General features: G+C 35.0%; 1 protein-coding gene and 1 long non-coding RNA gene across 2 annotated transcripts; both read right to left on the bottom strand.

The window, feature by feature from the left end:
• Positions 1-26,775: 26,775 nt before the first annotated feature.
• Positions 26,776-28,810, bottom strand: LOC108461796 (60S ribosomal protein L13a-4-like). The gene is made up of 4 exons (XM_017761734.2): positions 28,385-28,810; positions 27,514-27,630; positions 27,317-27,404; positions 26,776-27,201 (listed from the first exon to the last, which is right to left on the bottom strand). Exons 1-4 carry the CDS (start codon positions 28,723-28,725, stop codon positions 27,058-27,060), a joined length of 690 nt encoding a protein of 229 aa, XP_017617223.2. The 5' UTR covers positions 28,726-28,810; the 3' UTR covers positions 26,776-27,057.
• Positions 28,811-37,694: 8,884 nt separating this feature from the next.
• LOC128290329 (uncharacterized) lies at positions 37,695-45,693 on the bottom strand. The gene is made up of 2 exons (XR_008280075.1): positions 45,565-45,693; positions 37,695-37,902 (listed from the first exon to the last, which is right to left on the bottom strand). It is a non-coding gene; the product is annotated as an uncharacterized LOC128290329 (long non-coding RNA).
• Positions 45,694-72,089: the final 26,396 nt, after the last annotated feature.

Here is a 72,089-nt window from a genome sequence, read left to right on the forward strand (position 1 = left end):
ATGGATCGGATCTATAGCGTCGAAGCATCGAAACATGAAAGACATCGTGAACCTTTTCGAGTTCAGGGGGCAAAATCAAACGATATGCCACTGGACCGACTCGCTCGGATATCTCATATGGCCCAATGAACCTCTGTGACAACCCGAATTAGGGCCTAATCGGAATAGTGGTTTCGTGACCACAAATCCGAGATAGAAATAATTGTTTTTGGATTAAATTTCAAAATTTCCACATTTTGCACCAAGGTAAGTTTGTATGTAAATATTACAATAATTTCATGTACATTCTTATATTTCAGCCTATTATATGTATATACTAGCTGATGTTGAAGTATAAATCGACTATTGGAAGAATGGAAATAAATAATAGAGAGAGATCCGGTTGAACATTCGGAAAAATCGAATAAAATAGATGGAGCGTAGCTAGGTCACATGTATGATGCCGAGTGCACATCATGTGTACAAGAAAGCTACGAGACACCTCAGTAGTAGCTAGGTCACATGTGTGATACGAGATGTATCCCATGTAGACAAGAGAGCTACGTGAAAGATAAATGTAGCTAGGTCGCATGCGTGATTCCAAGTGAAGGACACCATGTAGACAAGAGAGCTACGTGAAAGATAAATGTAGCTGGGTCGCATGCGTGATTCCAAGTGACGGACACCATGTAGACAAGAGAGCTACGAGACAAATCGGCTAGGTCGCATGAGTGGTACTAAGTGTTCACCATGTGTACAAGAGAGCCGAACTAAACGAAGTATGATGGTGGGGTGTGTCTTGAAACCATTAAATATCGAGGATTGATCCGAATTGTTCAACGGGATGGTTTTGTGGTGACATTGTGGTTTGGACCTATACTTATGGTGAATGAAATATGGTGAAAATGATTTGTGGTATATACAAATATAAGATAAAATGAGGTTAGCATAAAGAATTTGTGAAAGAGTGAAATTAGCATTAAAACTGTTTTTAGATGGTAGCAGTGACGTGATTTTGAAAAATCACCAAAAATAGGAGGAATATAATTAGAGGTTGAATGAGATGTGAAATTAAAGTTTAATGAGTCTACTTTCATATAAAAGAAACATAGCAAGCAAAGGAATTCTATATTTTGAGATATTTACAATTGTATGTGACTTGCTCAGGATGAATACGTGATCCCTGTTCCAACTTTGAAAAATCATTAAAATTGTACAAATCAAATTAAGAAATATAGTTTACATGCCTAAATTCCTTATTGAGACTATTTTTAAATGAAACAGACTTCAGGGTTGTTTGAATTGTGTACTGAGATAAATTCAATTTGTAGTGAACAGAGGTCAGATCAGTCGAGCTGTGTAACAGGGGAAACTTTAACTAATAAACTGTACTAATCGGCTGAACCAAAAATTATAGAAAAAAATTAGAAAAAAGCTTTATGAGTCTAGATTCAGGGAAATTTTACGGATTTGAATTTCGAGTTTGGTAACTCGAGTTATGATTTATTTAGTGAATATGACGCAGCAGAGACAGCTTAATCAAAGTGGAATGAATAGTGAAGTTAAAGTAGATGTACTTGAATTGTTGTGTAAACATGTTAGATTTTTTTTAATTAGTATTTACATACTTACTTACTAAGCTATAAGCTTACTTTGTTTCTCTCTTTTGTCTTATAGTGTTCTCCGCTTGCTCGGGAGTTAAGGATCGTGAAGATCTATCCGCACTATCCTACTTTAGGGTATTTGAACTAAACGTTTTGAATTATGGCATGTATAGTAGGCTTAATTATTTTGTTACGTGTCATATTTGTCTAGGTTTAAAATATTAGTTACAGTACTCGACCAGCTAATTTGTACAAGCCTTTAAAGTTGGCTAATATTGATCAAGACATATTTATATTTCGATTATGTTTAATGGTAGGTATTATGTTCTGGTAATACCTTGTATCCTGTTCCGGTGACGGTAACGGGTAAGGGGTGTTACATTTAGAATTGTGACAACCCGAATTAGGGCCTAATCGGAATAGTGGTTTCGTGACCACAAATCCGAGATAGAAATAATTGTTTTATAAATTATTTTGGGGTTTATGATATGATTGCATGATTGTGTGAAAATTTCGTGATGAAATTCTATGCCTAAAGTGCTTAAATTGAAAGTAGGGACTAAATCGAATAAGTTGCAAAATTTGCATCCCGAAGTTTTAGTATGAAATTGTTTTGGAATATTAATTAGGAGGTCTTAAATAGCAATTTGACCAATTTTAAGTTCAGGGACAAAATTAGGACATGGAAGGAATTTTTGAAAGTTTAGTAAGGAGGGCATTTTGGTCATTTGGATATTAAATGAAATAAAATGGGAAAAATAACACAAAATTGGTCATCATCCTCCTTAGTTGCTGCCGAATTCTCCCTCTCTCCATAGCTAGGGTTTCTTCAATTTTCAAGCTCCATAGTAAGTGATTCCAAGCCCGCTTTTAATGTTCTTTACGTTTTGGAATCCGGAAGCTCGATTAAGCTTATGCTAGTAATAATTTAACCTAGGGTTCATATTTGGAAAAATACCCATAGGTGAAATTTGTGTATTTTGATGTTTTATGATAGAATATGAGGTTTTAAATTATGTTAAATAACTTGTGCTACTCGGTTTTAAGTGAAAACGAGTAAAAGCAGATAATCGGTAAAAATACCTATTGTTCATAACTATATGATAGAGTGAGAATTTGATGTGGTTGTAGAAGAGAAAATGTTCAGCATATCATAAAACATAAGAATAAGGGCTGAAATTAATTCCGAGCCTAGGGGCAAAAATGTAATTTTGTAAAGTTAGGGGCAAAATGTAATTTTTCCATGATGTGATTTTTGGATTGAAATAAATAGTATGAGTATTAAATGAGCTAAATGTGTTATTATAGATCAAGAAAGACGCGAATTGATCTCGAGCGGGGAAGGAAAAAGTTTTGGATTAAATTGCAAAATTTCCACATTTTGCACCAAGGTAAGTTTGTATGTAAATATTACAATAATTTCATGTACATTCTTATATTTCAGCCTATTATATGTATATACTAGCTGATGTTGAAGTATAAATCGACTATTGGAAGAATGGAAATAAATAATAGAGAGAGAGATCCGGTTGAACATTCGAAAAATCGAATAAAATAGATGGAGCGTAGCTAGGTCACATGTATGATGCCGAGTGCACATCATGTGTACAAGAAAGCTACGAGACACCTGTAGTAGCTAGGTCACATGTGTGATACGAGATGTATCCCATGTAGACAAGAGAGCTACGTGAAAGATAAATGTAGCTAGGTCGCATGCGTGATTCCAAGTGAAGGACACCATGTAGACAAGAGAGCTACGTGAAAGATAAATGTAAATGGGTCGCATGCGTGATTCCAAGTGACGGACACCATGTAGACAAGAGAGCTACGAGACAAATCGGCTAGGTCGCATGAGTGGTACTAAGTGTTCACCATGTGTACAAGAGAGCCGAACTAAACGAAGTATGATGGTGGGGCTGTGTGCTGAAACCATTAAATATCGAGGATTGATCTGAATTGTTCAACGGGATGGTTTTGTGGTGACATTGTGGTTTGGACCTATACTTATGGTGAATGAAATATGGAATTTAGTATCCAATAAAAAGTTGCCTGTTGAATTTACTGAGTTTACGATTAAAGTGTCGAACCCCTTAGGCCAATATGTGCTAGTTGACAAGGTTTGCAAGAATTGCCCATTAATGATTCAAGGTCACTGTTTTCCGGCCAACTTGATGTTGTTACCATTTGGTGAGTTTGACGTTATCTTGGGAATGGACTGGTTAACATTGTATGATGCTAAGGTAGATTGTAAACAATTATTTCTATCTCGGATTTGTGGTCACGAAACCACTATTCCGATTAGGCCCTAATTCGGGTTGTCACAACCTCGGGCTCAACTTGCCCTTACGGCCGAATCTAAGTATCTTTTTCCGAGGCGATACCTTGAGAAACACTTTATCACCCACCTGATACTCGATATCCTTACGCTTCAGATCCGCATACGACTTCTGACGATCGGAGGCTATCTTCAGACTTTCACGGATTACTTTCACTTTCTGTTCAGCATCTCTAATCAAATCCACCCCGAAAATCTTGCTTTCACTGAGCTTAGTCCAAAACAATGGTGTACGGCATTTACGACCGTACAAGGCCTCGTAGGGTGCCATCTTAATACTTGATTGAAAGTGTTATTGTAAGCGAATTCAATCAACGGCAAATACCGCTCCCATGAACCACTAAACTCGAGGACGCAACATCTCAACATATCCTCAAGTATCCGAATTATCCGCTCGATTGACCATCGGTTTGGGGGTGAAAGGCGGTCTGAAATGCAACTTGGTACCCAAAGCTTCTTGCAACTTTTTCCAAAATCGCGAGGTAAATCTCGGATCTCTATCCGACACGATGGAAATAGGCACCCGTGTAATCTCACAATCGAGAAACGTACAATTTGGCTAATTTGTCCATTGAAAAATCCGTACGTACGGGGACAAAGTGAGCCGACTTAGTCAATCTATCTACCACGACCCAAATCGCATCCTTCTTACTTGCTGACAATGGCAGTCCGGATACAAGGTCCATTGTGACTCGATCCCATTTCCACTCGGGTATCGTGATTGGTCAAGTAATCTCAAGGCACTTGATGTTCCGCTTTCACTTGTTGACATATTAAACATCTCAAACAAAGTCGAGATGTCTCGTTTCATACCATGCCACCAAAACCGATGTTTCAAATCGTTGTACATCTTCGTACTCCCGGGTGGATTGCCATTCGGCTACAATGGGCTTCATTCGAATTATCGAAATGAGTTCAATTCTTTGGAATACACAGACGACTTTTGAACCTCAAACAATCGTCATCATCGATTTGAAATTCCGAGTCCTTGTTCGAACACACTCGGCCGTTTTGCAGCCAACTCGTCGTCGACTTTCTCACTTCTCGAATTTGATGTATCAATAATGGTTTGGCTTTCAATTCAGCTACTAACACACCGTCGGATCGAATGCATAAGTGCACATTCATCGTCAGAAGCGAATAATGATTTACGACTCAAGGCATCCGCAACCACATTCGCCTTTCCTGGGTGATAGTCAATGACCAGCTCATAATCCTTTAACAGCTCGAGCCAACGTCTTTGTCGCAGATTTAAGTCTCTTTGGGTCATCAAATATTTGAGACTTTTGTGATCCGAGTACACATGGCACCTCTCACCAAAAAGGTAATGTCGCCAAATCTTTAAGGCGAATACGATGGCGGCCAATTCGAGATCATGGGTCGGATAATTTTTCTCATGTGGCTTTAATTGCCTCGACGACAGGCCACAACTCGACCTTCTTGCATCAATACACAACCTAACCCAAGTAGGAGGCGTCACTATAGATGACAAACTCTTTGTCGGATTCGGGTTGCACTAGAATTGGGGCTTCAGTCAAATAAGTTTTCAGTTGATCGAAACTTTTCTGACATTTCTCCGTCCATTCGAACTTAACATCCTTTTGGAGTAGCGTCATCGGCGTGGCTATCGTTGAGAAACCTTTACAAATCATCGGTAATAACCGGCAAGCCCCAAAAAGCTCCGAACCTCAGTAATATTTCTTAGAGGCTTCCAATTAAGTATGGCTGAAATTTTATTCGGTCGACTCGAATACCGATGTAGATACCACATGACCCAAGAAGCTAACCTCTCTTAACCGTAACTCACACTTCTTGAACTTAGCATATAATTGCTTATCCCGTAAAATTTGCAGACTAACCTCGGTGTTCAGATGTTCGATCTCATTTCTTGAATAAACCAAGATGTCATCAATGAACACGACTACGAATCGATCCAAATATGGTCTGAAGATCCGATTCATTAAATCCATAAATACCGCAGGGGCATTAGTAAGCCCAAACGGCATCACTAGGAACTCATAGTGACCATATCTCATTTGAAGGCAGTCTTGGGTACGTCCGAATCTCAGATTCACAATTGATAATAGCCCGATCTCAAATCTATTTTCGAGAACACTGAGGCTCCCTTCAGTTGATCGAACAAGTCATCGATACGTGGTAACGGATATTTGTTCTTTATCGTCGCTTTATTAAGCTGACGATAGTCGATGCACAGCCTCATGGTTCCATCCTTCTTTTTCACAAACAACACTGGCGCACCCCAAGGCGAACAACTCGGGCGAGCAAAACCTCTATCCACCAATTCTTGCAACTGAGCTTTCAACTCCTTTAATTCCGTTGGTGTCATACGATACGGAGCTATCGAAATTGAGTGGTACCGGTACCAATTCGATGCCAAATTCTATTTCCGAACAGTGGTAAACCCGCAATTTTTCAGGAAAACATCCGGTATTCACAAACCACGGGCATAGATTCGGGTTTCTTTTTGATTCCTTGTCATCGAAAGCACGACGCAAGGTACGCTTCGCACCCTTTTCTTACATATTTCGGGCCAACATTGCGATATTACGGTGGCAACCCCTTTAAGTCCGTAGACTCAACCCGAATTATCTCGTTATTCGCGCACCTCAAATCGATAGTCTTGCTTTTGCAATTTACAACCGCATCGTGCATGGTCAACCAATCCAAACCAAGAATAACGTCAATTCATCGAACGGCAAAAGCATCAAGTCCGCCGGAAAACAAGAACCTCGTAACACTAGGGACTTTTCTTGCACACTTTGTTGACAAGCACGTAATGACCCAAGGGTTTGACACCGAATTACAAACTCAAGAGACTCAATAGGCAAAGTCTTCTTTGGATGCTAAGGTTTCACATATATAAGAATGAGTAGAACCAGGTCAATCAAAGCAATCACATTAGTATTGAAAAGAGTGAAAGTACCGGTAATGACATCCGGAGAGGCCGCATCCTCGCATGCGCGTATGGCATAAGTCCTAGCAGGAGCACGAGCCTCGGATCGATGGTAGCATCTCTAGATCCTCTCGACCGCCAACGACATTGCCCATATTTCTAGGTGGCCTACCTCGAGCAAATGGTAGCACCCGGTTTCCACTTTGACTTACATTTTGTTCAAGCATCCTCGGGCAATCCTTCATAAAGTGGTCGGCCGATCCACACTTATAGCAGGAGCGATCACGGAACCAACAGCTCCTCGAATGCCATTTGCCACAATGCAGACACTCCACCCTCTCTCGGCGATCATTTCCACCACTGGCGATCGAAGTGACTCGTGTGGTCACAGGGGGTCGATCGCGTCCTTCGTCTAGAAAAGCCCGAAGCGCCTCTAGACCGGCTCACATCATCTCGAAATCTCTTCGATGCTGTTGAAGAGACTTTCCGAGGACCTCTTCGAATTCTCCGGTTCCCACATCACTTTTTGTTTCTCCTTTCTAAGCTCTTCGCCTTACAAGCTCGCTCAACAAGTACTACGAACTCGTATTTCGAGAATGCCAACGAACATCCTTATATCATCATTCAGCCCATCCTCAAGCGTTTTACATAATAGCTTCGGACGAAATGCATTCCGCTGCGTCTGGCTAAGCCTCACAAATTTTCGTTCGTAGTCGGTAATCGACATAGAACCTTGCTTAAGATCAAGAAATTCCTTTGCTTTTGGTTGATGAATCTCGATCGATATACTTTTTTGAACTCGATTTGAAAGAATTCCCAAGTCACTTGCTCTCTAGGCACCACGAAGTCGAGTACTCCACCAATAGTAGGCGGAATCGCGTAGCAAGGAGATGGTACACTTTAGGCACTCATCGGTGTACAAGATAGCTCATCGAGCACCGGATAGTGTTGTCCAACCAAAATTCAGCTCGCTCGGCATCATCATCATCCGTAGCTTTAAATTCAGTGGCCCCATGTTTTGAATCCTATCGATCGGGGCTTACTTGACCTTATTTGGTCGGTTAGCGGAGGTATTGTAGGTGCGGGGTTGCATGTGTCGGGAATGGAGGTTGTGGAATGTTCTGTTAGTTCGAATGTATTGGTTAAACCATTCGCTCATCACACTATAAAAGGCTTGCCTAGCCTCATCATTCGGATTGCTGGCCATAGGTTGAGAGTCCGCCGAGCTGTCCCTTGCGCGAGCAGGCGCCACACTCTCCACATCATCAGCTATCGCTCGGTTGGGATCGGGATCCATTACTATAAACAAACACAAAGTCAAATTGTCAGAAATCACCACACTATCGATTCATCATTTAATGGCATGTATAGCTAGACCCCAAACACATCACGGTCGTCCTAGAATCGACTAAACCGTGGCTCTGATACCAATAAAATTGTAACACCCCGAACCCGAGACCATCGCTGGTGTCGGACACAAGGGGTTAACAAGCCAAATCCACATGTTTCGCCCATCAATTTGACATTTCCAGTCAGGCTGGAAAACTGCGTCACTGTCGCCTTAAAAATCATATCTCGAGTTTCAAAACTCGGAAACTGTTTTCATAAATTTTCCCTGAATTTAGACTCATATATTCATCCATGGATTTATTTCTAGAATTTTTGGTCGGGCCAATTGGTACAGTTTATTAGTTAAATTCACCCATGTTACAGAGATCGACTGCTCTGACCTTCGCGAGTTACAACTTGAATATCTCTCTGTACAGGGTTTTGATACTGGTGCCGTTTGTTTCTAATGAAACTAGACTCAAAATGGAATCTGTACATATAAGGCATGACTCCTGATTCTTTCTGGATAATTTATAGTAAATTTTTAAAGTTGCGATAGGGGACCCAGAAACCGTTCTGGCCCTGTCTCACAATAGCTTTAATATCTCTTAACATGTAACTCCTATGACCGTTTCGTTTCTTCCATATGAAAGTAGACTCATCAAGGTTCATTTACATAACTTATTCACTATTTAATACCATTCCTACAAATTTTGGTGATTTTTCAAAACCACTCCACTGCTGCTGCCAGCATCTGTTTTCAAGGTAGGTCTTATCTATTTGTAGTCTCCATGATCCAACTAGTCTTGCCATACATAGGTTCACCTATGACCATTTTAGCCATTCCAATGGCTGATCATGTGACCAACACTCCCATTTCCAATCCATAATTACATCATGAAACCATATATATATGTATACAATTCACAAATGGTCTAAGTTCGTACTTGACTTCTACGAGCCATTTTCGCATGGCCGTACACATATACATCACAACACAATTGAACCGACAAGGGTAGTCCTATACACGCCATTTCAAAGTTCAACCAAAATTATACCAAAATGGAGGCTTTGATAGTGTAGATGACTTCGACTTTAATGATCCCGAATCCGGTTGCTATCGAGCAAAATCTATAAAATAGAGAGCCAAAGCAACGGGGTAAGCATTTTTATGCTTAGTAAGTCTCAAGGAATAAAATCAGCTTTAATTAAAGCAATACATTCACATAGCCAAATGCATCATTTCATTAATACACATTCACATAATCATTCTTACTTCACACTTCATCATTATATAATTTCACAAGGTATCAACCACTTCAATAGTTGAAATTCGTTAGTCGATTGAGCGAATGTTGCTCAAACATGTCGACTTTTCCAATGCACATATAATCATACCTTATTCTTTGGGCTTTTCGAGCGTACTAATTGAATTTATTACAGCAACCAACACTCACCTCCAGCCCAAGCTTCTTCGGAATACAACCGGATATAACCACGTGCACGAATGCCTTGGTCTTAGCCGGATAGAACGACACGCACGAATGCCTTCGGTCTTAGCCCGGATGTAGCCACTAGCACAATTGCCTTGGTCTTAACCGGATATAATTTCCAGCATAAATGTCTTGGGACTTAGCCGGATATCATTCAATTGCTCATGCACACATACATCAATAATCATTAGCCATTCATGTTTCATTTTCGTTACTAAGGCTCAAACACAAATGTAATCACTAGCATAATCACCTTCAAGATTTTAGCGGGTATCATTCAAATACTCATACACGCATAAATCAATAATCATTACACATAAATATTTCATTTCACATAATTCAAGTAGGGTCACTTCTTGAGGACTTACCTCGGATGTTGTCGAACGGCTTTTACGGCTATTCGATCACTTTTTCCTTCCCCTTGTCCAATTGTGGCCCTCTAAGCTCTTGAGCTAATTCAAACAAATTTAATTTATTAAAACCTCATTATGCTAGCTTATGGCCGAATATGACAAGGAGTTTAAATGGTCATATGGCCACCCTTTAGCTTGAATACACAATGGTCATGCACATTTTATACTACATCAAGCAATTCAATACAATTCATTCAAGCATCAAGGAAAAGCTAAGGCCATCAATAGGCTACCTAAGGCCGAATATACATGTCCAATTTGAGGCCAATTATACACTTAATGCCACACAAAAACAGCATGCATTTTACTAGTTAATGTTTTACATATTGTGGCTCAATACTTATAATATAGCACCAAACACTCATATGGCCGATTATACTTAGTCATACTTGCACCAAATCAACAATAAATTCCAAGATTTCCACATCATATGTGTACTAGGCCGAATGTACTTGCAATTTCACAAACATTCTTCAACATTTTCTTCTTTAAACAAACATATTCATCACTTACTTCATAACCAAAACATCATGTGCAAGCATATATATACATATATGTGCATGGCCGAATACATCACAATCATGCCCCTTCCAACTTCAATCATGGTTAAACAAAAAGAAAACTCAAAGTCTTACTCAAGATGGCTACAAAGAAATTTCAAGAGTAGACAATCCATCATTGCATGCATCATCATCAAGCTTCACACTTAGCATGCAATGGCTTTATCACCATATTCACTTTGGCGAATTTCATTCCTATGACATAACAAAGATTTGAACCATGGGCTAACAAGAACATCAATCTAGCAACCAAAACATGCATGAATCTCATGGCACAACCTCAAACATACCTTACTCTTGATGCAAGTATAGCCAACCTCTTCCTAATCCTCTTCCAAACCAAGTATGAAGCAAAACTTCTTCCTTATCCTTAGTATTTTCGGCCAAAAGGAGAGTGAAAATAGATGAACAAAAATTTTTTCTTTCTTTGTTTTGTTTCTCTCATGTACGGCACAAGGGGGAAGCATCCACACTCATTTTTTTTTTTCATTTCTTTACCCATGCTCTTATTTTATTATTTCTAACATCCACCACTAGCAAAACATGTTTAAGACATGTTTTCTTTTGCCCATCTTCATCACCATGGCCGCCACTTCCTTCTCTTTGGGTAAATTGACATGCAAAACCATTCTTTTGCATGCATATACTATTAGACCATTGAAGATTGGCCTATCACCTTTCAACAATGTTTCATATAAGTCCATCTAAATAAATTCACATAGAAATGATCAAATTAATGCATGCAACTTTCACACATGCATTTGCTAACATCATAAACATAGAATATAACTTTTAATTACTTATAAGACTCGGTTTAATGGTCCCGACACCACTTCCCGACTAGGGTCAAATTAGGGATGTCACAGGTCACAAGGCCAAGCCATACACCTGTGCGTCAGGCCGTGTAACTCTCGAATTAGCCACAGACACTCGTGTGCCAGGCCATGTGTTAGGCCTTGTAACAGCCTGACTTGCATGCATTAAAACCCACAAGGGACGCACGATCGTGTCGCTTGGTCGTGTGTCACACACGGTCGAGTCACACGCCCGTGTCTCAGACCATCATGAATTTTCCTAAAAACAAGCCATTTCTATCACCAATTCATGCAAACATCCAAAGGCCTTTAAAACACTTAATTAAAGCATCAAAACATGACCAAAAACAACATGAAATGACCAATTCAAAAGTCTAAACTATTCAACCAATATGCCATACAACACACCTCAATTTCAAACATGCAAACTTACCAAAACATGTATATGTTGATCACATTTCTATTATCAAACATAACTCAACTTTTACCAAAACATACCTTAAATATGATCATTAACACTTCAACATAACTTACCATTTGATCCATATCTTTCATGCATCATAAGTACCAAAATGACACAAACTAACCAACATCAAATGGTACCAAAACAACTTATACATGCCAAAATAACTTATTATGCATACATGACATCAAAACACAAACACATTTGGTTATTATGTACAAATTCATTAAACACCATTTTATAACATCCTAAATACATTCCAACCTCAATTTCAACTATGTAAGTTTATACATGCCACTACCCTAGGAGATACAAAAACTACCAAAGTCGATGGATAGTGTAAGTTGAATGTTTGATCTGTCCAAAGTGTTAGTAACAACGATCTACAAAACAATCTATAAGAAAAAAACAAGCTTATAAATCCTAGTAAGAACATATCATATAATTTAATCTAATAATAAATTGAATACAATTCACATGTTATTCGATTCAGGATTACTAAAGTCTAAACAGAGGCAAGTATGTGCAATTCAGGGGTAACGAAGTACAAACAGGGGCACGTATATGCAACTCATCATTATTCTTCTAAAAACATAATAATTAAAGAATCATAGTACAACTAAACAAACAGAAATTTGTTTCGTATTAAAACACTACGAACTTACCTCGACGATTTGAGCGTAAGAACAAAGTCGATTAATCCGAGGCTTTAGCTTTTCCCCGATCTAAGTCCATTTGTGGTCTATCTTGATCTAAATATACAAATTCAATCCATTTAATACATCTATTATTCAATTCAGTCCATATTTCATATTCTTCCAAAATTATAATTTTGCCCCTAACATTTTTAACTTTTTACAATTTAATCTTTAAGTTCAAAAATTGAAATCTAAGCATTTTAATCCCCATCTCATGCTAGCCAAATTCACTAGGGACATATATCAATCCATACAAACCATCATTTCATGAATTTAACTAGAACTTTTAGTAATTTTACAAATAAGCCCCTAAATGTCATTTTCACCAAAAATCACTTTACAAAACTTGTTTATTTATCAATAAGGACTCATAATCTACCATTAAATATCAAGAATCACACAAGAGCATTCCTATAACAACCATAAATCTTTAACATTTTTACAAATTGATCCCCGGGCTAGCTAGATTAGGCTACAACGATCCCGAAAACATAAACATCATTAAAAGCGGAATTGAAACACATACCATGCAAACAAAATTAGTTGACCGAATACCCTAGAAAGCTACCATGGTTTTTCTCTTTTAATATCGATGGAGGATGGCTTGATAAAGATGAATGAATTTTTGGTTTTATTAAATTTAACCTTTATTTACCTAATTACCAAAATAACCTTTAAAAACATTAATAATTTCAACAAAACCAATCTGTGAATATCCACTAACCACTCAAATGGTATACTTACCATCTATGTCCTCTCACTTTAGAATTTCATAGCTATTAGACCCCTTTAACTAATAGAACTCTACATTTTCACTTTTTATGATTTAGTCCTTTTTACATAATTAAACATGCAAACGTCAAAATTTCTTACCAAAATTTTTATACAACCTTACTAACATTTCATAGACATTAAAATAATAAAAAAAATAATAATTTACTCATCATATTTGTGGTCCCAAAATCACTATTTTGATTTTACTAAAAACGAGTTGTTACATGATTGTTCAAAACAGACTTTCTTCTCTTCACAATCAAAACCCCAAATTTTTATGCAAATGAAAAAATGCACACAATATGCTAACCGACATATAGAACTAGGAGTACGCATATTCGGTTGAACAGATTCAGAATCATTTATATTTGTATTCAATTACTAAATAACGATAACAACAATAAACTCAAATTCATTCATCACATCACATCAACACTTCTACAGACAACTAAATTTAATCCTAAAAGTACACATACATACATAAATCCAAGTTGTACTGGACTCCCAAACACAATTACAGAGGCTTAAAAGAGTGTCGGATTACACAATAACTAAAACAAGTCAGTTTACGAATTAAGAATAAAAACTACAAAACAGGGCTACACGACCGTGTGGCCAAGCCGTGTGGACTGATCCAAACTGTGTGACAGGGGTATATAGCTATGTGACAAAGGAATACGCGTGTAATTAAGATACAATATCATGTGACTGAGACACACACCTGTGTGACTGAGACACACGCCTGTATGACTGAGGTACACTACCATATGGCTAGACCATGTAACTCACTGACCCGTGTGACCAAATTAAAGCATAAAAGTAGGAAAGACATGGTCGTGTGGTTGGCATACATGGTCGTATGACTAAATGACATGCTCGTATGTGACGACTAATTTTCCCCAACAGGGATCACATGGTGGTGTAACCAGCCCCTGTGACCCACCCCGGACCGTGTGTCGTAAAACTTACCTAATTTTCAAATGGCGCATGGCCATGTGAACTGCCCATGTAGCTCAAAACCACTCCCAAACCTGATGCACAGCCACAAAAATTCACAGAAAAATCACTCCAAAATACAAATGTTTAGGAAATCACACCTTATTACGTGTTCACAAGCACCAACGAATGATCAATTTCCACCGTTGAACCAAATTGAAACTCGGTTACAAGATCACACAAATCATTCTTTTTATATGAATCTAAATTGAATGCAGATGTGAAAAAAAATGAACCTCTTTAAAACAGAATTAGACAACGTTGTTGAAAAAAAAAAAGAAAGAAAAACTTAAAGAACAAAAGAGAATGGAAAAGAAAAATGTTGGAATAGAGGAATTTTGAAGTCAAAAGGCAAAATATCCAATTGGAAAAAAGCTAAAAACTAATGTGAGAGGAAATAAAGGAACGTGTGAAGGATTTTGGGAATTTTCTAATTTTTCTAAAAAATTTTAAAATAAATTAAATAAATTGAAAAGATTTTTAATAAAAAATTAACCTATCAGAATTTTCAGAATTGAAACAAAAAACAAAAACATTTCCCACATTGCACACACATGGACTCGAACCTAAGACAAAGGTAAGCTACCCCAAAGATCTAGCCACTAAATCAGTAGGCTTATTCTGCTCCTAAAACATAAAAACCAACTTAATAGTCCCATCGAACCACTGACCCAACTAAATAACCTAATTAATTCTAACCCCAATTCTGACGCGTTATAGATAATATTGGTTTAAATCTCAACTCTGCCAGAATAGAACCATCATGTTCTAAATTCAAATTTGCAATAGACCTTAAAGTAAATAGAGACTTCTGACTTAAAGCGTCATCTACCACGCTATCTTTTCTAAAATGGTAATCAATTACCATATCATAAATTTTTTAATAGCTTGAGCCACTTACGTTGTCAGGAATTCAAGTCTTTCTGAGTCATCAAGTACTTTAAGCTTTTATTATTAGTAAAAACATGACTTTTTAACTAAACAGATAGTGTTGCCATATTTTTAGAGAAAAAAAACTACTGCTAACTCCAAATAATACATTGGATAGTTTTTCTCATAAGGTTTCAACTGTCACTAGGCATAAGCTATAACTTTTCCTTCCTACATCAGAACCCAGCCCGGACCGCTAAGCGAGGCATCACTATAAATAGTAAATTCTTTCTCGGATTTAAGCTAAATCAAAACTGGAGCTTCAGCCAACACGGCTTTCAATTGTTCAAAACTCTACTAACATTTTTCAAACCAAATGAAACTAAAATCTTTCTGCAATAGCTTTGTCATTAGCGATGCTATTATTGAGAAATTCTTAACAAAACATTGATAATACCCAGCTAAACCTAAAAATCTACGTACCTTAAAAACATTTCTCGGAGCTTTCCAATTCACGATCACATATATTTTACCAAAATCTACTCGGATACCATCTTCGAAAATCAACTCGGATACCATCTTTAAAAATCACATGCCCCAAAATCTGACCTCTTCGAGCCAGAACTCGCATTTACTAAACTTCGCGTATAATTGTTTCTTGTTCAAAGTCAGTAGCACAGTGCTCAATTTTTGGTTATGATCGGACTTATTCTTTGCATATATCATAATATCATCGATAAAAAACTGACAAATCTATCTAAATACTACTGAAATATCCGATTTATCAAATCTATAAATGCGGTAGGGGCATTGGTTTGACCAAACAACATTACAAGAAACTCAAAATGATCGTAATGAGTTCTAAATTCAATTTTTGTCACATCAAGTTCTTTAACTTGCAACTAATAATAACCAGACCAGAGATCAATTTTAGAAAATATCGTAGCTCCTTTCAGCTAATTAAACAAATCATCAATACAAGGCAACGAATATTTATTTTTTATCGTAACTCTGATCAACTGTCAATAATTTATACACAATCTCATCGAACCATCTTCCTTTTCCACAAATAACACTAGAACACCCCAATGTGACACGCTCAGTCGAATAAAACCACGATCTAACAATGAAATGCTTATGTTTTTCTATACGCTTTTTTCATTCAATAATCTATGCATTGTATGAATTTCTCCTTCATTTAATAATATATGACTTCTATGAATTTTTTCTTCTTATGCTCTTCATAATTGGTATCATTGTAGATTTGACGAGCTTTTGATATCCATATTTTTTTGTACCATTATGCTTTTTCAAGTCTTATTTTGTTTAATAAAATTTAGTATCTATTAAAAGGGGAGAAAACCATTAATATATGCATCTTGTAAGGAGGAGTACTAGAAATAGGAATAGCTTGTAACTTTATTGAATTATCCGTAGCATGTAATTCTTTGATTCTTAATCCATTCCTTGTTCACATTTCTTGTTAACGATTGGTAACTTTGTTTAAGTATCAATTGTTATCTTTCATTGAACATGAACTTGATTGAAGTTTTATGTAGTTAAAACTTATTTGTATTATCTTTAGATTTTCACATAAAGTGTTCTTTTCAAATGGATTTCAAGTATGTTTCTTCGCCATATTATTTTTTGTTAAAGTTCATTGTTTACTTATGAAAACGAAATTGAATATTCTTAACATGAATCAATTATGACTCATTGCATTATTGCATTAATATTTATTCTCCCTGAGCTTAAATTTTCAAAATGTCTTTAAAATCGGTATCATTCTTCAAATGCTTCAATTGCTTTTTGATATAAAAAAAGGTAGAAAAAGATGAAATTTTTGTATGCATAGGTTTTATATATGTTTATCTTCTATATGCTTATGCAAGTGAATTAATATTCATGTATATAGGCCTCTTGACACATTATTTAAATACATGAAATTTATAATGTGTTGGACATATCACTTGTTTTCATGCATGCTTATTTGTCACATGTCTTGTTGAAATTCAATGTTCTTGTTTAAGATTTTATGCTTAAAAATTTTTAAGGAGCATTTTATTAAGGAGGAGTTACTTTTGGAAAATGTCTAAAATTTAAGGGGTTCTCAAATGAAAATTTCTTTTAAATTTTTTTATATAAAAAAGGGGGAGATTGTTAGCTTTGATGTCTCAAAATTTTGATAAACAACATTGAAAATAAATTTTATATATTATATTTCTTAAGCCATTTAGTGAAAATATGATTGAAAATTTTATTAAGCATTTTCAAAGCACTTTCAAAGACTTACGAAATACTTAAACATGTTTTAAATATATTTCATCCTTATCAAGTGTTTTTGAGTCAATACCAAAGTGTTCTAAGGTATTTAAAATGTTTTTAAGAAACTTTGGTAGTCAAGTCTGAAGACATAAGAATATATGTTTTGAGACATGAAAGTTCAAATACAAAACATTGCTTTAGGAATAGTAGGTCTAGAGACATTGGCATGTATGTCTGGATACATTAGTTTGTATGTCTCAAGACAGAGCTTGCCAATAGCTATTTTTCAACCATGTCTCAAGACCTAGGTTGTAGGGACATTTTTTCAACCCAAAATTAATGCTTGCAATGGCTCCAAATCATTCCCAACAACCATAAATGTTCACAAACTTATTCATGGGTATAAATACAAATCAAAGACACTTCAAGACTCAAGAAAGCAATATCCAAACAAAAAGTTCAAGATAAAATCTTTCATTTCTTTATTTTCTTCATTTCTCTTGTACATATTCATTGAGAGCTTTTTGTAATATCTTTTCTTACTCTCATATTTTATTTTTAGAGCTTTAATTTGCAAACACACACCTACTAGAGGTTCATTATTAATTTTCCCATCTACTCTTTGTTGTAAAAAGTTTATTTAAGGTTTTTTAGGTATAAAATCTTTAGGGGATTAGAAAGGTTGCTAGTTGAGCCTTCTAAAAGCTAGAGGGTTCTAGTGTCATGGGTTGCGCATGGGAGCCCGCAACCATGACACATCTGTGTGAACTATCAAGAAGGAAGGAGGTTATTTGGCCCAATCGGACCGGCCCATTGCTTGAAGAGATTGAAGGCCCATCTACAAGTTAGACAAATATGGAAACATGATCTTACAAGATATTATTTTATAAGATTACATATCTTAGATAAGATATGTAATCTTAGAAGATATGATTTTATATTTGGTGGTAGGTGCCTTTTAATCTTAGCCATTGATGTACTTAATTTTGTACCGTTGGATTTGGAGAGGCTCAACTATAAATAAGAGACCTCTTCCCTCATTGTAAATCACTTGAGTTTTGAGCAATAAGAATTCTTGAGAGCATTCACTCAAATCTCTCTCTCTTGTGTTCTTATTTTCTTTGGCTTGTTCTTGTCTCGTTCTTCTTTCATCTTGTTAGGCTTTAAGGTGCTTTCGCTTAAGTGGTGTTTTGGGAAGAATTCTGTTGAATCCTTCTTTTGTAGAAGTTAGGCTGACTTAGGCGTTTTTGGAGTAAGAAACTGCCTAAGGCCGCACGGATTGTGAGGCAAGAATCCTAAGTCCGTGACACTAGTTTATCCATAAAACATAGGGGGGAAATTCTATTTTAACCTTTTGAAAAAGATAAGAATGCTAAAGGTTATATATTTTTCTTGAAAGATAAAAGTTCAAATATAATGATTTAGGAAAACCTTTATTGATGATTTAGGAAAATTGATCCTATTTCCTATAGAATCTATATATTTTAATTTATTTCCTTATTATTTAAAAAAGTTTGTACAAATTTTAAAAATACCAATTCGTCCCTCTTGGTATTTTTTAGCCTAACACATTCCTCGGGTAACTTCTCATTCTCTATTTTTCTATTTGTTATGTTGTTCATAGAGCTTTAAATATAGATTTTCAAAATTTGCTCTAAATTTATAATATTAACCTACTTGGTGTATTTGAAGTTTCAACTATCCTAAAAAGAAGCACATACTCTGTTAACTTTCATTTTCAAATGTTTTATATAATAAAATAAATTTCAAAAATCCCTTAATCAAATTAGCAATTATTGTTGCAATCACTCTAAATTTATTTTCAATTGCTACAAATTCAAAATTAAAAAATTTCCTAAAGGTCTTATGCAATTCATAAATGTTTTTGGTATTTACAAATCATTAAAAATGTTTTCTGGAGCTTTGTATCGATACATGTACTTGTTGTATCAGTATATTGTAAGTCAGTAAGCAAAATTGCAAAACAAGGGAGCATTGTGTCGGAACATGTCCACGTGTTTTCGTACATGTTGAGTAAACATCTCAAGTCACTAACACTTGGAATCTAGAAATGCACCTCCAGTACATGTCCTTAGGGTATCAAAACATTCTCTAAGGTTTCGATACATCTTACTCTCCAATGACTATATTCTAAAAGCAATGTATTGGTACTATGAGTTATCTATTAGAAAATGAGGTTGCAGGCTACTTTTAATTAGAGGTGAGCGTTCGATCAAATCGAACCGAATCGAATGAAAAAATTTCGAGTTAATCGAGTTGACAAATCATATTTTATCATCTTAATTTGATTTGAAATTTTCTCGAATCGAGTTGAGTGAGATGAAATTCGAATCGAATCGAATCGAATATATTTGTTCGAGTTAAATTTTAAAAAGTAATTTTGGGTCCTTATAACTACTGTCACCCATCGTAATAAAATTTGTCCACCTTAACCAACATTTTTATTAACTTTCATCACCTCATAATTTATTTATTAAATTTTTTATATACAGGTTAGCTTCTTTGCTTACTTAGTTGTTTCAATTATCTTGATTATTGTCACTATGTATTTTGAAATTAAAAATATATTAAATGTAAAATTGTGATTTTTAATAAAAGTTATTTCAAAGATAAAATGTGAAATTGATACCAATATAAAATTTTAACATGAATATTTAATGGCATAATTAATAATTCAGTTTTAATATAAATATTCAATATGATTTAACAATTTAATAATATAAATAATATAAAATGTGAAATTTAATTTAATAATATAAATAGTATATATAAATAAAATTATTACTATTTATGTTTAGTGATTTTTTGGATAATTTTAAATTTTTATGTGAGAGTAAATGGTGAGAAGTAAAAGTTGAGGGGAAAAATAAAAAGTTTTGGGCAATAAAAGTTTGAGGGAAAGTAAATAGGGGAGTAAAATTTTGGATGGAAAATATTAAAAAAAAATTGGGGGGGGATTAGTTTGGGGTAGATAGGAGGTGAGATGTGAAGGAAGTAAAAATTTTAGAGGGAAAGAGGGAGAGAGTAAAAATTTTGGAGAAAATAAAAAGTTTTAAGGGTTTTTAAAAGTAAAATTTTGAGAAAAAATAAATGGGAGAGTAAAATTTTGGTGGGAAATGGATTTTGTGTAGATTGGGGGTTTGTGATGGAAAGGGAGTAAAAGTTTTAGGGGGAAAGTGAGAAGGGGTAAAAGTTTTGAAGGAAAGTAAAAAGGTTTGAGAGTTTGGGGCAAAAATGTAAAATATTATAGTTTAATATTTGAATTATTCGAATTATTCGAGCTATTTGAATTCGAAAATTCAACTCAATTCGAACTTGAAATTCGAAAAATAAAATTCGAGTTGACTCGAATAACTCGATTAACTTGAATAACTTGATTTGTTTAACTCGAAATTCGAATTTTTTTTTTAATTTTTTCGAGTCGAATCGAGTTTTCTCACCCCTACTTTTAATGCTCAAAACTAATGCTTCCAACGACTCCAAACTCTCTCTAATGGTTCAAAGGCATCCAAATCAATTAGAGGGTATAAATAAAAGTCAAGAACAATTGAAGAAAGTAGTGAGACATATCCAAGCATCGAAAGCAAGACAATTCACTTTAAATCTTTTTTTTTCTCATATTCTCTTATACATTGTCTCTTTTAAGTACTTATTGTAATATATTTTATCATTGTCATTTTCATTCTTTGAGAGAGATATCACTTGTAAACACACATCTTTTAGAGGTCTTAATTGTTTACACACTTCTCTTTATATTAAAGAGTTCACTCAAGGTTTTTGAGGTATAATACCTTAAGGGGTTTATAAAGGGTTCTACCTGAGCCACAAGTTAAAAATATAATATTTTTAATATTTTTAAAAATTAAAAATTAAAAATAAAATTTATTATCAATATAATAATATTAAGCTTGATTTAAGTTAATTTTTATATAAAACTAAAATTATCTATAGATGAACTCTTTTTCAGAAAATGACTTATGCTTTTCAAACGGATAAGTCATTTCACAAGAAAAAGAGCTTTTTTTACCTTGACATGTAAGTCATTTTCCGTTGATCAAACTATTTTCTGTAAAACAAAACAGGAAAATGCAGAAAATATTTTTTGTAAAATCTTTTATATATAAATAAACGGACCATAAAATGAAATATAAAGAAATGTATTGTTAGATAGTTGAAAACCATATTTATGTGGTGTAATTGGACCTTCAGCTTATGAAACATAATGTTTTTTTTTTTTACATTTTAATGGTTTGAATATTTTTATTTTTATAAATATATAATTTATTAAAGAGAATTAAAATAATTTATTAAATAATTACATTATATGATGGGAAGGAGAGAAGTTTATAAACACAAAAATCGAATCCTAAACTTCATTTTATTCAATTTGAAATCACCAATGACATAATTGACAAAAAATTTATTAAAAGATGCATTTACCATTTAAGATTTTTTTTCTTACAGCTCGTTACTCGTTAGTGACTCTCATCCCCTTTCCGGTCATATTCTAATCCTAACAAGTAAAGGAATTGTCTATAATTTTCAATGGTTAATGAACTCCTTTCAAAAAAGATAATATATACTAAAATAGATGAAGCACATAATTTTAATGATATACATAGCCTCTAGGGGTGAGTATTCAATTGAGTGGAGTCGAATCGAATAAAAAAATTTTGAGTTAATCGAATTGATGAATCCTATTTTAGCAATCAAACTCAATTTGAAATTTTTTCGAATCGAATCGAATCAAGTCAAAAACTTTTGAGTCGAGTCGAGTTAACGAATATTATTATTTATACTAAATTTTACGTTTATAGGGACTGATTATTTTAACTAGTAGACTAAGTATAATATTATTTAACTATATAAATAATATAATAAATTTGCCTTTTAACTTAATAGATAAATATTTATCAAAACAACGCTTAATGGTTTTTATTTTAACTTTAGAAAAAGTAATCATTTATTAAAATGATGTAGTTTTGTCTTTTCTTATTTAGATTTTCGAATAACTAGAATTGTGTAATTTAAATTGAGTTAAATCAAAATTTTAATTTTTTATTCGAGTTTATCTGAATAACTCAGACTATTTAATTCAAAATTTACATTTTTATCGAATTTTTCAAATCGAATTAAATTTTACTCACACAAAATAATCACTCTTATAATAATTTTTATTTTGATTATTTTAATAAATTTAATCAGTTGTAAATTGAAGTCAATCACAAGCATCATATTCTAAAGCAAATTAAACATCTTAACAATATGCTACAAATTTGTTGTCTTGAGCAACGGATCCATCAGTACCCATCTCTAATTATATCTGATTCATTCCGAAAAATTTGTTTAAATTTAATTAAGTCTTAAACTGAAACGCAATGATTAAAATCGAATCACCCAAACCTGAAAATCTAAAATATCAAATTAATTAGGTAATCTACTAAAAATAATCATTTCTATTTATCTTAAGTTACATTTTAATTATTTATATTTGAAATTTTATGTTTTAGTCACGTTATCGTATTATCATTTCAAACAAAAATTTTAGGTCAAATTATACAATTGGCCCTATTTTTTTTTTTTTGTTGAGCATTTTAATTTAATTTTTTTTAAGTTCTTTTAGTGTTCTTTTTTCTTTCTTATTTTTCATTCTCTTATGGTTCTCTCTCATTTTGTTTTCCTCTCTTCTCTATTTCTCTTAACATAATTTTTCTATGTTTTCCATTTGCTAAAACTAGTCATTAGTACTTTTATTTTTGAAAATTTTAATTTTCTTTTGATTTATATGATATCTATATAAACACTTAATGACAATGAATTTTAACATCATTCACATTTCTTTTCAATCCATCCTTTTTTCGTTTTTCGCTGTTGTTTCTATTAGTTTCATTATTGCAGTATGGTTTGCTTTTTATGTTTTCTATTTTTAATTTATGCAGAACGATCTCTCTTAGTCAATTTATTTTTATTTTAAAGTTGGCAAATGGTTGTAATGGGTGCTTTCGTAACAGTCTTACAATGAGGGTGGACATTTGTATCGATGGAAAAACAATAATGAAGAAGAAAATGATGTTAAAACTCGCTATCATCAAGTGTTTATATAGATATCATATAAATAAAAAAATTTAAATTATTCAAAAAATAAAACTATGTGGACTATTTTTAAGGTCATTTTACCCAAAAAGCCCGTTTTTAAACATTAATAACAGAATTGGGCTGTTTATTGAGTTATTTACCGGATTAAGCCATTTTTCCTAAAAACGCTCTGACGTCAGTGCGCTTTAGTGTCCACGTCAGCAAAACGCTCCTCCAGAGAAGCGTTTTGCCTATGTAAGGGTCAAAAATTTGACCGCTTGCTTCCAATGGTCCAAAAAAAAACTATAAAAAGTCCACCAAATCATTTTCACATAAATCTCTCACAATTTCTATAATTTTCTCAAAATTCCTTTCGCTTCATTTATTTTTCATACAATTCTCTCATAATTCTCAACATTCTTTCAATATTCTTTTCAAAAATCTATCAAATTTCATTGAAATTTTCTCAAAATTCTATCAAAATTCTTCAAAATTCTATCAAATTTCTTTGTTTAAAATTTTTTTGAATTTAATTTTTTTAAATTATAAAAATCTGATCGTGTTAGCAATGGCCGGAGAATTAATCCGTCTCGATAATAAGCACATCTCCGTTGATCAAATGACAATGGTAAGTGATAATTTTAAATTTTCAATACTATTCGATATTTTTTAATTTATGTAAATTTAATTAAATTTGCAATACTATTTGATATTTTATTCATTTATGAAATTATAATTAAAATTTCAATATTGCTTGATTTTTTTTTCATTTATGATGTTTGCATTAATTAATTTATGCAATTTTAATTAATTTTTGTTTTATAATTTTTATAATAGTCTCAGAGATCGGTGTTGCAATGCTACATCTGTAATATGTTTGGTCATCCATCGCCATTGATCGAGAATTACTTGCGGGAAGCGGGATTTTGGCACTTGGCCACAATAGGCCGGGGGTGCAAGTTGGACTCGAAACTAATCAGTGCGTTGATAGAGAGGTGGAGACCCGAGACGCACACTTTTCATCTTCCATGCGGAGAGTATACTATCACTCTAGAATACGTGCATTTGCAATTGGGATTGCCGGTGGATGGGTAGGCAGTCACCAGGTCCGCATCATCTACTAATTAGGGAGCCGTATGCTACGAGCTTTTGGGTGCTATACTGGATAATATTAACGGAGGTCGGATCGAGATAGGCTGGTTATAAGATACATTCCCGGAGCCGGATAATGATTCGACTGAACTCGAAAGAATACAATATACTCGGGCATACATTCTTGAGATGATTGGAGGTTATCTGATGTCGGGCTTGTCACGAAACCTCATACATCTTATATGGCTGTTGAAACTCGTAGGTTTTAGAGCAGCCAGCGAATTGAGTTGGGGGTCTGCTGTGTTGGCAACATTGTACAAGGAAATGTACGAAGCGACGCGATCGAACAAAGCCAAAATAGGAGGTTGCCTATCACTACTGCAATCATGGGCACGGTTTCGCTTTCCATTTTTACGTCCTCGAGTGAACCGCCCATATACATTTTCACTCTTAACGAGGTAAATTTTATATTAGATTTTACAATTATTATGTAAATTTAGAATATAATTGTTTGCTAAAAATTTATTTAATTAGGTAAAACCATTCCGCGAGTTATGTTGGAATACCTACCTCTCTCGAAGATATATGGCTTCTATTAGACCAATGATCGGAAGCACAAATAAGTATTAAATAAAATATATATACTCATAACAAAATAGTAGTTTCAGTATTTAGTATTTAAGATTATATTTTTCTAATACCCTAAACACAAATTTATTTAAAAAACTAAACCCTAATTTAATCAATTAACCCTAATACCCTAAACTTTAATTTAGTATTTAGTATTTAAAATTAATAGTTAATTTAATGAATTAACCTAAAATCCTAAACCCTAATTCAATTAATTTTTTCTCGAAACCCTAAACTTAACATAGCGCCAATATGTATATATGCTACAATCATGTTATCTTTGAGAATTTCTTTTTCGTGTATATATATTGGAAATTAATAATTAAAAAAAATCAGAAATGAGCTTGTTACAAGATAAAAGAAACTTAGCTGGTGGATCAAGAATAAAATGATTTAAGCCATTGATAAGGGAAAAAAACCTAAACACTGAAGTAATCGAATTACCAAGTTGTTGTTTACACGTTAAGAGTTATTTAAGGGTGTTTTACTAAAATATTATAAGAAATAAAATATTAAAATAGTATGTTTAAACGATTATGTATCAATTAACCCTAAATTTAATCAATTAACCCTAATACCCTAAACTCTAATTTAGTATTTAGTATTTAAAATTAATAGTTAATTTAAACCCCAATTCAATTAATTTTTTTCCTAAAACCTTTAAATTTTAAACCCTAAAAAACCCTAACCTTAAATCCTAAAAACCCTAACCCTAAATCAATTAAACCCTAAAAAACCCTAACCCTAAAAAACACAGGCAAAACACCTCATTGAGAAGCGTTTTTGTCCACGTCAGCAAAGCACGCCCTCAAAGAAGCGTTTTATGCTGACGTGGACAAAACGCTCAATCAAGGAAGTGTTTTGCTAACACGTCCTCTGAAAATGCACTAACGTAAACGCGTTTTCGTGAAAAATAACCTAATCTAGTAAATAACCCAAAAAAAGCCCATTTTCGTAATTAAATTTAGAAAAAGGCCTTTTTAGGTAAAATGGCCTAATTTTAACAAATGAAAAACATAAAAAAAAAAAAAAAAACTATGTTAAGAGAAATGGAGAAGAGAGGAAAGCATATGCAGAAGAGAATGAAAATAAAAATAAAAACAAAGAAAGTTATAAAAACATAAAAAAAATTAATTACTCAAAATGTAAAAATATAGATATCAATTGTATAATTTAACTTAAAATTTCATTTGAAATAATGATTTAACATGTTACATTATCTTACTGTTACACCACTAATAACAGTTAACAGCTCAAGATAATATAAATGACTTAAACAATAAAATTTCAAACAAATAATTAAATGTAATCTAAGACTATTTTAATAGTTTACCCAATTAATTAAGGTTAGTAGCAGAAAAGAATATGCCTTTCTTTTTGATTAGCGTTTGCAGGGAAGAAATAAACCGCAACTTATATCCGAAATCGAAAACGTACGTCGAATATATGTTTCTAAACACTTAATTTTTAGTCATATATTTAGATAACCATATAATCCAGAACAAGTGTAACACTGACAACTCAAGCAACCAAAACTTATGTCTGAAAATACTGTTCTAATCAGATACCAAAATCTGAGTGGTGTTTTTGCAGTAAAAGGACATGTTTTTCAAAGGGGGAAAAAAAAAGTCTCCTCCAAATGCATGTAAGCATTAACATCTACTTCAAAAGATTAGAACAACAAAATTACGAGCTACTCAGAAAGATGCATTAAACTTAAACCCAGATGAATCAATACTTGATCGGAGAAATAACTTCCAACTGCGTGCCAAGCTTCTCCTCGGCCACCTTCTCGGCTTTAACCCTGAGCTTAGTGAGTTGCTTCCTTCTCTCGTATGCCACTTGAGCTCTTTCCTTCCTCTTCCTTTCAAGCTCCTGGAGGGAACAAGAATAAAAGCATAAAGTTCAATAATGTTATAAACTATAAATATTGGAAATGTGACAAACAATTCCATATTTAAAATATCCGAGTAGGATAATGGGTTTTCACCTTGATAGTGTCATAGTGGTTCCATCCGACCTCTGACGAGAGCTTGCCCAACAAACAATACTTGTGTCCTTTCTGAAGCCTCAAAACCCTAATTTGAAACCCAATGAAACAATTAAAAACATCCAATGTAACTAATCATTGAAGCAGGGGAATCGAATTCTACATTCCGGGAAAGAAAACAGCCCTGCAAAACTCACTTGAGAGCATCGGGAATAACCATCCTCTTTATCTTATCATACGGAGCTGGTATCCCTTCGTAAGCCTTCAAACGAGCAAGTGATGCTGCTCCGCGCTTAGTCTTATGAGGAATCATTCTGCAACACAAAGCATAATTCAGCAATAAACAATCATAACAAATTTGATTTCCATTGCAGTCCAGTTGATTCAGTTTTGAAATTAATCAATTATGAAAATCGATATTCTATTAATTCAGTTACATATTGGTATAATTTAATAAACCAAACTAATTGAAATTCGAAATAAAATTTATACAACTTAAAATAAACAAACTAAAACTCCACTACAGACTATTTCCCAATAAAAACGCCTCAAAAGAGGCTAAAATCATCCGAATTAGACCAAAAACATTGGATAATACACGATTACATAATTATTACACAAATACAAAACGAATAAAGTAACAAACACATAATTACATGAATAGATATATCAAAATTATATAAAATATTTTAATCGATCCAATTACTTACAATAAAACTTCCCAATTACATTACACAAATAATACGGGCACAACAATAATCAAGTAAAAATCTTCTATATATTTTGATTTTTTTATTTTTATAAGAAGAGGGTAAGCTTGTTAAACTACAGGCTTATTGACATATAGTTAATATTATCAATATAAAATAATTTAAACACGGCCAAAATGCAGTAAAATACACAAATTGTGAGGTATAAACTAAATATTCATAATAAAACTTTCCCCTAATTACAATGCATCAAAAACCCCCCAAATTTGACTTCCTTTCCTTTCACAACAAAATAAAATTTTTAAAATCCCATAAAAAAAAGCTTTTATAAAAAAAAAAAGAGAAAAAAGAAACATACCCACGAATGGTACGCCATAGGATCTTAGCAGGAGCACGAAAATGGATAGGACCATGAGAAGGTTTAGTGTTCATCCGCTTCCTCAAGAACCTCATGTACTTCATTTTCTGCCTCACCAATCCACCCGACATGCAAATTTCTTCGCATCTTACAACCACAACTTTTTGCCCATTCAACAATTCCTTAGCCAATATCGACGCTAACCTTCCCAACATGTGATGCCTTGCATCTACCACCACCCTTTTGGCGCAGATCCCTGACCCCGAAACCATCTTTTCCTGCAGCTGCTGTTGCTGTTTTTTTTTTTTTTTTCTTCTTTCTAGGGAAATGAAGGGGAGCATTAGGGTTTTGTCAGTTACATTTATAAATGGGTTTTTCGTTCTGATTGTTATTGTTGTTGTTGATTTTGGGCTTTTTGGGTCAATATTGATTTCTTGGTTTTAGACTTTTAGTGGTAGGCTGTTTATGTATCGGGGCAAATTTATATTTCGGAAAATTAAAAGGTTAAATATACCAATAGTCCTTAAATTTTGTTTAAAATTACGTTTCACTTGTTTGATAACTTTTATTAAGAGGATAATGGCACATTAATTGAATTGTTAATAATTAATTTGACCTTTGAATTATAGTTAAAATGTTATTTTGATACTTTTAACATTTTTAATAATAATTCTAAAAATTTTAAAAATATAAAAATTATTATAAATATTTTTAAAATAATAAAATTTATTAAAGATTTATAAAGATTTTATTTCAGTTAATTGTTAAAGTAACTCCTATATATAAAGAGGGTAAATATACTATTTCCTCCTGGAGTTGCAAACATGATTTTTTTTTAAAGAAAAATGTTAAAAGTATAAAAAATTATAGTTTAGATATAGTTTAGGCCAAATTAGTTATTAACCTTCTAAATTAATCTGCCACATCATTCTTTTATGGAGTTAACGGATGAGTGACCAAAATGTAATAACTCAATAATGTTAGTTGCTATTACGTAGTTTTTGAAAATTGAGTGATTGAAATGTAATTTTAAACAAAATTTAGGGATTGTTGGTATTATCTTTCTTTTTTTTTTTTTTCTTTTAGAAACTTTACCTATTTTCAAAAGGCTTAGTGTGTAGATTGGTCTCAACTTGGCAACTTTGCTCAAGTTGGCTCTTAGACTCTTTTTTTATCACATTAATCTCTATAATTGGTGTCTGTTATATAAATTGGTCTCTATGATTAGCACAGTTAACTTTTGAATAATTGAATGGCATTGCCAAATTAGGATGACACGAGGCCAATGAAACAACACATGCTTTCTTCTTTAATTATTCTAAACTTTGTAAAAATAAAAATATATAAATCAAAAATAATTTTAGAAAAAAAGAAATATATAAAACTTATAAAAAAATTAATATATATAATTCAAAAATGAAAATAAAATGATTAAATTTTCAAAAGATTACAAAAATAATAAAATTTAGAAAATTATAAAAACTTAAAAATATAAAAGATCAAAAAATATTTTAGAAATTAAAGAAGAAACAAAAATGAAGAAACAAAAATTGACCGGTCAACACCGATCAAAGTCCGTGCAACACCTCATCTCACAACAACAAGCTGAGGCATTGCACAAAAAGTAGACTTGTACTCAGTTGAACTCTTATGTTTCTTTTGACGTATTTTAACCAAGCTAGGGCTGTAACACCTCTTACCCGTATCCGACGCCGGGACAGGGTTCGAGGCATTACCAGACTTAACATTCACAAACATGCAAAATCGAGTCACAAAATTTCGTCCAAAATTAAAACTTTTCAAACACATGCATATCGTCCCTTATAAAGGCCTTCGAAGCCTAAAACATACATCAGGCTGGTTCGGGACTAAATCGAGAACTTTAGAAAGTTTTGAGGAGACTTAGAAAAATTTTCCTGAAACAGGTTCACACGCCCATGTGGACACAGGGACACGTCCGTGTGTCTCCATCATGCCTACAACAATTCTATATTCATTGACCTTGTCATTTGATGACCACTTTTACCAAACTTTCATAACCATCATTTTATCAAGTAGCTTCAATCAAGATCAAGTATTCATGTTCAAACATTATCAACTTATTTCCATATTATACATTTACCACGTGGCTATGACTATTTCGATCGGTCAAGAAGCACCCATCATGCATATATGTCATAATACCAACCATACATATCCCACAAGTATAAACACATCATCGCATCACAAGCATTAGAACTTATCATGGATAATTAAGCTTACAAGCCACAATCATTATAAGCCACATCTCATGGCTATATACAATGAATCAATATAAGCCAATACATATGGCTAATCATAACATCATCTATCATAAAACTAAGTTCCTATACATGCCACTCACTTGAAGGCATTAAGATTCATCAATACTCCAAAGGAGGTAGCTTGATAGTGTGAGGTTGCCTCCGACGATCTCCAACCCCGAGCTAACCTGTCAACACTAAAGAAATGGAAAGGAAGGAGTAAGCTTAAAGCTTAGTAAGTCCATATGAAAATAATAAGCAAATTATCAACATGATTCCATGGAAATATAATCATAATTACACTTTTACTTATTTTCTGGTCATGTTATTTTCTCAAGTCATATCTACTAAATTATTTATATCTGGAGCTACAGAACTCCAAATTAAGATCCGTAAATTTTCCCTGAAACTAGACTCATATATATGTTTACCATAAAATTTCCAGAATTTTTGGTCTAGCCAATAAGTACAGTTTATTCTTTAAAGTTACCCCTATTCTGCTGCTTGACAGCTTCGACCTTTCTTTACTAAAAATCGATTATCTCATAGTACGGGTTTCAATTAATAATATTTTTACAATTTTTAGTGATTTTCCAAATTTGAGACAAGGGAGCCCGAAATCACTCTGACTTTGTCTCACAAAAGTTCAAATATCTCATAATATGAAACTCTTTTGCTTACACCGTTTCTTCTATGTAAAACTAGATTCAATAAGATTTAATCTCATATCTTACTCCGTCTCTAATTCAATTTCCTCAATTTTTTGTGGTTTTCAAAGTCACACAACTGCTAATGTCCAACATTGTCTTAGTGCAATATAATGGTAACTATCATAAGTTCATTTTCAACTAATCATGAACTTACCATTTCATGGATTTCATGTTCAATTTCACAAAGACATAATAGCATAACCATAAAGATTATTCATCATTCAAACCCTTTTGGCTTACTTATCATATACACATATATACTTGCTCATCTAAATCGATCTTTACCAAGGCATTATTCATAAGTTTAGCATACGTACCTGTACTCATCGTAATGTATCATATAACCATACCACTTTAACATGCCCTCCTCAGGACTTTCATCACATTCATTACATTACCCATTGAACACTAGGAATACTATTGGATACGCGGAAACTTGCACCTAAGTGCCATATATACATACGTAGCCAAAGCTACCCCATAACATGTATACATCCATAATGAACTCGGACTTCTCAACGAGCTCGAATGTTAAATGGATGCGATGAACTTGGACCTCTCAACGAGCTCGGATGCCACAGAGATCACGAACTTGGACCACTCAATAAGTTCGAATTCTCACATATATCACGAACTCGGACCGCTCAATGAGCTCGAATTTCTAAATTCCTAGTAACATGTCACTTGTATCCTAAACTATTCCTAAGGTTCAAAAGGGATTTTCCTCACTTGCATATAGCATCCTTATCGTACTTGCTTGTCATGTCGTGAACAACGACCATAATATCATTCATACTTATAGATTCACCATTCTCATATTCATGAAATAAACATGGCATTGCACATAATTACATTTAGGCATTTGTCAAATATACAATCATCATATCAACTATATAAATATTCACCACATAATGTTAACACATCAATTAAGTTCAAGCACAAATAATGATATTATTGCATTATTATTGACATACGAACTTACTTGGAATGCAAGCACGGCTATTTATTCCGATTTAGTCCATAATCTCATTCATTCCCAATCTATGCCCGAACCTCATTTTCTTTGATCTATAATATCACATTTAGCTTAATAATTAGTCACATTATTCATATGGGTCCAAAAATCATGTTTTTACAAATTTGCATTTTGACCCCTAAATTTCACATATTTGCACTTTTTCCCCAAGGCTCGTAAAATGATTTTTATCCAATTTCCTTGCATTTTAAGCCTAGCCGAATCATTTTCATAACTATAGCACCCCTTAATTTCCACTAAATCACACTTTTATGACAAATTTTGTAACTTTTGCAAAGCGGTCCTTTTTGACAATTTCACCGAAAATCACTTAGTAAATGTAACACCCTGAACCCGAGACCATCGCCGGTGTCGGACACGAGGGGTTAACAAGCCAAGTTCACATGTTTTGCCCACCAATTTGACATTTCCAGTCAGGCTGGAAAACTGCGTCACCGTCGCCTTAAAAATCATATCTCGAGTTTCAAAACTCGGAAACTGGTTTCGTAAATTTTCCCTGAATATAGACTCATATATCCATCCATGGATTTATTTCTAGAATTTTTGGTCGGGCCAATTGGTACAGTTTATTAGTTAAAGTCACCCATGTTACAGGGATCGACTGCTCTGACCTTCGCGCGTTATAACTTGAATATCTCTCTGTACAGGGCTTTAATACTGGTGCCGTTTGATTCTAATGAAACTAGACTCAAAATGGAATCTGTACATATAAGGCATGACTCCTAATTCTTTCTGGATAATTTATAGTAAATTTTTAAAGTTGCGACAGGGGACCCAGAAACCGTTCTGGCCCTGTCTCACAATAGCTTTGATATCTCTTAACATGTAACTCCTATGACCATTTCGTTTCTTCCATATGAAAATAGACTCATCAAGGTTCATTTACATAGCTTATTCACTATTTAATACCATTCCTACAAATTTTGGTGATTTTTCACATTCACGTCACTGCAGCTGGCAGCATCTGTTTTAAGGTAGGTCTTACCTATTTTGTAGTCTCCATGAACCAACTAGTCTTGCCATACATAGGTTCATATATGATCATTTTAACCATACCAATGGCTGATCATGTGACCAACACTCCCATTTCCAATCCATAATCACATCATGACACCATATATATACATACAAACCACAAATAGTCTAAGTTCATGCTTCCTTTTACGAGCCATTTTCGCATGGCCGTATACATATACATCACCACATTTTTAAACCAACAAGGGTAGTCCTATACATGCCATTTCAAAGTTCAAACAAAATTTATACCAAAATAGAGGCGTTGATAGTGTGGATGACTTGACTTTATTGATCCCGAATCCGATTGCTATCGGCGAAATCTATAAAACAGAGAGCCAAAGCAACGGGTAAGCATTTTATGCTTAGTAAGTCTCAAGGAATATAATCAACTCTAATTACAGCAATACATTCACATAGCCAAATGCATCATTTCATTAATACACATTCTTACTTCACACTTCATCATTATATACTTTCACAAAGTATCAATCAATTCAATAACTGAAATTCATTAGTCGATTGAGCGAATGTTGCTTAAACATGTCGACTTTCCAATGCACATATAAACGTACCTTATTCTTTGGGCTTCTCGAGTGTACTAATTGAATTTATTACAGCAACCAACACTCACCTCCAGCCCAAGATTCTTGAATATAACCGGCTACAACCACGTGCACAAATGCCTTGGTCTTAGCCGGATAGAATGTCTCGCACGAATGCCTTGGTCTTAGCCGGATGTAGCCACTAGCACAATTGCCTTCGGTCTTAACCCGGATATAATTTCCAGCATAATTGTCTTCGGGCTTAGCCGGATATCATTCAATTTCTCATGCACACATACATCAATAATCATTGGACATACATATTTCATTCTCGTTATTAAGGCTCAAACACAATTATAATCACTAGCATAATCGCCCGGGACTTAGCCCGGGTATTATTCAATACTCATACACACATAAATCAATAATCAATACATCCATATTTCATTCCACATAATTCAAGTAAGGTCACTTCTTGAGGACTTACCTCGGATGTTGTCGAACGGCTTTTACGGCTATTCGATCACTTTTTCCTTCCCCTTGTCCAATTGTGGCCCTCTTAGCTCTTGAGCTAATTCAAACAAATTCAATTTATTAAAACCTCATTGTGCTAGCTTATGGCCGAATATGACAAGGAGTTTAAATGGTCATATGGCCACTCTTTAGCTTGAATACACAATGGTCATGCACATTTTATACTACATCAAGCAATTCAATACAATATACTCGAGCATCAAGGAAAAGCTAAGGCCTTCAATAGGCTACCCAAGGCCGAATATTCATGTACATGTTGAGGCCAATTATGCACTTAATACCTCACAAAAACAGCATGCATTTTACTAGTTAATGCTTTGCATATTGTAGCTCAAAACTTATAATATAGCATCAAGCACTCATATGTGTGCTAGGCCGAATGTGCTTGCAATTTCACAATCATTCTTCAACATCTTCTTCTTTAAACAACCATATTCATCACTTAGTTCATAACCAAAACATCATGTGCAAACATATATATACATATATGAGCATGGCCGAATGTCAAGGTGTCCATAGCCATCCAAAACACAAATTTTAACTAACATGCAAGAAGCATGAACCATGCTCATGAATGCATCATGGCCGAATATGACAATCATGCCCCTTTTCAACTTCAATCATGATTAAACAAAAAGAAAACTCAAAATCTTACTCAAAAGTAGACAATCCATCATTGCATGCATCATCATCAAGCTTCACACTTAGCATGCAATGGCTTTATCACCATAACAACTTTGGCCAAATACCATTTCCATGGCATAACAAAGATTTGAGCCATGGCTAACATGCACATCAAGTTAGCAACCAAAACATGCATGAAACTCCTAACACAACCTCATACATACCTTAATCTTGATGCAAACTTAGCCAAATCTCCTTCTAGATCTCTTCCAAACCAAGCATGAAGCAAAATCCTCCTTCTTCCTTAGTTTTGGCTCAAAGAAAGGATGAACAAAATTTTTCTTTCTTTCTCTACAACTCACGGCAATGGGGGAATACCACACTCACACACATTTTTTTTCATTCTTTTCTTACCCATACACCTTTGTTTATTATTTCTCCCTAATGCACCAACAAAACATGTTTCATGACATGTTTTGCCCATCCTCTCTTGCCATGGCGGCCACTTCATGTTGGGGGAAATTTGACATGCAAATCCCTTATTTTTGCATGCATGAGCAACTAGTCATCACACATTTCCCCATCATACTTTCAAAGTTCACTACTAGGTCCTTTCTAGTGAAATTCGCATTTATAACACTAAATCGAAACATCAAAAATGTCACACACAAATTAACACATATCATAGGCATCAAAATAAATTTTAAATTATTTTTATGCCTCGGTTTTGTGGTCCCGAAACCACATCCCGACTAGGGTCAATTTTGGGCTGTCACAGTAAAAGTCGTTTATTACACACCTAACATTCATTTTCTACCATTGGAAATCAAAACACATGCATGCCATCCATGGGTAAATTTTTAAACACAAACCCTAGCTCAAAATATGAGTAGAAATGAGTAGATCTTGTACGAGGATTTCAAAAACATAAAAATCATTAAAAACGGGGCTAGAACGGACTTACAATCGAGCTTGGAAGCTTGAAAAATCGTAGATATGTCTTCTCCATGCAAGTTTCGACCATGGGGTAGAAGATGGACAAAAATTGGCTTTTAATTTTGTTTTTAATTCATTTTAATTACTAGATTACCAAAATGCCCCTAACTTAAAAATATTCTATTTCACCCATTTCATGTCCAATTTTGTCCAAAAAATTATCCAATGGTCTAATTACCATTTAAGGGCCTCCAAATTAAAATTTCATAACAATTAGACACCTCTAACATGTAGAACTCAACTTTTCACTTTTTACAATTTAGTCCTTTTGACCAAATTGAGTGCCCAAACGTCAAAATTTTCAAACGAAATTTTCACGAAATCATCCCGTGAAATTGTAGACCATAAAAATATAATAAAAACAAATTTTACTGTGTCGGGTTTGTGGTCCTAAAATCACTGTTTCGACTAAGCCCTAATTCGGGATGATACAAGGGCTTTAACCCAAAATTTTCAAATATTAAAACAACCAAAATAGGTATAAGATATATAATATAAACATTTTTAATAATGAAATTTCGGCAGAAGCCTTAAATTTAATCTAACAGACTTTCATAAATACCAGGTGAGTTAGTTTCTTTCATAAAATCCCAAAAGCAACACTAGCGATAGACCTCGTTTAAATCAGTTTGGTGAAACATTTAGAAAATACCTCATATACCAACTTCATCAAAGCTTATCCAATCCCTCAAGGGTAACATGCTTTTAAAACAGAGGTTTATAAAGAAGCGTTTTAGTACAAATCTTGATTACAAAACAACAATACACGCCACTCCTCAAAATATATGCAAGTTACAAAACAAACACCAGCGAAGCTCACAGTAGAGTTAGCTCCTTCTGACTGAGTCCCTTCTACAAGCTTTACGACGAAGTACCACCTGGAAAAAGGGAAAGAAATGGAGTAAGTTCAGAAGAACTTAGTGAGCTCTAGAATTAAAAGAGTTCGACCCCTCCCAGACAAATTACAAGAGTAGGGATAATACAACATAAATATAAACATACACACAATTTACTAAGTTGACACTCTATACGCAGGTACATATGGGTGTACTCTTCAACATAGATTTGTGGCGAATACTTATCCTTGGAGGATAGTATCCCCAGACAAACTCTAATACTGGGCGAATACATTTTTTCTCTACTTTCACAAAAAACTTGTAGCACCCCAAACCCGGCCCAAACGTTATGACCAGATCCGACATGCCACATCGAAGCGTTCAAAACATTTTATATTGTTGATCCAGAAAAACTTACTTAGTGTTTTAAAAGATAATTTCATTATAGGTTAAAGTGAATGGAAGCTGTGCACCAGGTAGGAAACCGGAAAAGAGGTGGTGAGTCCATCAGACTGTTTAAGTACTAAGCTCCCTTCGGATCCAATCCTAGACATGCATACTGCCATTGCCACACCTTAACGTCATGGATATTTCTAGGAAACCGATTTGATTAAGTCATTTTTAGGAAAAGTGATTAATTTTGGAAAATACTTTCATTGCGGAAGGTTTGCTTGTTGTCGTGTTATTTTAAAATCAATTGTTGTTTTTGAAAATGCGCCCTAAAGCTATCCAATTTCAACAGTTAAAATAAGTAATGCCTATCTTAGTAATACATATTAAAACCATCAAAAATAATTAAGCGGCCTTATTACATTTAAAAACCCAAAACTTCAAACTTAAATAAAAGGATGTCCAATTCACCAGAAGAAAATCGAACTTTCAGAACGGGTGGCCACTCCGAATTCCCTTACAGCTCCAAGCCCACTATGGTTGGGGATTTCCTGCGTGGATGAAAATAAAAGAGGTGAGTTTGGGGAAACTCAGTGTGTAAGGAAAACCCATTCAAAGCCCAAGTCAGCTCAAGCCTATTGGGCCTAAGCCCATTCAGTAATAAATGGTACAGACCGAGCCCTTTTCAGATTACAATAAACCGGGCCTTAGCCCCTTATTCAGATAACAATGATGGCCCATAGGCCCATTTCAAAATACATGCAACATCAATAACATATGCAAGCCCATTTGGGAGACTACTCAACCCACCAACCACTACACTTCACCCGTGCAGTCCTACACTCCATGTGGGAATAGCTCAACCCACCCATTAACACTCCACATTGCTGCCTTTTTGCTCGATTATCGATAAATTGAGGCAAAGCCTCTAGTACGTGGACAAGCCACTTTCAGTACTTCCTCCGTCAATATCCCAATCCCATGCATCAGATAATAACAACATGGCATGCAGTAAATAACAACAGTCAAACATGCATTGAGGTCAATTTAACCCTAGGGGTATTTCGGTAATTTATCTACTAGGGGTAAAACTATAAATTTTCCACTTTTAGAGGTATTTCAGTAATTTATCTATTTTAGGGTTTTTCATGCATATTCCTACTTTTCACGTACTAACAGAATCACGTATCGAGGGTTCTTACTGAATTGGGCCTTTTGGCCCATCATTCCAATTTTGGCCCATTAAGCCCAAAAATATCGAGGCACGTAAATCATGCACTTTGCGGTCCAAACATTGCGACTTACCAAAAACATTAATCGATTTACCTCACGAGCATTCGTACACTCGCAAATCTACAAAATACCGTTTTCACATTTCGACTTTTCGACTTTTGCCGATCCAGACTAAGAAAGAGGTGTTAGTTACACACTTTTGCGACGATATGTCGACGAGATCCACACACGAACCGCCTACAATTGTATTACTAACACGTTAATCTAACTATTCAAATACAAACTACGTATTAACCCCTTACAATATTCGGCCAACCACACCTACAGATCATAGTAAGCTTATAAGAAATCAATAAGCAACTCATTAACAAATTTTTGTCAATGTTTACCACATAATCATAATTTCACTACAAGCTGTCTTCCTGAGCAAGAGTCACTAAATCATTTATAAATGGAGCTATGAAACTCCAAATCAAGTGCCGTTAATTTTCCCTGAAAATAGACTTATATATCTTATATCCATAAAATTTTCAGAATTTTTGGTATGGCCAATAAATACCAGATTTTTCTTAATGTTTCCCATGTTTCACTGTTTGACTAATCTGACCACTCTTCATTACGAATCAAATTTCTCATTGTAAAAAATTCAAAATATGTTCTCACTTATTCCATTTGAAACTAGACTCATTAAGCTTTAATTACATAATTTATGCAGCTTTTAACTCATCTCCCACAATTTATGGTGATTTTCCAAAGTCACGTTATCGCTGCTGTCCCAAGCGATTTATTACCAAATCACTCTTTCACACCTAACTTGCATGCTTGTTATTTAAACATGTATATCACCAATCAATCATCACATATCTATGATTTTACTTAAGTATAATCTCCATTTCATCATTTTAAAGCACAACATGTTAGCCGATTTTTCCCCTTAGCATCTAAGGCACATGCATGCTCATTTGTTTGGCTCAACTTCACCTATCTTCCATTTTTCATCAAAAGAACATGAAACAACAACCATTTCCTTCATTTTAATTCATGACAAAATGCTCACAACACAACTAAAAACCAAAATATGCTTCAAGAGTTAAGGTAGAATCAAGAAGAACTCATGAACATCAAGATAGAAGTAAACTACCATGAACTTACCTTCAATTTTCTTCCCCAAGTATCCGAACATTCAAGAGCTTTCTCCTCTCCTTTCTCTTCTCTAACTTTCGGCTATGATGAACAAAGATGGACAAAACTTTGTTCTTTTCACCCCTTTTTCTTTTAATAAAATTTCATATTTCATCCATTTAATTCTTTAATACAAAAGACATGAAATGCCCATCATGGAACATTTACCTAAACCATTATCATGGAACATTTACCTAATCCATTATCATGGAACATTTACCTAACCCATTATCAATTTGTACCATGAATTATGGATATCAAGTGCTCATATTGTCTACAACAACATGATGGCTGGCCACTTCATGTAAAATGAGAGGTTTATCATGCAAATCCTCCTATTTTGCACTCTTATTTATATGGCCACTTCAATTTAGCCTATAGCATTTTCAAACATTTTCACATAGGTTCTATTTCATAATTTCACCCCCTTTTTCTTATAGAACAAAAATTAACTAAAATTGCCGGGTTTTATCTTAAGCTTGGGCCTTCTAGAGGCCCACTAACATAATTAAACCTAGCCAACATTCACAGAATTCTCGAAAATTGGGGCGTTACAACTCTACCCCCCTTAAAGAAATTTCGTCCTCGAAATTTACCTGATCCAAACAGATGAAGGTATTGCTGTTGCATCGCCTCTTCTAGCTCCTAAGTGGCTTCCTCTCTGCCATGATTATGCCAAAGCACTTTCACTAACGAGACAGATTTCCTTCTGAGAACCTTAACATCTTGAGCCAATATTTGCACAGGCTCCTCCTCAAAGGTCAAATCAGTCTGAACTTCAATTTCAGAATCGGCACGACATGAGCATGGTCAGAACGATAATGCCTTAACATGGAGACGTGAAAAACATCGTGAATCTGTCTAACTCGAGGCAATTCCAAGCGATAAGCCATGGGCGTATTTCGCTTCAAAACCCGATAAGGCCCAATGAAGCTGCGGACTTAACTTGCCCTTCTTCACGAACCTTAATATCTTCTTCCAAGGAGAAACCTTTAAGAAGACCATATCACCCTCGAGTACTCAATCTCCTTACGCTTCAAATCAGCATACGACTTTTGCCTATCGATGCTTCTTTAACCGGTCCCTACTTATTTCGACCTTATCCTCGTGATCGCCTACCAACTCTGGTCCAAGAACTTGTCGCTCTCCTATTTCGGTCCAACAACTAGGTGTACGACACCTTCGTCTATACAGTGCTTCATACGGTGCCATTCGAATACTCGCCTGGTAACTGTTATTGTATGCAAATTCTGCCAACGGCAAGTAATCCTCCCAACTACCTCGAAAGTCAATCACGCATCCCCTCAACATGTCCTCCAAAATCTGAATAACCCTCTCTGACTGACCATTAGTTTGGGGATGGAAAGCCGTACTAAAGTTCAATCGTGTCCCCAATGCCTCATGCAACTTTTTCCAAAACCGAGATGTAAACCTAGGGTCTCGGTCGAAAATAATTGACACTGGCACTCCATGTAGTCGCACAATCTCTGCCACATATAACTTGGCTAACTTTTGAAGTGAAAAGTCAATACGAACGGGTATGAAATGGGCCGATTTGGTCAACCTATCCACAATCACCCACACCGAGTCTTTCTTCGATGGTGTCAAGGGCAGCCCACTCACAAAGTCTATGGTTAGCCTCTCCCACTTCCAAAGTGGTATCTTCACTTGGTCGTAATGATCCGAAGGTAATTGATGCTCAGTTTTCACTTGCTGGCATGTCAGACATTTCCCTACAAACTCTATTACTTCTCGTTTAAGTCCAGGCCACCAGTACAATTCTCGCAAGTCGTGATACAACTTGTTCCCTCCAAGATGTATGGCACAAAGTCCTCTATGAGCTTCCTTCAATATTGTCTGCCTTAAATCAGAGTCCCTCGAAACACAAATTCTTCCTCAGAAACACAGAACTCCATCACCATTTAAACCGAACTCAGAAGTTTCCCCTTCCTTAACTTGTTGAAAACGAGCAACCAAAGACTCATCGTTCAACTGATTTTCCTTAATCTGATCCACCCAGGTTGGCCTCACTTGCAACTTAGCCAACAGGCTTCTATCATCATACAGACTTAGACGAGCAAACATTGCTCTCAGATCAGATACAGTTCTACGACTTAGAGCATCGGCTACCACATTAGCCTTGCCTGGTGATACTCGATCGAATAGTCATAATCCTTAAGCAACTCAATCCATCTCCTTTGCCTAAGGTTCAGCTCCTTTTGGGTCAACAAATACCCCTTGTGGTCTGTGTATATAATACACCTCTCCTCGTACAAGTAATGTCTCCAAATCTTAAGTGCAAATATCACTGCCGCCAACTCCAAATCATGAGTAAGATAGTTCCCTTCGTGAGGTTTAAGTTGTCGTGATGCATATGCAACCACCTTACCCTCCTGCATTAACACGCAGCCCAAACCTACGTGTGATGCATCACTGTACACACTAAAATCCTTTCCAGACTCTGGCTGAATTAACATAGGTGCTTCAGTCAGAACTTTCTTCAACTTCTCAAAAGCTCCTTGCTGCTTCTCAGTCCATACAAACGGTTCTCCTTTCCTTATGAGTTTTGTCAGGGGTGCTGCCATAACAGAAAAACCTTCCACAAACCTTCTGTAGTATCCTGCCAGTCCTAGGAAACTCTGTATCTCTGACACTGACCTAGGCGGCTTCCACTCCAAAATCGCTTCAATTTTCCGATGGTCCACCTTAATCCCTTCGGCAGAGACCACATGTCCTAAGAAGGTTACCTCCCTCAACCAAAATTCACACTTGCTGAACTTCGCAAATAGTTTATTCTCCCTTAACACTTGCAGCACTATACGGAGATGCTCATCATGTTTCGCTTCAATTTCAGAATATACCAGGATATCGTCAATAAAGACGACTACGAACTGATATAAAAATGGTTGGAACACACGATTCATCAGATCCATAAATGCTGCAGGAGTATTCGTCAGTTCAAATGGCATAACCAGAAACTCGTAATGACCATACCGAGTCCTGAATGCCGTCTTTTAGATATCTGCCTCATTGACCTTTAACTGATGATATCCAGATCGAAGGTCGATCTTGGAAAATACAGAAGCTCCTCTAAGCTGGTCCAACAGATCGTCAATCCTTGGCAGTGGATACTTATTCTTAATCGTCAGTTTGTTCAACTGGCGATAATCAATGCACATCCACATCATACCATCCTTCTTTTTCACGAATAACACTGGTGCTCCCCATGGAGACACGCTTGGCCTAATGAAGCCCCTATCCAACAACTCTTGAATTTGAGCCTTTAACTCCACTAACTCCTTCGGTGCCATCCTATACGGTGCGATGGACACGATCGCCGTTCCAGGCAACAAATCTATTCCAAACTCAACTTCTCGGTTCGGAGGCAATCCTGGAAGCTCCTCCGGAAAAACATCTTGGAACTTCTCTACGGTCCTAACCTTATCCACTGTCAATCCCTCCTCTTCTGACCGACTTACAAATGCCAAATAGGCCTCACAACCTTTCCGAATCCACTTTTCGGCTCTTAAAGCCGATACCACATTAGACAAATAATCCCTTCGCTCACCTATCACCATAACCTCCTCATCCTTTATGGTCCTTAACACCATTCGTTTAGCAGCACAATCCAGGGTCGCCTTATGCTTAACAAGCCAGTCCATTCCCAAAATGAGATCAAACTCTCCGAACGGTAACTCCATTAGATCTCCAGGGAAAATCCTACATTGAGTTTCTAAGGGTACATCCCTATACAGTTTGTCTACCCTAACCGAGTGACCCAAAGGACTTAGTACAGATACCCCACTCACAATCTCCTCAGAGCAGTCCAAGTTGTCCATAATCCGTTCTGTGGCCTCCAACCAATATTCCGCCACATTCGGGGCTATACCAGACACGCCTCTAAAGATCTCCGCTCCGTTAGCTCGAAGTCTTTCAGAAATAGATCCCCAAACTCCATTGCCCGAACTTGTCCCGGTAACCCTTTCCAGAACACGAAGCATTGCTTGTGACAGGGCATCATCCTCCGCACCGCGGTCATGAGACTCTACCTCTGTTGCCGGTGGTACCGGTGCATCCACCGCCGGCATATGTCTCGAAGACGAAGATCTCGCTCGAGCACTTCCTCGGCTCCGTCCACGGCCTCTTGTACTCATATCGTTTTATCTTGATTACAAATTTTTATGCATCAATTAATATTCCAATGTTTATTCTGAGATGTTTTATGAATCGATAAGAGTTCGAGTTTGTTTTCGAGAATCGAAGTCTAGCTATAGTTTCGATCTCTTATCGATTTTCCTATGGTTTCGAGATCGTCCTATCTAGAGTATCCTAATAGGGTTTGATGCAGACAGATAATTTAGGAAAATATTCAAAAAATTCGAGTAATACTTACGAGGCTTGGTAGGAGATTCGGAATGCCACCTTCTAAAGATCTAAATTTTGAAAATCGCATTTTTCACAAAAAAAATTTTGTTTTTGAAAATCTTTGTTTTTTTGTAAACCCATTCCACAGCCGAGTTGTTGTAACCTAGGCTCTGATACCACTAAATGTAGCACCCCAAACCCGGCCCAGACGTTATGACCGGATCCGATATGCCATATCGAAGCGTTCAAAACATTTTATATTGTTGATCCAGAAAAACTTACTTAGTGTTTTAAAGATAATTTCATTATAGGTTAAAGTGAATGGAAGTGCACCGGTAGGAAACCGAAAAGAGGTGGTGAGTCCATCGATCGCTAAGTACCAAGCTCCTTCGGATCCAATCCTAGACATGCATATCGCCATTGCCACACCTTAACGTCATGGATATTTCTAGGAAACCGATTTGATTAAGTCATTTTTAGGAAAAGTGATTAATTGTGGAAAATACTTTCATTGCGGAAGGTTTGCTTGTTGTCGTGTTATTTTGAAATCAATTGTTGTTTTTGAAAACGCGCCCTAAAGCTATCCAATTTCAACAGTTAAAATAAGTAATACCTATCTTAGTAATACATATTAAAACTATCAAAAATAATTAAGCGGCCTTATTACATTTAAAACCCAAAACTTTAAACGTAAATAAAAGGATGTCCGATTCACGGAAGAAAATCAAACTTTCGAGCGGGTGGCCACTCTGAATTCCCTCACGACTCCAAGCCCACTATGGTTGGGGATTTCTGCGTGGATGAAAATAAAAGAGGTGAGTTTGGGAAACTCGGTGTGTAAGGAAAACCCATTCAAAGCCCAAGTCACTCAAGCCTATTGGGCCTAAGCCCATTCAGTAATAGTGGTACAGGACCAGAGCCCTTTTCAGATTACAATAAAGCGGGCCTTAGCCCCTTATTTAGATAACGATATGGCCTATAGGCCCATTTCAAAATACATGCAACATCAATAACATATGCAAGCCCATTTGGGAGACTACTCAACCCACCAACCACTACACTTCACCCGTACCACCCTACACTCCATGTGGGAATAGCTCAACCCACCCACCCAATACTCCACAGATTGACCTTCTTTGCTCGATTATCGATAAATTGAGGCAAAGCCTCCGATCGTGGACAAGCCACTTTCAGTACTTCTCCGTCAATATCCCAATCCGTGCATCGATAATAACAACATGGCATGCAATAAATAACAAAATCAAACATGCATTAGGTCAATTTAACCTAGGGGTATTTGGTAATTTATCTACTAGGGTAAAGCGTAAATTTTTCACTTTTAGAGGTATTTCAGTAATTTATCTATTTTAGGGTTTTTCATGCATATTCCTACTTTTCAAGTACTAACAGAATCACGTACCGAGGGTTCTTACCGAATTGGGCCCGTTGGCCCATCATTCCAATTTTGGCCCATTAAGCCCAAAAATATCGAGGGCACAGAAATCATGCACTTTGCAGTCCAAACATTGCAGCTTACCAAAAACATTAATTGATTTACCTCATGAGCATTCGTACACTCGCAAATCTACAAAATACTAGTTTTCGGCATTTCGGCTTTTCGACTTTTGCCGATCCAGACTAAGATAGAGGGTGTTAGTTACACACCTGTTTGCGACGATATACTGACGAGATCCACACACAAACCGCCTACAATTGGATTACTAACACGTTAATCTAACTATTTAAATACAAACTACGTATTAACCCTTTACAATATTCGACCAACCGCATCTACAGATCATAGTAAGCTTATAAGAAATCAATAAGCAACTCATTAACAAATTTTTGTCAATGTTTACCACATAATCATAATTTCACTGCAAGTTGTCTTCCTGAGCAAGAGTCACTAAATCATTTATAAATGGAGCTACGAAACTCCAAATCAAGTACCGTTAATTTTCCTTGAAAATAGACTCATATATCTTATATCCATAAAATTTTCAGAATTTTTGGTATAGCCAATAAATACCAGATTTTTCTTAAAGTTTCCCATGTTTCACTGTTTGACTAATCTGACCACTCTTCATTACGAATCAAATTTCTCATTGTACAAAATTAAAAATATGTTCTCGCTTATTCCATTTGAAACTAGACTCATTAAGCTTTAATTACATAATTTATGCAGCTTCTAACTCATCTTCCACAATTTATGGTGATTTTCCAAAGTCAGGTTACTGCTGCTGTCACAAGCAGATTTATTACCAAATCACTCTTTCACACCTAACTTGCATGCTTGTTATTTAAACATGTATATCACCAATCAATCATCACATATCTATGATTTTACTTAAGTATAATCTCCATTTCATCATTTTAAAGCACAACATGTCAGCCGATTTTTCCCCTTAGCATCTAAGGCACATGCATGCTCATTTGTTTGGCTCAACTTCACCTATCTTCCATTTTTCATCAAAAGAACATGAAACAACAACCATTCCCTTCATTTTAATTCATGACTAAATGCTCACAACACAACTAAAAACCAAAATATGCTTCAAGAGTTAAGGTAGAATCAAGAAGAACTCATGAACATCAAGATAGAAGCAAACTACCATGAACTTACGTTCAATTTTCTTCCCCAAGTGACCGAACATTCAAGAGCTTTCTCCTCTCTTTTCTCTTCTCTAACTTTCGGCTATGATGATCAAAGATGGACAAAACTTTGTTCTTTTCACCCCTTTTTCTTTTAATAAAATTTCATATTTCATCCATTTAATTCTTTAATACAAAAGACATGAAATGCCCATAATGGAACATTTACCTAAACCATTATCATGGAACATTTACCTAACCCATTATCATGGAATATTTACCTAATCCATTATCATAAAACATTTACCTAACCCTTTATCAATTTGTACCATGAATTATGGATATCAAGTGCTCATATTGTCTACAACAACATGATGGCTGGCCACTTCATGTAAAATGGGAGGTTTGTCATGCAAATCCTCCTATTTTGCACTCCTATTTATTTGGCCACTTCAATTTATCCTATAGCATTTTCAAACATTTTCACATAGGTTCTATTTAATAATTTCACCCCCTTTTTCTTATGGAACAAAAATTAACTAAAATTGTCGGGTTTTATCTTAAGCTCGGGCCTTCTAGAGGCCCACTAACATAATTAAACCTATGCCAACATTCACAGAATTCCCGAAAATTGGGGCGTTACAGAACTCTTGACTTAACAGACCAGATACTTTTTGATGGGCGTCGAAACTACTAAATATAAATTCCTACAACAAAAATAACAGTAAATTGAAATATAGAGTAGTAGGGTCGAATCCACAGAGACTGGTTATCTAATTTTGCCTTTCTCGTGACTAGAGTTCCTATCGTGATAACAGTCATGCCCACGACCTGTACGTTGCAATGTTGGAAAATAAAAAGGGGGTTTTAGTTAATAGAGATAATAATATTGAAAGAAGATAAAAATATATGTATATAAAATAAAGCAAAAACATGATTGCAAAATAAATTAAGCAAAATAAAATAAATTGGTGAATAAAATATTTTTAAATCTTAGCCTTAGCCTTGGTGTACTCTAATTTTCAATTGATCATTGAAATAGATTTTCCCTTCCAAGCGATAAGCCGGTTATAGTAGTGGATCCCATATCACCTGCAAATCGACCCTTGTCAAATTTCCAACCACATGGAACGTACCTATAATTTAAAACTTCGACAGCCTTGTGATCTGAAAAGCCTAACTCGAATTAGCAGCCTCAACCGTGTGGGTCATTTAAATCCAATCACTATGTCCTTTGACGGAATCCAACTAGCTTTCGAATTGAACACGCTAATTTGTTTGCAGGATTTTGAATACAACATGGCCGACTCAACTACCCAACTATAAGCTAAACGATTCCAACCTAACGTGTGCTTTTTGAATTGAAATCAAATCAACTTTTAAGGACGAATTTGTACTATCCCATATACTAGAGAGATAGCGAATACTGAATTGCAAGGTACTTAGTGTGGGTTCATATCTCACGATTACTTTGTCAAAGTGATGAACGGGCTAAGGTTAAAAAGGGCTTAGTTAATCATGAAAGGAATCATGTTTGAAAATAAATGGTTTAAATGGAATTATGGAAAGTGGGAAAGGGAAGGGCTTGGTAGGCAATTAAACCAATAAAGGTTGAAAGTAAAAGATAAAAAATGAAATAGTACAATGGAAAATGCAGAGGCGTAGGAAGGAGGGAAAATAAAGAATTTATTAAATGCCAAAGGCCAAAGTGTGTGTTTAGTTGGTTGTAGCCACTAAGTATTTATACACACTTTTAGTGCTAAAATTTAGATAGATTTTTCCTAAATATTATCACTAAATAAATCAAAATTTTAAAAATTAAATTTAAACTAGAGATTAAATTCAAACTAATTACAGATTTTTAACAATATAAAAAATCCTCCAATCTTTATCTAGCCATTTAATAAAAAATCTTCAACCCTTCAATTTTTATCTAGTCATCTTTGAATCTTCAATCTTTCAATCAAGCCCTCTTCTTTACTTTTTGTTCCAATTTAGCCCCTCTTTGTATGAGTTTGAATTTAGCACACCAACTTCATTCCTGATAAGAAAAACTCAAATTTAATAGCATTTATCTAATAATTAGCCAAAAATGAATATATTTAAAATATGAATTTATCTTGCTATCACATTCTTTTGGAACACGATCTCTACCACACTTACCCTTCACATCTCAAAAATATAGTTAGGCTAGTTCTTACACACTACTAAATCTATTTTTCACTAGGGCAGATGCTATATGCCAAGCACAACTACTTATTGAATGCACTATGTATGTACATAGCCTCAGAATGAAGATATATCACTTAACATGCAATATCATCAAACGTTCTTATTCAGCGTTTCTCTCTCAAATACAAATACACATAACATACAACATATTCAGAGTTCACATTATCTTTCCTTTTTATTGATTTTCATTGTGCTAACCTCGGATCCCATATTCATATAACGGAATAGATATCACAATCATTGTTGTTTCGAACACATGCATGTTCCCATGAGTTTAGGGCTCTTTTTCATGGTTAACAACTAACATATCCTACCAAAGGCAGCACCCATATCGCCATAATGGTTAGCAACTAACATGCCCTACCAAAGACCCAACACTCACGTTAATTTGGTTAGCAACTAACTTGCCTTACTAGTGGTCTATCATATTCGCCATTCTGGTTATCAACTAACATGCCCTACCAATAGCCCATCACATCTAGATACCGAGTTTACACATCAAGGAATTTGTGCCTGTTTCCAGTCACAAGCATGCACATGTAGATGATTACATGCATAAGCTTACCACATTCCAAGAGATGGTTTTACCTGAGTTCTTAACTTGTAACTATGATAACCAGAATTTAATAGTATACAAAGGCTCAAAGAAACTCAGAGACAACTAACACGATTGGAATGCTCACAGAAAACTTCAACAGAGTTGGTTACACCAAAAATATCACTACAATTCACACATTTTTCTTATTATTTGAACACTAGTTGGTTCTTCTCCAGTAAAGGACTTCTTTCTAGACGGGGAAAAGTCAGAATAAGAATAAGGCTAAAGAAAGGAAAAGAAGAACCCCTACAATCAAAGCCTCACCGATATTTATGGCTCACACAGCTCTCACAGCTTACACATGGCTACCATGCAAAGTTGAATCATTACTCTATTGTGCCAATATAATAATTTTTAGGCAAAACCCACTTTAAACATCAATTGCACTCTAGTCAACTTCTAACTAGATCTTAACTAGAACCAACTAAAATTGTACAGTAAACACACATGCTCAAATAGAAAACTATTGGGTCCACAATCCTATAGTCCACCACTGGTGGATACAAGCATAAGGATCTTTCACGCAACACTTACCAAGAGAATCGGCCGATTGGCGGCTTCCCCCAATGACCTCGCCAAGTCATATAGACTTATCCTTTGCCAAAAATAAATCTTTCATCTAAGTCATTACAGACCTACCTAATTAGCCAAATAGTTTGTCAATCATGGCGTGACAACAAACACTTAACACCACACTGGCTGATAGAGCGTAAATCAGCCTTTTTTGGCTTATACTTAATCAATAATCGACCCACACATAACACCAACAATAACTAAGCTAAGCAAGATGTTATAGTTCGATCAACATTTAATCAACACCTAATGTGACAACCCGAATTAGGGCCTAATCGGAATAGTGGTTTCGTGACCACAAATCCGAGATAGAAATAATTGTTTTATAATTATTTTGGGGTTTATGATATGATTGCATGATTGTGTGAAAATTTCGTGATGAAATTCTATGCCTAAAGTGCTTAAATTGAAAGTAGGGACTAAATCGAATAAGTTGCAAAAATTTGCATCCTAGAAGTTTTTAGTATGAAATTGTTTTGGAATATTAATTAGGAGGTCTTAAATAGCAATTTGACCAATTTTAAGTTCATGGACAAAATTAGGACATGGAAGGAATTTTTGAAAGTTTAGTAAGGAGGGCATTTTGGTCATTTGGATATTAAATGAAATAAAATGGGAAAAATAACACAAAATTGGTCATCATCCTCCTTAGTTGCTGCCGAATTCTCCTCTCTCCATAGCTAGGGTTTCTTCAACTTTCAAGCTCCATAATCAAGAAAGACGCGAATTGATCTCGAGCGGGGAAGGAAAAAGTTTTGGACTAAATTGCAAAATTTCCACATTTTGCACCAAGGTAAGTTTGTATGTAAATATTACAATAATTTCATGTACATTCTTATATTTCAGCCTATTATATAAATATACTAGCTGATGTTAAAATATAAATCGACTATTGGAAGAATGGAAATAAATATAGAGAGATCCGGTTGAACATTCGGAGAGATCGAATGAAATAGAGGGCGTAGCTAGGTCACATGTATGATGCTGAGTGCACATCATGTGTACAAGAAAGCTACGAGACACCCTGTAGTAGCTAGGTCACATGTGTGATACGAGATGTATCCCATGTAGACAAGAGAGCTACGTGAAAGATAAATGTAGCTAGGTCGCATGCGTGATTCCAAGTGAAGGACACCATGTAGACAAGAGAGCTACGTGAAAGATAAATGTAGCTAGGTCGCATGCGTGATTCCAAGTGAAGGACACCATGTAGACAAGAGAGCTACGAGACAAATCGGTTGGGTCGCATGAGTGGTACTAAGTGTTCACCATGTGTACAAGAGAGCCGAACTAAGCGAAGTATGATGGTGGAGCTGTGTCTTTGAAACCATTAAATATCGAGGATTGATCCGAATTGTTCAACGGGATGGTTTTGTGGTGATATTGTGGTTTGGACCTACACTTATGGTGAATGAAATGTGGTGAAAATGATTTGTGGTATATACATATATAAGATAAAATGAGGTTAGCATAAAGAATGTGTGAAAGAGTGAAATTAGCATTAAAACTGTTTTAGATGGTAGCAGTGACGTGATTTTGAAAAATCACCAAAAATAGGAGGAATATAATTAGAGGTTGAATGAGATGTGAAATTAAAGTTTAATGAGTCTACTTTCATATAAAAGAAACAGAGCAAGCAAAGGAGTTCTATATTTTGAGATATTTACAATTGTATGTGACTTGCTCAGGATGAATACGTGATCCCCTGTTCCAACTTTGAAAAATCATTAAAAATTGTACAAGGAAAATTAAGAAATATAGTTTACATGCCTAGATTCCTTATTGAGACTAGTTTTAAATGAAACAGACTTCAGGGTTGTTTGAATTGTGTACTGAGAGATATTCAATTCGTAGTGAACAGAGGTCAGATCAGTCGAGCTGTGTAACAGGGAAACTTTAACTAATAAACTGTACTAATTGGCTGAACCAAAATTATAGAAAAAATTTAGCAAAAAGCTTTATGAGTCTAGATTCAGGAAATTTTACGGATTTGAATTTCGAGTTTTGTAACCCGAGTTATGATTTGTTTAGTGAATATGATGCAGTAGAGACAGCTAAATCAAAGTGGAATGAATAGTGAAGTTAAAGTAGATAAACTTGAATTGTTGTGTAAACATGTTAGATTCTTTAATTAGTATTTACATACTTACTTACTAAGCTATAAGCTTACTTTGTTTCTCTCTTTTGTCTTATAGTGTTCTTCGGCTTGCTCAGGAGTTAAAGATCGTGAAGATCTATCCGCACTATCATACTTTAGGGTATTTGAACTAAACGTTTTGAATTATGGCATGTATAGTAGGCTTAATTATTTTGTTACGTGTCATATTTGTCTAGGTTGAAATATTAGTTACAGTACTCGACCAGATACTTTGTACAAGCCATTAAAGTGGGCTAATATTGTTCAAGACATATGTTATACGATGCACTATCAAATTGGATGACATATTTACATCTCGATTATGTTTAATGGTATGTGTTATGTTCTGGTAATACCTTATATCCTGTTCCGACAACGGTAACGGGTAAGGGGTGTTACATTTAGTGGTATCAGAGCTATGGTTTAGTCGGTTCTCGGACTAATAAAGTGTGTGTAAAGGTCTAGCTATACATGCCATAAAAATATTGTGATAGTGTGGTGACTCTGATTATTCTAAAGCGTGTCTTGTTTTAATATAGTAATGGATCCTGAAGGAAGCTGCGGTGATGATCTTTAGTAATGCGCCGGCTCCGCACAAGGGACCGCTACTGTGGAAAGTAGACACTGAGACATTGAGACAAGGAGATGAGGCTCGGGATGCCTTTCTCCAAATGATGAACAATTGGTATCTTGAATTTATTCGAGCAAATCCAAATGCTCAACCTCCTCCACCCCTCCTATACCTCGGGCGATTCTGTAGCTGCCCAAGGTATAGATTTGGTAAGAATGAACAAGCCTCCGGTTGACAAGATTCGAAAACAAGGGTCAAGAGTTTAGAGCAAAGGTCGATGATGATCCCGAGAAAGCGGAATTCGGCTTGAAAATTCTACCGTGTATTTGATGAGCTCTCATGTACACCGAGGAATGCTTAAAGTGTCTTGTATCACTTTTGAGAGATTCGACTTACCACCGGTGGAAGACTTTGGTTGCAGTGGTGCCAAAAGAAAAAGTTACTTGGGATTTCTTCCGGGAAGAATTTAGAAAGAAATACATAAGTCAGCGATTTATTGATCAAAAGCGGAAGGAGTTCCTTGAATTGAAGCAGGGAAAATGTCGTAGCAGAGTATGAGCGAATTTGTAAGACTCAGCAAGTATGCCTGAGGAATGTGTGTCCACCGAGGCCATTATGTGTAGAAGATTTGAAGATGGGCTGAATGAGGACATTAAAGTGCTTGTAGGAATTTTGGAGTTGAAAGAATTTGTAGTATTGGTTGATCGAGCTCTTAAAGTCAAGAATTGAACAAAGAAAGAAGAAAAGCTGCTATTGAGGCCCGAGATGTCGAAAAAGACAGATAAGCAAGCCATTTCAATCTCAACCAAAGAGGTCCAAAGAGACAAACCCTCGAATGACAGTTTCAATTGGGGATTCACAGAGATCGTGGTAGAGCATATTCGGGTCTAAAGCTCAAGCTACTTGGTGGCAAGTGTGGGTAATGTGCGACCTAGAAAGCCGAGTGTCGTAATGTGGCGAGCAACATTATGGTGAGTGTTGGGGACCGAGCGAGCTTGTTTCAGTCTTGGTTCTCATGAGCATTTTATTAGAGATTGTCCGGAGAAAGTTAAAGAAGAAAGATTTGAGTGCTAGATGAATACCACCGCTAGTAGAGGTAGACCACCGAGAAATCTTGGAGGTGGGACTAGTAGTAAAGCGTGATGAAAGATTTAACGGCAAGATCGAAGCTAGAGCACCTACTAGAGCTTATGCTATCGTGCGAGAAGATGCATCATCTCCGATGTTATTCTTGGTACATTTCTCTCTATGATACTATTGTTATTGCATTGATTGATCCGGGTCCACTCATTCCTATATTTGCATGAATTTAGTATCCAATAAAAAGTTGCTGTTGAATTTATTGAGTTTACGATTAAAGTGTCGAACCCTTAGGCCAATATGTGCTAGTTGACAAGGTTTGCAAGAATTGCCCATTAATGATTCAAGGTCACTGCTTTTCCGGCCAACTTGATCTTGTTACCATTTGGTGAGTTTGACGTTATCTTGGGAATGGGTGGTTAACATTGTATGATGCTAAGGTAGATTGTAAACAAAAGACACTAGAGTTGAAATGTGAAAATGGAGAAATTCGTGGGTTGAAACAGATGAATCAAATAAATTGCCTATGGTGATTTCGCACATGTCCGCACGAAATACATGAGAAAAGGGTGTGAAGCTTATCGGCTTATGTAATGAATATTGAGTTGCCTCAACTGAAATTTGAATCGATCTGGATAGTCTGTGAGTTTCGGATGTATTTCTGAGGAATTGCACAGGTTACCTCGAACAGAGAGATAGATTTTGCCATTGATTTGTTGCAGCACCGCACCGATCTCGATTGCTCTATATAGAATGGCTCATGAATTAAAAGAATTGAAGGCTCGGTTGTAGGAGTTAACGAGACAAGGGATTTGTGAGACCGAAGTTTCTCTCCCTGGGTGCTCTGTATTATTCAGTAAAGAAGAAGGATGGTTCAATGAGACTTTGCATTGATTACCGTCGACAATAAGGTGACTATAAAGAACAAGTACCGTTCGAGGATTGATGATTTATTCGATCAGTTAAAGGGGGCCACAGTGTTTTCAAAGATTGATTTGAGGTCTGGTTACTACCAGCTGAGAGTTAAGGAGTCAGATGTGCCGAAAACCGCCTTTAGGACAAGGTATGGACATTATGAGTTTCTTGTGATGCCTTTCGCTTAACAAATGCTCCACTATATTTATGGACTTAATGAATCGGATCTTAGGCCATATTTGGATAAGTTTGTAGTAGTGTTTATAGATGACATTTTAATTTATTCTCGAGATGAGTCTGAACATGCCGAACACTTGAGAACTATATTGCAAATCTTGAGAGAAAAGAAACTGTTTGCCAAGTTTAGTAAAAGTGAGTTCTGGCTTCGTGAAGTCGGATTTTTGGGGCATATAGTCTCAGGTGATGGTATTCGGGTGGATCCAAGCAAGATTTCTGCGATCGTTGATTGGAAACCGCCCAAGAATGTATCCGAGGTTAGAAGCTTTTTAGGCTTAGCCGGGTATTATAGACGTTTTGTCGAAGGATTTTCGATGATTGCCTCTCCTATGACTAAGTTGTTGCAAAAGAATGTTAAGTTTGAATGGACTGATAAATGTCAACAAAGTTTTGAAAAATTGAAAGCACGATTGACTGAAGCACCAATTTTAGTACAGCCCGAGTCAGGAAAGGAGTTCGTAATTTATAGTGATGCATCATTGTGGGCCTTGGATGTGTGTTGATGCAAGAGGGTAAAGTGGTAGCTTATGCTTGAGGCAGTTAAAACCGCATGAGAAGAACTATCCTACACATGATTTGGAATTAGCCATTGTTGTTTTTGCCTTGAAGATTTGGCGACATTATTTGTACGGTGAAAATGCGAATTTTACCGATCACAAAAGTTTGAAGTACTTGATGAATCAAAAGGATCTGAATCTGCGACATCGAAGATGGCTTGAATTATTAAAGGATTATGATCTAGTGATTGATTATCATCCGGAAAAGCAAATGTAATTCTTGGCGCCTTGAGCGAAAATTTCTTTTTACTTTGAGAGCCATGAACACGGGTTAGCATTGTCGATGATGGGTTAATCTTAGCGAAATGAGAGCTAAACCGTTATTTCTCCGATTAATTTGTGATGCTCAAAAGAATGATAGTGAGTTGCGGATCAAGAGAACTCAATGCGAATCGAGTTACGACTCGATTTTCGAGTTGGACCGGATGATTGTTTGATGTTTCGAGACAGGATATGTGTGCCGAAAAGCGATAAATTGATTCGAAAATATTACATGAGGCGCACAATGGTGTTTATCAGTTCATCTGGTAGCACAAAAATGTATAATGATTTAAAGAAGTTGTATTGGTGGCGGTATGAAAAGGACATTTCGAATTTGTAACCAAGTGTTTGATCTGTCAACAAGTAAAAGTTGAACATCAAGTGCCTTGAGGATTACTTCAACCAATAATGGTGCACGAGTGGAAATGGGACAAGATTACCATGGATTTTGTAACCGGTTTGCCTTTAACTCCTAAAAAGAAGGATCTTTGTTTGGGTAGTGGTTGATAGATTAACAAAGTCAGCCCACTTTATACCAAGACGCACCGATTACTCACTTGATAAATTAGCCGAATTATATGTTCTTTGAAATTGTGAAGTTGCACGGAGTACCTATGTCTATAATATCGATAGAGATCCAAGATTTACCTCGAGATTTTGGAAAAAGTTACAAGAAGCTTTGGGTACAAAATTGAACTTTAGTACCGCATTTCATCCACAAACAGATTGTCAAAGCGAAAGAGTAATCCAAGTACTCAAGATATGCTTAGATCTTGTGTTTTAGAATTTGGAGGTAGTTGGGAGAAATATCTATCTTTGATTGAGTTTGCCTACAATAACAGATTATCAATCAAGTATACAAATGGCACCGTCTGAAGCCTTGTATGGTCGTAAGTGTCGGACTCCTTTATATTGGACCGAGCTTAGTGAGAAAGCAGATTCATGGAGTTGATCTAGTTAAAGAAACCGAAGAGAAAATAAAAGTAATTGGGATTGCTTAAAAGTCGCTTCAGATCGACAAAAGTCATATGCGATTTAAAAAGAAAAGAGATTGAATTTCGGTGGGTGATAAAGTGTTCTTGAAGGTGTCACCATGGAAAAGATTCGAGATTTAGTCGGAAAGGCAAGTTGAGTCCGCGTTTTATTGGGCGTCTGAGATTCTTGAGAGAATTGGACCATGGCATATCGGTTGGCCTTTACCGCAGAGTTAGAAAGAATTCATAACGTGTTTCATGTATCAATGTTGCGACGTTATCGTTCTGATCCTTCACATGTGATTTCTCCAACAGAAATTGAGATTCGATCGGATATGACCTATGAGGAGGAACCAATAAAGATTTTGGCTCGAGAGGTTAAACAGTTAAGAAATAAAAGTATAGCTTTAGTGAAAGTATTGTGGCACAGACATGGGATAGAAGAGGCTACGTGGGAACCTGAGGAAGCTATGAGGAAACAGTACCCAAACCTCTTTACCGGTAAGATTTTCGGGGACGAAAATCTCAAAGGGGGAGAATTGTGACAACCCGAATTAGGGCCTAATCGAATAGTGGTTTCGTGACCACAAATCCGAGATAGAAATAATTGTTTTATAATTATTTTGGGGTTTATGATATGATTGCATGATTGTGTGAAAATTTCGTGATGAAATTCTATGCCTAAAGTGCTTAAATTGAAAGTAGGGACTAAATCGAATAAGTTGCAAAAATTTGCATCCTAGAAGTTTTTAGTATGAAATTGTTTTGGAATATTAATTAGGAGGTCTTAAATAGCAATTTGACCAATTTTAAGTTCATGGACAAAATTAGGACATGGAAGGAATTTTTGAAAGTTTAGTAAGGAGGGGCATTTTGGTCATTTGGATATTAAATGAAATAAAATGGGAAAAATAACACAAAATTGGTCATCATCCTCCTTAGTTGCTGCCGAATTCTCCCTCTCTCCATAGCTAGGGTTTCTTCAACTTTCAAGCTCCATAATCAAGAAAGACGCGGAATTGATCTCGAGCAGGGGAAGGAAAAAGTTTTGGACTAAATTGCAAAATTTCCACATTTTGCACCAAGGTAAGTTTGTATGTAAATATTACAATAATTTCATGTACATTCTTATATTTCAGCCTATTATATAAATATACTAGCTGATGTTAAAATATAAATCGACTATTGGAAGAATGGAAATAAATATAGAGAGATCCGGTTGAACATTCGAGAGATCGAATGAAATAGAGGGCGTAGCTAGGTCACATGTATGATGCTGAGTGCACATCATGTGTACAAGAAAGCTACTGAGACACCTGTAGTAGCTAGGTCACATGTGTGATACGAGATGTATCCCATGTAGACAAGAGAGCTACGTGAAAGATAAATGTAGCTAGGTCGCATGCGTGATTCCAAGTGAAGGACACCATGTAGACAAGAGAGCTACGTGAAAGATAAATGTAGCTAGGTCGCATGCGTGATTCCAAGTGAAGGACACCATGTAGACAAGAGAGCTACGAGACAAATCGGTTGGGTCGCATGAGTGGTACTAAGTGTTCACCATGTGTACAAGAGAGCCGAACTAAACGAAGTATGATGGTGGAGTGTGTCTTTGAAACCATTAAATATCGAGGATTGATCCGAATTGTTCAACGGGATGGTTTTGTGGTGATATTGTGGTTTGGACCTACACTTATGGTGAATGAAATGTGGTGAAAATGATTTGTGGTATATACATATATAAGATAAAATGAGGTTAGCATAAAGAATGTGTGAAAGAGTGAAATTAGCATTAAAACTGTTTTTAGATGGTAGCAGTGACGTGATTTTGAAAAATCACCAAAAATAGGAGGAATATAATTAGAGGTTGAATGAGATGTGAAATTAAAGTTTAATGAGTCTACTTTCATATAAAAGAAACAGAGCAAGCAAAGGAGTTCTATATTTTGAGATATTTACAATTGTATGTGACTTGCTCAGGATGAATACGTGATCCCCTGTTCCAACTTTGAAAAATCATTAAAAATTGTACAAGGAAAATTAAGAAATATAGTTTACATGCCTAGATTCCTTATTGAGACTAGTTTTAAATGAAACAGACCTCAGGGTTGTTTGAATTGTGTACTGAGAGATATTCAATTCGTAGTGAACAGAGGTCAGATCAGTCGAGCTGTGTAACAGGGAAACTTTAACTAATAAACTGTACTAATCGGCTGAACCAAAAATTATAGAAAAATTTAGCAAAAAGCTTTATGAGTCTAGATTCAGGAAATTTTACGGATTTGAATTTCGAGTTTTGTAACCCGAGTTATGATTTGTTTAGTGAATATGATGCAGTAGAGACAGCTAAATCAAAGTGGAATGAATAGTGAAGTTAAAGTAGATAAACTTGAATTGTTGTGTAAACATGTTAGATTCTTTAATTAGTATTTACATACTTACTTACTAAGCTATAAGCTTACTTTGTTTCTCTCTTTTGTCTTATAGTGTTCTTCGCTTGCTCAGAGTTAAAGATCGTGAAGATCTATCCGCACTATCATACTTTAGGGTATTTGAACTAAACGTTTTGAATTATGGCATGTATAGTAGGCTTAATTATTTTGTTACGTGTCATATTTGTCTAGGTTGAAATATTAGTTACAGATACTCGACCGGATACTTTGTACAAGCCATTAAAGTGGGCTAATATTGTTCAAGACATATGTTATACGATGCACTATCAAATTGGATGACATATTTACATCTCGATTATGTTTAATGGTATGTGTTATGTTACGGTAATACCTTATATCTGCTCCTGACATTTAGCTTGGTAAGGTGTTACACCTAATTAACACCAAGTTAATGTCGGTCAATTTTTATATTTTTCATTTTTTTGTAATTTCTAAAATTTTAACTTTACTTTTTAATTTTTTTGAAATTTTCAAAAAATATTTTGTTAAATGTTAACTATTTTATTTATGAATTATATATTCAATTTTTTGAATTTTATAATTTATGTATATTTCTTATATTTAAAAAATAATTGTTTAAATTTTAAAATTTAAGGTTTATGGTTTAAGCTTTAAAGGTGACATGTTTGGCCACATCATCCAATTGTTGAAATCACTACATCAAAATAGGTTTTTCGCGATGTTTCTAGTGGCGTTTGTACAAAAACGCCGCTATAGATTGAACATTAGCGGCGTCGCAAAAAGTAAAGCTGAACACCATCGTTTTATGTTGAGCTTTAGTGTTATTAGCAGCGTTTTTACAAAAGCGCCGCTATAGATCAACCATTAGCGGCGCTTTTTGAAAAATGCCGCAAAATAATTCATCAACACGCCGTCGTTTTTTGTTGTGCCTTAGAGGCATTTAGCGGCGCTTTTTGACCAACGCCGCTATAGATCGTGATTTAGCGGCGATTTTTCAGAAAACGCAACAAAAAACATTTTATCTGTGTATTTATTATTTTAATGGTTTATTTATATTAATTAATATGCAATTTATTTTAATTGAATATTTAAATTCTTGAGAAAAAAATAATGACACAGAGAAAAATTTTAAAATAAAACATATAAAATATATGTAAAAATGTAAAATTTAAAATACTATTATTTAAAATAATTTAAAAACTTTTGGGTATATGAGTGATTGTTTGTCAATTTATATATTAAATGAATTCGTATATAATCGTAAAAGAGATAATATTAATTTAAAATATTGAATTAATTATCATTATAGTTTAAGGTTTATGGTTTAGGCCGGGTATGTGGTTTAGGGTTTATGATTTATGATGAGTTAATATTTTAAGGTTTATGGACTATGGATTTAGGGATTATGGGTTTAAGGTTTAGGGTTTAGGGTTTATAGTTTATGAGTTAATATTTTAAGGTTTATGGATTATGGATTATGAATCTAGGGATTATTGTTTATGGTTTAAGGGTTGAGGTTTAGGGTTTATGGTTTAGGGGTCAAGAGTTAAGGATAAGGGTTAAGGGTTTAAGGGTTTATGGTTTAGGGGTTTTGGGGATATGGTTTAGAGGTTTATGGTTTAGGGGTTTTGGGGACAAGGTTTAGGGTTTAGTGCTTTTGATTTAGGGGTTAGGGGTTTAGGTGTCTAGGGGTTAAGGCATTAAGGGGACAGGGTTTAGGGTTTAGGATAATTAGTGTTAAAGTATTTTTGGGTATATGATTGATTTTTTAATTTATATATTAAATAATTTCAAATTTTCAAGATTTCAAATTTTATCTAATTCTTTTAAATATTAGTTAAATTTTAAAAAATATTTATTTAAATGAAAAAAATTAAAATACTATTATTTAAAATAATTTTAAAGTTTTTGGGTATATAACTGATTATTTTTTAATTTATATTGTTTTTATTTATATATTAAATAAATTTAATTTTTAAAGGCATTAGTGGCGTTTTTTTATAAACGCCGCAAAAGGTATGCAATCATCATGTTGTAAACTAAACGGCGCCATTTTGTAGGATTTATTAGTGGCGTTTTTTGTAAAGCGCCGCAATAGGGTTTGGATTTAGCGGCGCTAGTGTATAAATGCCGCTAAAGATTAGTTTGTTTAAATGAAAACGTCGTCGTTTTATTAGTTTATTAGTGGCGTTTTGGTAAAATGCCGCAATAGGTTACCCTTTTGCGGCGCTATGATAAAAACGCCGCAAATGTTAAATTATTTTGGGCAAAACAGCGTCGTTTTGCTGTATTCTTTTTTACCCACACGATAACACTACTACTCTCCCCAGTTCATTTCCCCTCTTTTCCTTAGTCCCAAATCCCTAAAGTTTTATCACCCTTTTTTCCCCAATTTAACATCCGAAAATAACCCCTTCTTCCCCAATTTGAAATTCCTAAAATTCACCCTTCCCACTGGCCATTGATTTCTCTTCTATAGAAAATCGGATTAAGAAAGGCAAGGGTTTCAAAAGTTGGCTTTGGGGTTGAAGAAAACAGTTCAAGGTAAGATTTAGGGTATTTACTGATATTTGTGTATTAGTATTAGTTTGGTATGCTGAATGCAATAAAGAGTTGATTTTGTGTTCTAATTAGTAAGAGCTTCATGTTAATCTTGGCGGGGAGGTAGAATACAAGAAACAGGGTAAGAGAGAAACAAATAGGGTCCTACTATTTGGTGTTCAAATTGACATAAAGAGTTAATTTTTGTAAATCTTTTTGCGAAATTTGGTATTCAAACTGGTGTCATATCTGTGTGTACGTTTAATGTGTACTGTGTAGTTTCAGAACACTGACAGAACATAAGGTGAATACCATTAACTCGGCACATGATGATCTTAAATTTTGGGTTTGAATGGTAGTACTTCAATGCTGTGGAATCCTCAAACTTGTAGGGTTTATTCTTCATTTCTTTCACACTCTCTAATTGAAGTAGGAACTCGTCTTTCACTAGCTAAACTTGTAGGGTTTACTTCAATGCTGCTTTCATTGCTGCTTCCATTAACTCGGTGTATTTTCTTTATTATTTGTATTATTCAACAGCTAAATAATTTTTTGAATATAAAATGAGATTTTGAAAGAACTTAGTTTCTCTTTTTTTTGGCAGCAACAATGATGCTGTCTTGGAAGAAATGAAGAAAGAATACATGCTTCAGAAAAAATCATAGAGGATTTGCAAGAGTCTAAGCTCATTCCCATTTCCTATGCTGGCCACAGAGTCTTGCAAACAAGTATTTAACATACAACTTATTTGTTTTAATCCATATGCTTGCCTTGGAACTTCCATCTTTTGCAGTGTTATAGGGCAAATATATATATGCATATTTATATATATGATGGTGCTATCTCCGATAGTTGCAAATACTTTGTGCATTAATTAAATCATGGATCTATCTGGAACTGCAGTTTGAGATTTTGGGATATCTAAACCAAATGTCATTTTTTAGAGTAGAGTAGATTAACTTATGCAAGTCTTCTTTTCTATGTTGTTTTCTTTTTTCTTTTTCATTCCATGCATTGTATATAACTCCTCAAAGTCCATTGTTGTCCATCTAAACTCAAGTGCAGCATCAAGGTTCTTAACTACTGTCACATGGGTTTGAATATAAAATGAGATTTTCCGTAACAAACATGCAGTGAAAGTATTTTTTCTTACACCTACTGCACAGGTAGATTTACGAATTCTAAAAGCTGTTGCTATCGAGAGCTCTAAGGATGTATAGATTTAAAACATAAGCCTGGATTTTAAATGAAAAAGAATCAATATTTGGTACTGATATATTTAAAACAATATTATTATAGTTAATGCTTCCTGCTCCTCCTGCAACTATTGGTTCAACTGAAGCTGCCATTTAATCTTCGAAGTAATATTTGGTACTGATACTGATAAATTTTTTATATTTGCTTGAACTGAAATATATTTGGTGCTACTCTTATAATCTTACATCTGTTCTAGGTACTATCGAACACCTAAATTAATATTTGCTGCAACTAAATACACCACACCCATTGACATTTGTTCTAGGTACATGTTTCGTTGCTAAATTACTTAACTTATTTCTATGCATTTTCGCTTTAAATTACTTAACAAATACTACTTTTTGACTCCAGCCTCTGTTTGCTGGTGAGAGTGGAGTAGACCAGCTTGTTGAAATTATTAAAGTACGTTTTAGTTCAAAATTCTCATCAATAATAGTTTCATCATGATGATTTTGGAAAAATTAATCTTCTGGGGCTCCGATTTTGTATAGATTTAATTGCTGATTTTCCTTTCAAATATTGGATCATTTTACTTACTTTACATTTGCCATCTAGCTTTCTGCCTTATGTTTTCTGTTATCTGCCATTCAGTTTGCCATGATCCTATTTTGGTAAAATTTTATTACCATGTTCTTTTGTACAAACTAGTTGTGAACAAGATAATATATAGTTTTGAAATGAAATATGGAAGCAAAACTGAATTTGATGCCATAGAAATCATTTCATTCACTAAACAATGCGACTTCCACCTATAAATTTGTTTCAATTACCTGGTAAAGATTTGATTATGTTATTTTATTTTTAATATCAGTTATTATTATTCTTATTTTTCATACAAACGTAAATTGGATAATAACACAAATATGGCTTTATTTCGTAGCTATGCGTGTCTATTAAAATAACAATAATGGCGATTTTTCTCCAACCTTATTTTAAATATTTTATTTTATTTTTAAATTACCTAATTAAATTAAATTGTATTTAAAGTTTTATTTTGAATATGTTATTTTATTTTATTTTAATTTAATCACGAAAAATATTTTTCTACTTTTATTTTATTTTTAAATCACCTAATTAAATTAAATTATATTTAAAGTTTTATTTTAAATATTTATTTTATTTTATTTTAATAACGAAAAATATTTTGTTTACTTTTATTTTATTGTTAAATTACCTAATTAAATTAAATATTATTTAAAGTTTTATTTTAAATATTTTATTTTATTTTAATTTAATCACGAAAAATATTTTGTTTACTTTTATTTTATTGTTAAATTACCTAATTAAATTAAATTGTATTTAAAGTTTTATTTTAAATATTTTATTTTATTTTATTTTAATTTAATCACGAAAAATATTTTGTTTATTTTTGTTTTATTGTTAAATTAAATTGTATTTAAAGTTTTATTTTAAATATTTTATTTTAATTTAATTTAATCACGAAAAATAATTTGTTTACTTTTATTTTATTGTTAAATTACCAAATTAAATTAAATTGTCCTTCTGCATTCGTCTATTTCACTTAAAATGTTTGGGAGGGTGGACCGGAAACTCTTTTACAATGCTGCTAGAGTTTCTAAGAGTGATGTTTCCGTTTGCAAAAATCCCCCAGTCTTGTCAAGATATGAAGAGACTAATAAAAGATTTGGGCCTTGGTTACGATAAAATTCATAGTTGCCCAAATGACTGCATGTTGTACTGGGGTGGTCAGTGTTTACGGTAAGTCTCGTTGGATGAATGGGAATACAAAAGATGTGAATGCGAATGAAGGTGAGGCACAATTAAGAAAGAAGCCAGTCAAGGTTTTGCAATATTTTCCCCTAATACCAAGACTTCAAAGGCTTTTCATGTCGTCAAAGACAGCCGATTCTATGAGGTGACATAATGATGAACGGACCGATGATGGATTATTAAGGCATCCTGCTGATTCTTTAGCTTGGAAATCGTTTGACAGTAAATTTCCAAGCTTTGCAAGCGATCCTCGGAATGTGAGGCTTGGGCTAGCAGCTGACGGCTTTAATCCTTTTAAAATCATGAGTACTTCCTACAGTACTTGGTCTGTGGTGCTGTTTCCTTACAATTTGCCTCCATGGATTTGCATGAAGCAATCTTCTTTTATATTATCTACGATTATCCCTGGAGAGAAAGGTCCCGAAAATGATATCGACATTTATTTGCAGCCACTTATTGAAGAGTTAAAACAATTATGGTCGGGGGTTGATATATATGATGTGTTAAGAAAGGAGAACTTCAATTTACGTACAGCTTTGTTGTGGACAATTAATGATTTCTCGGCTTATACCAATTTATCTGGTTGGAGTACCAAAGGATGTTATGCTTGTCCTTGTTGTGTTGTGCAAACATGTTCGAAATGGTTATATAATGGGAAGAAGTTCTGTTATATGGGGCATCGTCGGTGGTTGGATAGAAATCATAGATTTAGATTTAAGAGGACTTTATTTGACAGTACTGAAGAGTTTAGAGAAGCTTCTGAGCAGACCATTGGATCTGAAATCTTGTTCATGTTAAAAGATATGGATTTCAGTTATGGGAAGATGAATTAACCATCCAACATATAAACAAGGAGATGATCGAGGGATGAATCTGATGATGAATTTGATGAAGAGGATGATCCTAATGAGGCAGACTTGTGGAAAAAAAGTATTTTTTTTAGTTGCCTTACTGGGAGCATCACATTTTACGACACAATCTTGATGTCATGCATATTGAGAACAATGTTTGCGAGAACATTTTACAACACAATCTTGATGTCATGCATATTGAGAACAATGTTTGCGAGAACATCATCGGGACAATTTTGTATATCGATGAAAAATTAAAAGACAATCTTCAAAGTTGACTTGATTTAGTTGACATGGGAATTCGGCGTGATCTTCATCCCCAAGTACTTCTGAATGTGAAATATCGGTTGCCGCCTCCAATTTTTGCAATGTCAAAGGAAGGGAAAGAAGTGTTCTGCACGGTGTTGAAGGATATAAAGGTCCCAGATGTGTATGCATCAAATATATCTCGATGTATGAGTCTTAATGATCGAAGACTATATTCTTTAAAATCATATGATTATCACATCTTGATGCAAGATTTACTTCCACTTGCTTTACAGTGCAGTATGTCAAAAAAGGTTACGTTTTGTATAATTGAACTTTCCAATATAATGAAAGCTATTTGTGGCAAAGTTTTGGATGTTGAAAAACTTGAGAAAGTACAGGATCGAGCCATTTGACTTTGTGCAATTTGGAGAAGATCTTTCCACCGTCTTTCTTCACTATTATGGTGCACTTGGTAGTCCATCTCCCTTGTGAAGCAATAATTGGAGGACAAATTTTCTATTGATGGATGTATCCTATAGAAAGGTGCTAATTTATTTGTAAAGTATTCATTCATTCACCTCTATACATTTAGTTACAACTTTTGATAATGTTGTATATCGTGTTTAGGTCCTAAGCAAATTGAAGTCTTATTATCGAAAGAAGCGTTATCCATAAGGATCAATTGCTGAAGGCTACTTGGCAGAGGAGTGTATGACCAAGTAGAAATGCTGGGCTCAATGATCCCAACTTTTCCGAAACTTATTTATTTCAAAGTTATGGAGAACCAATCGGTAAAGTTGAAATTGCAGAATTAGATGAAAGATCTTGGTACAAGCACATAGATATGTTCTTTTTCACCACGATTCAATTGAACCGTTATGCAAGTAAGTTCTAGAATATGATAAATATTCATTGTTTTTATTTGTTTATTTTCTAACCAATTAAACCTCTTTTTAACATAGTGAGTACAAATAAATCTTGAGATCTCGTTCACGCTCTCGAAGGTTACAACAACGAGAGATTGATAAGTTATTCACAGAATCTTTCCATGAATGGTTAAGCCAAATGGTATGCAACTCAACCTTTTATTGACAAATAATAATGTTTTCTCATAGCATTTATATTTACTCAATTTACTTTTGATTCAATAGGTTTGGAGTGGGAAGGACGTTAATGACGAAGTTAAATGGCTTTCCCAAGGCCCGAATAGAGTAGTAAAAAGATATAGTGGCTTCATCATCAATGAATTCAGATTTCATACAAAATATCGCGAGAGATTGAGGAGAACTCAAAATTGTGGAATAGTTGTTAATTCTTCAATTACAAGTTATGCTAGTGCTAAGGACAGTAATCCCGTTGAGGGAAATGTGGAGTATTACGGACTTCTTACTAATATTATTGAGTTAGATTACTATAGAAAATGGAAAGTTGTCTTATTTCGATGTGATTGGGCTGATGTTAATACTGCTCCTGGAATTAAAAACGATCAATTTGGTTTTACAATGGTAAATTTCTCTCGATTGATTCACATTGGAGAACAATTGATAGACTAGCCGTATGTATTTTCTTTTTAAGTGAAACAAGTTTTTTACTCAAAAGATCCGACTGATGAGGGTTGGTACATTGTATTTCGAAACACCCCTAGAGACTTGTTTGACATGGGCAATAAAAGTAGAGATGACATCGTCGAAAGATCAGAAACTTTGCCTTTTCCAGAACAAAACTTAAATGAAAATATCCCTAGTACTAGTATACAGTTTCAATGGGTTTGTCAGGATGTGGATGAAGATATTTACAAATTATGATGTAGTAAGATTTTACGATTTTATATGTAATATTATAATTTCAATCTTGCTCATGTTATATAATTTAACTATTTTATATGTATTATTATTGTTGTAATTTGTTACTAAAATTTCAACTATTTTATGTGTATTGTAGGAAAAATGCGTAGAAGAAGATTATGAGATTTATGTATTGTCCAGAATACTCCAAATTCAGAAGAAGTAAATAGTGAACAGCAGACAGTTATTGGATCTTCGAATGTGCCAGAGACACTTGACGAGCTTGCAGAATTTCAAAGTAATGTTAAGTTTATTTTACATGTGTGTTGACTTTTATTATTGAATTTTTTTTCATTTTTAATATAAATAATAACATATCGTTTTCAAATTTGAAAGTGGTGGGACGCGTAGAGGTCGAGGATATATGTAACACCCCGTACCCGAGTCCGTTACCAGAGTCGAACACTGTAACACCCCGTACCCGAGTCCGTTACCGGAGTCGAACACAAGGTGCACACAGACTTAACTTAATTGTTTTCATAGTCCATAAAAAAAAATTTTTCCAGACTAGCTGGTTACTGCATCACTGTCGCCTTAAAAATCATATCTTGAGTTTTAAAGCTTGAAAATCAGTTTCATAATTTTTCCCTGAAACTAAACTCATAAGTCCATCAACATATTTTTTTCTAGAATTTTTGGTGGGGCCAATTAGTACAGTTTATTAGTTAAACTCTCCCCTAATCCAGGGTTCGACTACACTGACCTTCACGCATTACGAATTGGATATCTCCCTGTACAGGGCTTCAATACTGATACCGTTTGTTTCTATAGAAACTAGACTCAGAGAGGAATCTATACATGTATGGAATGACTCATAATTATCTCTGGTTAATTTATAATGAATTTCCAAAGTCGGAACAGGGGATCCAGAAACCGTTCTGGCCCTGTTTCACGAGAACTTTAATATCTCTTAACATGTAACTCATATGACCGTTTCGTTTCTTCCATATGAAAGTAGATTCATCAAGGTTCATTTACATAATTTATTCACTATTTAATTCCATTCATACAATTTTTAGTGATTTTTCAAATCCACACTACTGCTGCTGTCAGCATCTGTTTTCAAGGTAAACCTTACCTATTTCGTGGTTTCCATGGACCAACTAGAGTTTTGTCATACATAGGTCCACATATGATCATATTTAGCCATTCCAAGGGCTGATCATTGCCCAACACTTCCATTCCAGTCCATAGTCACATCATGAAACCATATATATATACATAAACAGAAATGGTCTAATGCCATACTCCACTTTTACGAGCCATTTTCGCATGGCTGTACACACATACATCACAAAACGTACTTGAAAAAAACAGCAAAGGGTAGTCCTATACATGCCATATCCAGAGTTCAACTAAAAGAGTACCAAAGGGCTTTGATAGTGTGGATGACTTCAACTTCGATGATCCCGAATCCGATAGCTAACGAGCAAAATCTATAAAACAGAGAGCCAAAGCAACGGGGTAAGCATTTTAATGCTTAGTAAGTCTCAAGTAATGAAATCAGCTTTGACTAAAGTATTACATTCACATAGCTAAATGAATCACTTTAGTAATACACATTCTCATAATCATACTTACTTCACACTTCATCAACATATACACACACAAGGTATCAACCTATCTAAGAGCCGAAAGTTCGTTAGTCGATCGAACAAACACTATTTCAAACGAATCAACTTTTCCGATGCACATGTAAACATACCTTATCGTATGGGTTTTTCGAGCGTATTAATTGAATTTATTACAGCACCAAAACGCTCACCTTCAACCGAGCTTCTTCGGAATTTAGCCGGATATAACCACAAGCACAATTGCCTTTGGGTCTTAACCCAGATTTGGTAGCTTGCACAAATGCCTTGGTCTTAGCCGGATATAACAACTCATACGAATGCCTTGGTCTTAGCCGGATATAATCACTAGCATAAATGCCTTGGGACTTAGCCGGTATCATTCAAATGCTCATGTACACATATATCAATAATCATGACACATCCATATTTCATTCTCGTTACTAAGGCTCAAACACAAAACATTTATCAAACCTTTCCAATTTGGCTCAATAGCCACACACAAAGAGCATGATTTCAATTGACTTTATAACTTAGTCCCTACGCACATTCGGCTGTCCGCCATAATATGACAAATCATTTCAATATAATTCAAGTAGGGTCATTACTCGAAGACTTACCTCGGATGTTGTCGAACGATTTCGACGGCTATTCGATCGCTTTTTCCTTTCCCTTATCCAACTGTGGTCCTCTAAGCTCTTGAGCTAATTCACACAAATTTAACTTATTAAAATCTCATTATGATAGCTTATGGCGAATATGACAAGGAGTTTAAATGGCCATATGGCCATCCTTTAGCTCAAATACACAATGGTCATGCACAATTTTTAATCACAACAAGCAATTCAATACAATTCATTCAAACATCAAAGTGAAGCTCAAGGTACTTAGCCCTTATATACATTAGACATTAGAGTCACATGTGTACGAAATCACGAATCAATTCAACACATTAGTTAGTACTCTCCTTAGCGAATTTTCCAAGCCAAGAATAGGCATCAATATGCTTGCCTCTAACCGAATGCATGCACACTAACCCCCTTCATGTGGCGAATATGCATGTCCATGTTGAGGCCAATTATACACTTAATACCACACAAAAACAGCATACATTTTACTAACTAACGCATTCCATATTGTAACTCAATATGCATCCATCATTTATTTCATAACCGAAACATCATCATATGCAAATATATACCTTGAGATAGTATATATGTCATACCAATACATCATGTGCAACATATATACATGTAGGTGCAAGGGCCGAATCTCAAGTTGATTATAACTATCTCATATATTTTCATCATGGCCGAATGCTCCTTCCACACCATTTACCTTCACAAAGCATGAATTTCATCATCCAACTTACAAGCTTACAATCTCATGAAGTTTAACCTCATAGTATCTATCAAACTCTCACTCATTAGCTTCTATCATAATCTCCAACAACACCACATAAACATATACTTCGTGGGTCTATGGTAGAACCAAGAAAGGAACTCATAGATATCAAGATGTAAGCAAACTACCATTATTTATCTAAGTTTAGCATTAAACACAACCATCACCCTTATTAATCTTTTATAGCCGAAAACCATACTCACCCCACTTAATCAAATTTCAACATGGTTTTCAAAAATCACTTAATATCTGTAACAGCCCGAACCCGAGACCATCGCCGGTGTCGGACGCGAGGGGTTAACGAGCTAAATCCTCTTAAAGCACCGACCAATTTGGCATTTCCAGACAGGCTGGAAAACTGCGTCACTGTCGCCTTAAAAATCATATCTCGAGTTTCAAAACTCGAAAACTGATTCCGTAAATTTTCCCTGAATTTAGACTCAGATATCCTTCCATGGATTTATTTCTAGAATTTTTGGTCAGGCCAATTGGTACAGTTTATTAGTTAAATTCACCCATGTTACAGGGTTCGACTGCTCTGACCTTCGCGCGTTACAACTTGAATATCTCTCTGTACAGGGCTTTAATACTGGTGCCGTTTGTTTCTAATGAAACTAGACTCAAAATTGAATCTGCACATATAAGGAATGACTTCTAATTCTTTCTGGATAATTTATAGCAAATTTTTAAAGTCGCGACAGGGGACCCAGAAACCGTTCTGGCCCTGTCTCACAATAACTTTAATACCTCTTAACACGTAACTCCTATGACCGTTTCGTTTCTTCCATATGAAAGTAGACTCATCAAGGTTAATTTACATAATTCTTTCACTATTTAATACCATCCATACAATTTTTGGTGATTTTTCACATTCCCATCACTGCAGCTGGCAGCACCTGTTTTTAAGGTAGGTCTTACCTATTTTGTAGTCTCCATGAACCAACTAGTCTTGCCATACATAGGTTCACCTATGATCATTTTTAGCCACTCCAATGGCTGATCATGTGACCAACACTCCCATTTCCAATCCATAGTCACATCATGAAACCATATACATATATACAAATCACAAATGGTCTAAGTTCGTACTTTACTTCTACGAGCCATTTTAGCATGGCCGTACACATGTACATCACAACACATTTGAACCAACAAGGGTAGTCCTATACATGCCATATCCAAAACTCAACTAAAGGAGTACCAAAAGGGCTTTGATAGTGTGGTTGACTTCAACTTCTATGATCCCGAATCCGATCGCTAACGAGCAAAATCTATAAACAGAGAAACAAAGAAACGGAGTAAGCAATTTATGCTTAGTAAGTTTCGAGCCATAATATACACACAACCAAAGCATAGCATTCAAGTAGCT

Source organism: Gossypium arboreum, chromosome 3, assembly GCF_025698485.1.
Source record: "Gossypium arboreum isolate Shixiya-1 chromosome 3, ASM2569848v2, whole genome shotgun sequence".
In the NCBI taxonomy this organism is placed as follows: Eukaryota; Viridiplantae; Streptophyta; class Magnoliopsida; order Malvales; family Malvaceae; genus Gossypium; species Gossypium arboreum.

Bases quoted from the DNA above. Each gene is read 5' to 3' on its own strand.
- LOC108461796 (XM_017761734.2), bottom strand. From the start codon at position 28,725: ATGCTCCCCTTCATTTCCCTAGAAAGAAGAAAAAAAAAAAAAAAACAG. The intron at 27,631-28,384 runs GTATGTTTCTTT...TTTGTGTTGCAG, and splicing joins CTATGGCGTACCATTCGTGG to AATGATTCCTCATAAGACTA. The intron at 27,405-27,513 runs GTGAGTTTTGCA...GTTTCAAATTAG, and splicing joins GTTATTCCCGATGCTCTCAA to GGTTTTGAGGCTTCAGAAAG.